Consider the following 57752-nt stretch of genomic DNA (forward strand, 5'->3'; position numbering starts at 1 on the left):
CAATACCACACAATCCAAAATAGTAATAATGTTCAATCATCATAGAAAATGTGTGTGAACCCATCTGCTGATGTTGGGTCTGTATCATCCCATTCTCCAAATTTTGGAACAGAAGCACCTCTATCAGGCTGCAATGTTTCACATACAAGTTTCAAATCATTTTAGAAACTATTCAATGCTTTTTAGTTTTAAGTGACAGTTTCCCACCCACTTTATACTACAAGATCTTAATAGGAAATTAATGAGTTTTTGTACGAAACAAACACGACTTCATTTAAGCTCTAGGATCATCCTTGCTAGACAGTTATTAGTCTTTTTACATGATACACACCTTAGACAGCTTGTTAATAATAGCAGGAACCTTGATTACTCTTTTTACCCTATGCTTCCTACATCCACCATAAATGAAACTATCATGAATAACATTTCAAAAGTAATATTTTGAATAATACAATTTGAATAATACAAAAGAAAGTAATAATATTTAGAGAGACTTAACCTCTTTTTGGAATAAATAAAAGCAAAAGACAAGAAAAAAGAACCTGTTGCATGCAGACATACCATCATTTACCCTCACTAAGATGTCGCGCACAGTGGATCGACAGACTACGAGCCAGCAAATTAAAAAGAAACCAATTTAGAAACAGAAAAAGATACTTTTTGACACACCTGCACTACAGAAAGATATTTTGGAATGTTCAGCAGAAGCTTCAAACTTCGAATAGATGATCCTAACCTTCAAATGTTTGGTTCTGTCTAACAGAATCTTGTATAAAGCTCTGTCACAAAGTCTGTTGAAGGGAAGGAACAAACAATAAATGGACAAAAACAGTCAACATAGACGAACACATCATAGAAAACAGAAACAAATGTTGTAACAGTGAAACATCATAATGCCTTCAAAATAAACATCAAGAGTCTATTGCATTATATACAATCAGTTTTTGACGAACAAACAACTTTAAATAGTAAAATGACAACTAAACATTAGCATCTACTTCTTCAACAAAAGCTAATCATTGAGTTAGCAAGGAGCAGCCCAGATAACAACTTGGAACAACACTCAGAATAGAATACAGATTGCGTTTAGTCGGAATGAGCAATCACTCATTGCTACCAAAACGCGACTCAGCGCCAAGACCAATAGGTAGTTTAATTCAAATAAAACAGGAAGTTTGTGATTTGTTTAGTATAATTAAGTAAAATAAAAGATTAGACATCAGTCCTCGCCATTTGTGATACATAAAGAAATAATTTTAATTCCAGCAAGCTCCATTCAACCACTTTTGAGGTCTAAATTAGAGTTTATATTATGATCCATCAATTTAATTACATATTAACAACCAATTTCCAGATACTCATATATGTGTCACAATCTAAAGCTTCACAATCAACTACTTAATAATAAAATCAATTGAATCCTCTGAGCACTGAGCTATCAGTACATAACAATCACAATAACATAAACAAATCATCATTTACAACAACACACACAAATGTCATTAACATTAAACCAACTAATAATAATCATAATAAATTCAACTTTGTAGTCGTACATGAAAAAAAAATCCAAAAAGAATGAAGAAGCAATGATTAAAAGGCAATTGAGACTGCTAGCTTCTAGAGTACATCCTTACTTTGTTGCAACATATCATTACTCAGCTTTGAGGTAATGGCAACCTTGTGCTTAAATTTAAAGAAGATATATTGAAGCAATGAAACGTTGAAAACATACACAAATAAAGCATTTCAATAATAGAGATAAAGTTACCTCAAACTACACGTTCTTCATGGGCGGTGACTTCTCATCAAAAATAAAGGTTGATGTAGTTGCTTGCATTTATTTTGACTGAAAAGACTACACATTGTTCTTCATGGATTGTAACTTCTCATCTAGGAAGCAGAAGATTGAAGTCGGCTAAAGTTCCAATGACCGTCCTAAAGCTGGGCACTCAAATTGAAATGGAATAATTTATACTAATGAAAAGAATTAAATTGAAATAACACGGCCATAAATGTATAGTTCTATTCAAAATCATTAATATTAAAGACTTACTGCTGCTCTCATTTGTTTAAGGCCTCCATTACTGGACACCATAAGGAAACCATTGTTTGTATAAACCCCTGAAAACATAATTGCATTTAAAATTAGTCAGCCCTAAAATTGTTCCCCAACATACCAATTGAACAATACCCAACAATGATAAAAAAAAAAAAAAAAAAAAAAAAAAAAAAAAAAAAGAACACGAAAATTTTAAAAGTACCTTTGAGCTTCAAATAAGAAATGGCAAAATCAATCACATAGCATTAACTGGATTTTCAGTTTAGTTGCATTTTATCATCTGCTTTTCGAAACTAAAATGAAAATCAAAATGAAAATAAAATGAAAAATCAAATGAAAAGCAAAACTGAACTGAAAATAAAATGTAAAAATATGTAAAAATAAAATGAAAATCAGTCAAATGAAAAATCCATACTAAAATGAAAATCAGATGATAAAAAAAGAAAATAAAAAAGTACCTTAGATCTTCAACGGATGAACCAAGAAGCAAGAAAATGTATTGATGAACTCAGATCTTCAAACTGAATTGAACTCAAAAATAGAAAACCCTAATGTGCAACAGGTTCGGAAATTCCTTCTATATTTATTTCTAATGGATGAATTTTACCCATTGACTTTAAAAAAGGATAATTTAAAAAAAAAAATACCTTTGATCTTCAACCGATGAACCAAAAAGAGAAAAAAAAAATGTAGCGATGAACTCAGAGTGCAAGGCCACAGGAAAACGACGATCATTGGGTAGTGATGGAGAGGATGGCGGTGGTGCAGCACCAGAGTCAGTTGCATCAAGAAGGGATTAGTAAATGGTGGATGGAGAAAGGAAATGAGGAAGCTAGGTCAGGGACTCAGGAGAAGGTTGAAATGAGAAGGGAAAGAAAAAGTTTGCTGACATGGTTGCCACCTCAAAAAGTTGCTTACATGGCAAAAATATTTTTCATTATGATGTTGATGAATAGTATTATGGTGTTGCAAATGTTTTATAGTTAGAGGATAAGGATCTTGAGGACATGTCTAAAAACTCCGGTAAAAATCATTCGTGATTGTCTCAAATCATTTACAGGTTGGATTAAAATTCTAGAAGCGTTATTTATTCTCGAAAACCCCCAAGAGAAGTATGGCACTTACTTGAGATAAGGCCAAAAAGAGGAGGAAGCTTCTACTGTTGTGTGGTATTATGCATTGGTGCTGCTTGTATGAAGATAGTACTGCTGAAGGATGTTGTGTAGTGATGTGATGGTGTTGTGCACAAGCTGCTGCCTTCTCGTGGTAATCAATCAGTTGCCTTCACCTTGTAATCAATCAGAAACTTAACAAACGACCAACACAAATAAGTGAGGGCAATAATCAAAGTAGTTTTTGAAACAAAACAAAGAGCAATAAAAAAGAAACAACAAACATTTAGTAAAAAATACCAGAAAAGGCAATGTTGTGGAAACAAAGAGGGAAACTATAATGACATTTGAGGAGTTTGTGAGGATGAAGTTTTGCAGTTTATCTGGTCTTTTAGTGTTTTGTGCCAAGAATTTCTGTGCCCACCTACCTACATCATGGTTATCCTTAGATGTGGCAAAACAGACGCTTCAAGTTGTTGATCATCTACATAAGACCCTTGGAATTGCTAGAATAAGTGATGAAAACAAATTATCTGAATGATTGTGATGAATGGCCAAGAAATTTTGGGCATTTCGAAATCACTACATGAAGAATTGCCTAAACATAATACTGGAACAGTTGATGATTTCTGATTGGATAATGCTTGCTTAGTGTTCTTTAAAGCAATCCTCCAGTAAATAGTAGTTCATCTGAAAAGTAAGCTCTCTAACTGACGATAAGCAAAGAATCATAAGTTCAGACCAAAAGACAATTTGAAACAAACACACAAAACTCGGATGGAATGATCTATTCTATTATCCAGAAATGCCAAAATCAAAACCAAACAGCTCCTTAAGAAATTTCAACCCTCTGATTAATCCTTCAACAACTCTAAATTCATAAAACACAACTGTGACCTAAAATTGTTCCAAATTAATCAGGAAGACTCTTCAACTTCCATCTCATGGTAATCACTTAAAATAAGCAACATGCACAAACTTTAAATCATTAACTATACACAAAATCACTAATCATTCAGAAATCAAGTACCAACAAGCAACACAATTATTACATGATTCACCGAAAAACCATACTTGTTATCTCTACCGGAAAAAATCAAAAATCAAAACTTCTTAAAAAGCAACACTTTTCAAGTCAGCATTCACATTCTATGTCTGATGGTTCACATGCTCTGCAATACCCATGAATTGAGACTCTAGACATTTCTAGCTCCATAACATTCTTGATGGGCAACAATTTGACATCTAATAAATCAAATTCAAAAGACTATGAAAACATAAGAATGGGAATGATTTATCCATGATTCAGAAGGCTAGAATATTGCAAACCTTAAGCAGTACTGTAAACATTACAAACATGCATCATTGCCATGAAAAAATATACTCACAAATGAAGGCTAGGGAAATATATACCTTCCATGCCAAAACAAGAAACATTGACTTTATCTGATCAGTTGACCTGATGATTATTTTGATAGCAGTTGTGTCAAAAGAGTAGAACCATAAGAAAAACATGAAAACATAATGCAAAACTGCTACACACAGAAAAAAGGCAATCGACAGAGAGAAAGATATGACATGCAACCAAAGTTTAAATTTTTAACACCTCACATATATTTATCATTCAAACCAGATGAACTGTTGAGTATAGCTAGAGCTCAGAACAAGTATCATCATTCATCTATTCAGGACTACTCTACACTACTGCCTAAAATTGCTGATTGTATAAGAAGCATCTTCAAGAATCTGCTCAAGCCTCTGATTTAGTTAGTTAAGAGTTTGTTATAGGTCCATAACATGTGTATCTTTCTCATAGGTTCTATTACTTTCTGTTATGCTTAGGTGTAGGATGTAGAACAGTTTGTTGTAACTTCCTCTTGGTTAGATGTTCTATATGTACCTTGTACTGCACATCATTCAAATCAATTAATGAGATTCAATCATTTTCTTTCAATCTCTTGTTCTTGTATTTCCTCTATCACTTTTTAACATGGTACCTGAGCTTCTACTTTATTCACAATCAAGGTATTAATAGTCAGTGGCCCCAAGATCCTGCCATAAATAAAAAAAATATAACATAATAGTTTCTAGTTTCGGGTCAACTTGAAATCTATATTAAATCAACAAGAAAATGAAACGTTTTTGCTTGAATTTCTATCACGTTCAGCATGCATCCAAACTTTAAAACCATTGCATCTAACCTTATTATGCCACCCAAACAAATGCAGACAATGTTGAAGCAATTGAAGCAATTGTAGAAATACAGGAGTAGTAAACAATGTTCTTTTTGAATAAAGTAATAAACAATGTTAGTTGAAGCAATGAACTATTTTAATTGAGGCAATTACAGAAATCAACAACCTTGTGTTATACCATTGAATATGACCTTACTATACGATCCAAACTACTTTGAAGCAATTACTATAATAAACAATGTTAATTAAAGCAATTTAAGCAATTTAAGCAAACTACCTTGAAGCAATTGCAGTGATAAACAATCACGTCTAACCTTATTGTACCATCCAAACCTACCACCAAAGAAAGTAGTAATAAACTATGCTAATTGAAGCAATTACAGAAAATCATATGACATCAGGGCCACAATATCATGCTGAGAATGATGAAAATTCTGTCACAGACCTTGTCACTGACAGGAACTCTAAAAACATTAATGGGATCAACCCGTTCGCACAACCAACTGATAGCCAAATCCCAGATATCAGCATCTACGGGATGCCTATGCTGGAAGAAATAGGCATCAATCACAAGTTACCAAGACAAATTAGTGGATTTGAATTCCGTAAGCACAATACCAAAAGTTTCATTTGGAAATCAGAGTTAACAGAACAAATTGATCAACAGCATCCATAAAATCCAACATATGTTTCAAATAAGCACTGATATAATGACATTAATGTTAAATATGTAAAATTTACCAAATCTGCTTCCACCGACCCTTAAATTTGAACAAAAATTTACCAAACTTACCAAATTTGCAATTCAAATAAGCACCGAGATCAACCACAAAATTAACAAAGACCTGATTTTTTGTTCAACAAGTCAAAAAACATACAAACACAATGCAACAAACCCGATTCAATAATCTAGCAACTCAGGGTAAATTAATCTAAAATGTGAACAGAAAACATCAAAAAACAATTAGGTTTTGATAAATGTATAACCCGATTAAAATGCGAACAAAAAACATCAAAAAACAATTAGGTTTTGATAAATCTATAACCCGATTGAAAAGGCAATGGAAAACAACAAAACTTACGAATTGCTTACTGGAAAGAAGACGATTAGGCATGAACTTGCAAGTTCTTTGATGGTAACTGCCTTGTTTCAAAATAAAATCAAAAACAAAACAATGAAACGAAATTAGGACGAAGTGTTCTTTGTGTTCTTTCTCACAAATTCCATAGTTGCTTAATCAAGGATCTTATTTTGATGGACGATTTGGAAGAGGAGAAGAAAGTGATGATTGTCATGGAAAAATTTAGAGAAGCAAAACAATCGTAATTCGTAGGAATGGAAAAGAGAAGTTGCCTAACAGTGAAATAGGAAAGCAAAAGGAAAGTTGCGTAACAGTGAAATCACTGTTCATCGAGATGCCATGAACAGTATTCAGGCTTTGCAAACGTTTTATATTTAGAGGATAAGCAACTAATGGTAGTTTTAAGCTTCTTGGCTTCTCAATCATCAATATGAGAACAATATCTAAGCACATCATCAAGTAAAAATCACAACATCAACTAAGATAAGAGAAATTTTCAAAAATTATAAGAAAAAAAAAACTAAGATTAGTAAAAAGTAGTACACTTGCGCACCTCCTTGGCTTAGCTCATGAACTAAACTCAACTATTCTAGCAACATTTCAAGATCTACAATCCTAACTCAGGCACATTTACCATAATGATTAGCTACTTAATCCTAAATCCTAATAAAGAACTACTCACAAATCTTGGTTAATGACATAAAACCAGAAAATAAAAACAAACTAATTAAGCATAATGAAGTACTAAGAAGTGAAAAAAAACATCTTTTAACATTAAACAACAAAGAAAAAACAAGACTAAAAAGTTGTAATAAAGTAGTTTTAGAGCATAAAACCAAGGGAAACATTACATAATAACTTACTTCCTTGAAGTAGTAAGTGAAGTTGGTTACATTAATGAGAATGAATAATACTTTTCCTTAAATTTTTCTTCATAATCAACAAAAAGAACTAACTAAAACTATAAATGAACATAGAAGTTTTAGAGCATTTAATAAACTAAATTAAACTGGATTTAAAATGCTCATGAAGTGCTCGAACGCGCACCTATAGTGCTTGAATGAGCACAAGCTTCCAGTAGCTACTGTCTGATTTTCTTCAATTCTAACACTTAGACTATTTGGTACTTAAAAGTGCCTTGAACAAGCACTTTAGTATATGGCTCTAGAAAGCTCTTGGAAGGTTAGCTTGCATTGGGTTATGCGTTCCACCAAAAGATGCTTTGACCCACTTACGCCATCGAAGCATGCCAAGGAGGCGAGGACCCTATGAGAATGAGTGAAGTACGAGAGGGGAAAAGAGATAAACAAAGAAAATTGAGAAATGCAATAAAATGCACCTTAAATGAACTAAAATATATAAGAATGAAACTAAAGTTAATCAAGTTATGACATGAGCAACTATTGACTAAGTAGGGAAGAAAAGAAAATTAAAAAAACACATGAAAAGGGACTTAATGGTTGTAACAACCCGACTTAGTCGTTGACTAAGCAAGACTAGTCATCACGGGGTTTACTAACCCAAAGAACTTAAAATCTCAAAGCATAGCTCGTGAAAAGGATCACAAGATCTAAAACCTAACTATAACAATTAATTTCAAATTCAAGCGTCTAAACCAAAATCCAAAAATACTCATACAACCAACTATAAAAGTCCAAAATAGTCTACATATCCAAATCTACTACACACATACTAAACCCCAACATACAAACTACAACTTTTATACATACTCGAATCCAAAGTAACACCCAGATATACTCTAATAACCAAATCTACTCGATGTGAAATCACATGTGGGTTTGTTTTTTCCAACAACCAGCATATTTGCACCGCATCGGTTTTTTCAATCTCTCTTATATGCTTCCATTGTAACTAACCGCTTTAAAAAGCTATATTTTCTAGTCCTACACCCAACTATACCCTGGAAGTTTGTTGAGCCTAGTATGAGTTAGTTTCAACCTCATGGTTTCAGCTTCAATCCACCTACCAGATTGAGCATATATATTTGATAGACCAACATAATGTGCTGGGTTTCCAGGCTCAAGTTTTACCAACTTGTTCAATGCAATTTCTGCCAAGTCTGAATTAGAATGCACTCTACATGCACCCAACAGAGCTCCCCAAACAGCAGCATCAGGTTCCATAGGCATTATATCGATGAGGTTCATGATTTCAGTAAATAGAGCATTACGACCCAACAAATCAACCATGCAAGCATAGTGTTCCGACTTAGGTTCAAGATGGAACTCGTCATGCATGGAATTAAATATTCTTCTTGCTTCTTCTACCAAACCACCATGTCTGCACGCACACAAGACACTCAAGAAAGTAACCGAGTCAAGCACCACTTTATCTCTTTGCAACTGCAAAAAAAGGTCGACAGCACATGACGCATGACCATGAACTGCATACCCAGCAAGCATTGTATTCCATGTCACTGTGTCTTTGTTTTTCATTTCATCAAAATATTGGTCTGAACAATCAAATCGCCCACATTTAGCGTACATATCAATCAGACTATTACTAACATGCGTATTGGACTGAAACCCCATCCGTATGATACACGCATGGAGCGCCATACCAACTGAGAGCGCAGTTAAATCTGCTGCTGCAGGAAGGACACTAACCATAGAAATTGCAGAAGGTCGTTGTCCTTTAGATTTCATTTGACAAAATGCTACAAGAGCTTTTTTGGGCATTCGATTATGTACAAAACCGGAAATTATAGCATTCCAAGAAACCTCATTTTTGATATAGTCAGTTTCGCTAAAAATTTTCTCAGCCAAACATAACCTGCTGCACTTTGCATACATGTCAACCAAAGCATTCTTTATGTAGCAGTCAGAAGTAAATCCACATTTAATGGTTAGGGCATGTACACACATCCCATTTTCTAGATCTTGAGAAAGCGCACACGCAGGGATCACACCCACCATAGTTTCAGAATCAGGTCTCAAGCATGATGATAGTAATTCATGGAACATTTTCATCACTTGACATGCATCGCCATTCTGAGCAAACCCGCTAATCAACGAATTCCAGGAAACTACATTTTTGGATGGCATTCGATGAAAAATAGCCATTGCCTGATTGAATAACTCACGTTTAGCATACATTGAAATTAGGCCATTTTGGATTGTAATTTCTGAATCCATTCCAGATTTAAGACAATAGCAATGAATACTTTTTCCGGGTTTTGCTGATGAAAACTCTACGCATGCTGGAAACATACTCAACAGAGTTACACCATTGGGTTTCAATTTCTCCTGCACCATCTCACAAAACAAAGATGCAGCTTCTCTAGGAAAACCACTTTGTACATGTGCAGCAATTAAGGCAGACCAAGCAACTAAATCTTTTTCCTTAAGCCCCCTAAAAACTTGATTAGAATTTTCTAACTCTGCACATTTAACATACATTGTCATTAGAGAAGTAGCAACTATAACATCTGAGTCAATAAAACATTGCATTGCACATTTATGAATCTCCTTTCCTCTTTCTAAATCTTTCAACTCAGAGGCAGCTACCGAGGAACTAACAATAGAAACCTTATTCATCACTACATTTTTACTTTTTAGCTTGTCAAATAACTCCAAAACCTCGTAAAAACATCCATTATGAGCGTAACCAGCCATCATTGATCCCCACGACACATGATCCCTACCTTGCAACCGATCAAAAACAAGCCGAGCATCCTCTACAAACCCACATTTAGAGTACATATCGATCAATCCATTGTAAACTTTTGACCGAAAATCTCTCCTAGCAACAAAACCGTGAATTGATCTACATATCCCAACATTTTCCAATTTGCAAATAGAAGGAAACAAGTTTAACAAGGTAACAGAATTTGGTTCAATGCCACCTAATTGCATTGCTCGGACGAAATCCAGTGCTTCATTAGGATCTCCATCCTCTGAAATGCCTGCAATTATAGCATTCCAAGATACAATATCTGTTTTAGGCATTTTATCAAACACCTCCCGGGCACGATCAAGCTGACCCATTTTACAATACATATCAACCAAACCTGTAGAAATATAAATATCCAACTCTAAATTTCTCCTAATTACATCACTATGAACCTTAATACCCTCCTTACAATCAAATATTCCAGCACAGGCCTTGAGCACAAAAGTGTAAGTATATTTATCAGGTTCTAATTTTCTCTCAGTCATTTTATGAAACAGTTTCAATGCTTCATCATATTGACCTGACCTAGAATAAGCTCTAATCATAGAATTATACAAAATCACACCTGGGTTTGGTACAGAATCAAAAACCAACCTTGCAGAATTATATTTTTGGAATAAAGAATAAGTATTTATTAGTTGGGTAAGGATTGAGTTTATATGGGTCATGCCCAAGATCACTAGATGGCCATGAATGCTGAAAAGGGACCTCAAATTTTTGCAAGAAGAAAGCAGAGAAACATAATGAGAGTAATCAAAAGGGATTTTGCGGGTTTGTATTGAAAGTTCAGAAGTTGCCGCAGCAAGAGAGTGCATTGAAAGATACTTCATGAGCATAAACCAAAGTTTAAATTTTTAACACCTCACATATATTCATCATTCAACCAGATGAGCTGTTGAGTATAGCTAGAGCTCAAAACAAGTATCATCATTCATCTATTCAGGACTACTCTACACTACTGCCTACAACTGCTGATTGTATAAGAAGCATCTTCAAGAATCTGCTCAAGCCTCTGATTTAGTTAGTTAAGAGTTTGTTATAGGTCCATAACATGTGTATCTTTCTCATAGGTTCTATTACTTTCTGTTATGCTTAGGTGTAGGATGTTGAATAGTTTGTTGTAACTTCCTCTTGGTTAGATGTTCTATATGTACCTTGTACTGCACATCATTCAAATCAATTAATGAGATTCAATCCTTTTCTTTCAATCTCTTGTTCTTGTATTTCCTCCATCACTTTCTAACATGGTATCGGAGCTACTGCTTTATTCACAATCAAGGTATTAATAGTCAGTGGCCCCAAGATCCTGCCATAAATAAAAAAAATATAACATAATAGTTTCTACTTTCGGGTCAACATGAAATCTAAGGATTCAACTAAAATTTTAAAATTCAAGAAAAATTCAAAAAAAAACTAAAGACCGAATAATCAACAAACATCTGAACCAAACATAATATAACAAATCAAAGAAAACCTTAACAAAAGCACGGAACAAATTAAACAACGCAAACAAATATGTCATAAAAAAAACAACAATAATTCGAAAAGCAACAAATATTATCGAGAAAAACCTTAAAGAGAGAGTAGCATACTTTATAAGATTCTACACTTGAATTCGTCTTGAAATTAGATCTTGAGAGGTGATAAAAGAAAATTGAGAAGGGTAGATGAGAGGGGTGTCTCCAGTATCAGAAATTGTCAATACTCTTTGAGTTCTCTTAACTTGAGTCTTGAGGTATTGAATTAGAATTTTGGAATTTTAACTTTTCATTTTATAGTTTCAAGGGCTTAAAAGTTTATTTTAAAAGTTGGGCATACCAGCCTATGCGTATTATTATTATGGTTTATGGTCTCCGGTTTACGATTGAAACTAGACCTGGGAAATTTGATCCGACCCGACAAAATCCGAACCCGACCGACCCGAAAGCGACTTAATCCGAAACATGACCGACCCGGAAATGACCCGACCGAAAACCGACCCATTTTGACAGATTTAATATCAATTTTTAGAGTAATTTCAATGTTAGAATTCATTTCAAATAAAATTTTAGTTTTCAAAGTATCTCAACATATTGAGTATATCACTTGAACCCTAAAACTCATCAATAGATCTCAAAAAACACGTATTTAACGTCTTTTTAGCCATCATAATTATTTTTCTTTAAAAACAGTACGTTATAATCATTTTAATTGAATACATGTATCTTGTTAAATCAGTCAAATGAGTTTTTAATTCTTCTACATTTCAGTAAGCAAATCAATATAATTTATACGAACGTTTCGCACGTTTGAATGAGCTTTTCAAAAAACGAATGTCGCTACCCTAAATTATAAAACGCGTATCTTATAAGACGAAATAAGTACTTAGTTAGTTGTATATCTTTTCAACATGAAAATTGTGAAGATAATTTTAACGTCATTTTTATCTAACGTTACAATTATAATAAACAAAATAACTTTTATAAAGCGCGTATCTTACAAGTCTTTCAAAATAAGTATTAATTCTCCTATTTTTCTTGCACTTAAATGAACCTGGCATACCAACTATTTTTTGAAAATCGTACATGTAATTTCTCTAATGATTTTTTTAGACATTTTAATGATTTTTTTTTATGTTGAATTAGTCGATTGGATATTCTAATGTTTTATGGTAACCCGTTGGGTCAATCCGAACCTACCCGAAACCCAGAGTGATCCGACCTGAAACTGACCTGATCCGAAACTGACCCGACCCGAAATTGATCCGACCCAAAACCCGACCGACCGACCGTTGTCCCAGGTCTAATTGAAACCAAACCAAAAACTATTATGGCTTGTGGTTTGATAATAAAATTCAAAAAACCTAAACCGAATCGGAAGTCATAATTTAAAAATTAAAAAATAGGACCATATCATATAGACTGTAGACCACACCAAATACTTAAATTATCCAGACCAAATACTTAAATTGCGGTTTAATCCGATTTGGTTTGCAGTTTTGACCGAACTTTGTTAAGCTCTACTTATAACATTCCAGTGATCAATTTTCAATCTGAGAATGATTGCTTACAAAAAATAAAAAAATTCAAACTTAACCCTACAGGCTTCATTTAAGTATACAACTAAAATTAGAAAAAAGAGATAAAGATTGAAAAATCAACAAAAAATCTGAACCGAACCCTAAAAGAACAAATCCAGGAAAATCCTAACAGAAGTACGAAAAAATAATCAAACAACACAGACAAATCAATAATAAGAGTTGATAAAAGAAGGGTAGAAGAAAGGAACGCCGCTATTATTAAGAATTGTCGTCAGTAGCGGATCTAGGGTTCGAAGTCCTCTGGGGCACCAACAAAAGGACGAAATTTTGTCAGAGGTTAGTTTGTAAGATTAAAAACTAAACATTTTTTATTTCGGCAAAATGACCCGTTGACGCTCAATAATCCCAATTAAAATAAAACCTAACAAATGAACTACAATTATTCTGATTTACAATGAAAATATAGTCCAACAAAATGAAAATTCTTTAACGAAATAAATTTTAGCAGGAACATTGAAACATATATTAACAACAAATACTCAATTATTCAATCCTTCAGATATAAACAAAAAAATCAAGAAATATTCAAGCGTTCAAGATCAACAAACACATTTACATTAACAAATATTCAATTATTCAAATAGAATAAGAAAAAAAATCAAGAAACAGGAACATGAATTATTCTAACAAAATTCAAGAATCAAATTTAAAGATTAAAATTAAAAGATAAGAACATCAAGATTAAGATTAAAGATTAGAACATAAAGATTAAGATTAAAATTGAGAAACTTTAAAAAAAAAATCTGATTTTTAGGGTTGTAGTAATGGTTTAAGGAACATAAAACAGAAACCCAGTGTACAGCCGCAGGCGGTAGGGATGAACGACACTCAGCAGCGCTGGTCGGAGGCGACATTGTAGGCGGGCGGAGGTAGTAGGTCGAGAGGCGCAGGCCGCGGGTAGGGAGTAGCTTGGTTTTGGGTATAATAAAAATCTACCTCAGGTTATGTGTTCACATTTTCAGGGGGAGCCATATCTTGGCAATCCAAGTTACAAAAGTGTGTGGCTTTGTCGACTACTGAGGTAGAGTATATAGCAGCTGTGGAAGCAAGCAAGGAGATGCTTTGGTTGAAAGGGTTCCTACAAGAGTTGGGTTTGAAGCAAGATGAGTATTTAGTACTTTGTGATAGTCAAAGTGCTATGGATTTGAGTAAGAACTCTATGTATCATGCTCGTACCAAGCATATTGATGTTCGATATCATTGGTTGAGAAATGTGATTGAATTGAAGAAAATGAAACTAAAGAAAGTCAACACTAACAAGAATGGTGCAGATATGTTAACAAAGGTGGTTCCAGGAAGCAAGCTTGATGTTTGTAGCAAGCTTGCGGGAATGAGCTTCAAGTGATTATTGAAGCATGTTCGTCTTCCCCGTGTTGGGCTGGAGTGGGAGATTGTTATGAGTCTAGCTCATTTATGCAATACTTGTATTGCTTTGGGTAATATTTTCTTTTTGGGTTTTTATTAATGGACCTATTTATGGGGCTTCTAAGAGAAGCTTAAGGGTCATTACTTGGCTTTATGTAATCAGCAAGAAAGGCAAACCATTTTGAGAGAAAAAAACAAAAGAACGCACAAAAAAAAAGGCAAAAAGAGGGTTCTGTGATTTTCATTTCAGCCAGCACCAGCTTGATCAAGTGGTCGATCGGAGGAGTTCCCGTGGTCTGATTTTGCTGAAATTTGGTGAGCTTGTTCCTGACATCTAGAGCTTTGTTTTGACTGGTTTTGATCGTAGTTTGGAGCTCCGGTTTAGTCGAAATTGCTGTCAGAACAGACCTGACGTTTTTGGTGCTATTCTTCACCTTTTATTCTATTTTGATCTCTTATTATTCTTGGCTATTTTTGGTGGGTGTATGAACCTTTTTTAGACTGATTTAGGGTTCTTTTTTCCTCAATTATCAATAAGAGAAATAAGGGTAGACTCCTCAAAAGGTCTCGTGGTTTTTATCCTTCACATCGAAGGGGTTTTCCACGTATAATTTGTGTGTGTTGATTGTGATTTATTTCTCGCTTATTATTTATTATTTTTACTGTCATATTGATGTCCACAATTTGGTATTACTGGTTGATTGATATTGGTGAATTGATTGGGTTGATTTGTTGGAGTTATTGGTTGATTGTCTTGTGAGTGACATTGTGGGTGTCGTTGTGACCCCTTTCCGATCCTTACAGAGGAGACCCCAAGGAAGAAATTTGTCAAGCTTCTGACCATAAACAAGTTGACCTTTTGCTTGTGGGTAGTCGCGGTCTTGGCATGCTCAAAAGATATTTATTTATCACTATTTGTTTTATGCGTTCTACAGTGTCGTTTCCGACATTTTGTAGGCCTTAAGCAAAATAATAGATTTGGGTCCTTTTTATAGAAGATCGATTCTAATCTTTAATAAGTACTTGAAAACATAATAGCGATGAATCTCTTTATATTTAATGAATTATTTTTTTAAGATTCATCTTCTTCCTCTTCTTTCAAACATGGCTTCTTTCTAAAAATGTCTATAGTAGACTCATAATACTTAGTGGCGTACCTAGGATTTGAGAGATGGGACTGCACAACTTAGTTAAATATATTTTTTAGCATGTTCAAAGTAAATTCTAAATATACATTAAATAGCGTAAGATAAAATACTGTAGGACTTGGAGTGAAAGCCTTATTCTTGGATTTTATTTAAGAAAAAGAATATCATTTTCACATGGAGTGAAAATTTGAATGACTTTTTGGTTCATAATTTGTGTAAGAGTACATCATTTCATAAATCAAAGAAATAGATCAGTGGCCCCATCTAATATAACTATTATGGATACAAACTAATCTTTTACAAAAAATAATTAAAACCCATAAAACTATGGTATTAAGTCTAATTTAATTTTTCCAAAATCACTTATGTAGTGTATTTCATTTCAAATTATGGATTTCAATTATGAAATCATAAATAAAAAATTTGAGAATAACAAAGTTTGGGTAGTTATTCTCAAATTCTCAACTTTAATTACTTTAAAAACAATGGTGAAATTTGATCCAAATTCAAATTTGAAAATTTTTAATTTGCCAAACAATAAATTTAAGTCAATTTCAAAATTCCAAATAAAATCATCGTTCTCAAACATGGTATTAATGATTTCTACCAATTTAATTTAAACAATAATTCACAACAATTATAATTCTATGAAATTCAATCTTTTAAGAAATAAACCACAACATTACAACCATTTAAATATTTAGAGATAAAAGAAAAAGACATTCACTAATAAAATCCCTGAATGCCTTACCTATATGTAAATAAAATGTTTATAGAATAGTAAAATGTGGGTTTATTTGGAAAATTAAATACCGCTTTTATTATATACTAGTAACATGTTATTTAAGTTAAGTATCAAAACAAAAAATCAAAAAAAGTGTTAAAAACATAAATTAGTTTCAATCAATTAAGGTGTAGCTCAATTGCAAGGGATGTGTATACTTGGAATACGGAGGTTCTAAGATTAAATCCTGCATTACTAATATTTGTTTGATTTTTTTTTTTTTTGAGGATTGGGTTGCATGTGCAACAACTCGCTTAGGTATTACATTGAAATTAGGCCTCCTATGTATGTTGGGCCCTGGGGGCCGACACTCCTTGCCTATCCTCAGAAACGGCTCTGGTGTTCTATGTCCGGGTTAAATATTCCAACCAAAATAAATTAATTAATTATGAGAATATGTGCTTTTTGTTTTGAAGTTGTTTAGAGACGGTCTCGTACAAGTGTATTTGTTTATTTGTTTATTTGAACTTATAATTTGAATTTGTTATATATGAATAATAAGAAAAAACATGAATTGAAGATGTAAATGGATTACAATAAAAGAGGGAATAGATTTATTAATAGAGAAATATGGAGAGTATTAGCAACAGTGGAAATGCTGCAAAGTGATAGAATCTAAAAAAAAAATTGATTGCAAATTATATGGGATGGGGGATTATGAGTATATGAAACCAAATTTACTTCATTATTTATTATACTTTAGCCAATTTTTGATGCAATTGAGAATAGTAAGTATTAGCAGGATACTATATTTAGATGGCTAAAGGATATTTTTGGTTATAGATTAACACTCATATTAGGTGAACTTTTGTTAGTTAGACATTGCTTTGTTTGTTGAACTATTTTTATGAGAGATTGTCTTTCGGTGAAACTACCTCAAAATAAGGAGCTCATAACCTAATAATTGTATTAGTTGTGCTATTCAATCTATGTATAGGAAACGTCTCACGGTGAAACCGTCGCATACAAAAATTTTTATTCTTTATTTTGGTTGATGTAGTTGAATTTATATTGTTGGATTAAAGCTTTACATATCTTCGATACCTACTATCAGCTTACACAATTCACGTATATCCTATTATCAACTAGGGATGATAAAATGGGGCGAGTGCGATACGCCCTTTTTCATACACATACTCACTTAAAATTTTCATACCCAACACTCATAGCAGGTAAAATTTTCATATTCACGTAATCACGTCCACTCTATTGAGTATGCATTTAAACTCATTCTCATTTATTATAGCCAACTCGGTTTATTGTGGGTATGATGGCTATACCCCCCTTAAATTTGCCTTACATTCACTCATAATGCTCTGTAAAATCGCAAATTTTTTCAGATTTAGTTGTACATCTAATTTTTATTTGAACCCTATAATTTAATAAAATAATTAATATTCTTATTTTTGTCAATAGTTTTTAATAAAAATATACAAAATTAATATAAAGTAGTACATTGTAGATATGGGGCGTGGGTATGAAGCATGGCGGGTGGGTATGTGGTGGGGCAGGGGAATATAGGGCAGGGTAGGTGGGCATGTGGCGGGTAAGACCTTATACGTTCATACCCACTACCCATGGTGGGTAGAACTTTTTAAACATATATCTTCTCACTACTAGCTAAATTCATACACATACCCGCCTTATTAACATATTCACGACTTGTGGAGGATGTACCTTATTTTTATCATCTTGCTTGCTGCTACAACTCGAATTATCACACAAGTAATAATCCACCAAAATGCCAATAATCATCTTATGTTATTTGATATATTTTATTTAATACTTGTATGTGTTTCTTGACATGATCCGATGATAATTAATAGTAAATATCTAATTAATATGCATATTTAAATTGGTTTGTAATAGAACGCTATGATCACCTAAAATTATCAAATATATTTTACCTTCATAATTTGTCCAATATTTTATATCCTCATATGAACGAAGAACATCCAATTTCTTTGGTTCTAGCAAGTAGTATCTTGTGACACTTCAAACAAACATTAGTAGCTTCCTTTCTATTTGCATTATAGGATGAAGTGGCCTTTTTGTTTGTTGACCAGTGCAAGTAATAGCAAGCCTACATTTCTACCATCATACTTTTCATATTTCTCCACTCTATCCATCTGCTTGAAGAAGCAATTTTTATTAGGAAAAATTACAAAAAATTACCTAATCTATAGCACCATTTGCAAAAAACAGCCTAATTTTTTTTTTCCAAAAAAATATCTTATATGATGTTTTTATTTTCAAAAGACTACAAGTTGAGGGAAACCGTCAGTTGACGTTGAGTGGGACATTGACTTTGCATGTGAGAGGCACATGACATACTCCTTTCTATGAATCATCTCCTTCTTTGGTTTTTTCTCCATCTCTATCTCTACATCCCCTTTTTTCTGCTTTCCTTTTCTTTTTTAGGGTTCCATCTCTCTTTCTCTACATCCCCATTTTCTCTTCCATATTTTAAAAACATTTCCATCGAGTCATTGAGATGAACAGGTACTTGTGGGCAAATTCCCCTTTTTATTCAAAGTTCATCCTCTACAAGTTTATAAAAGTCTTGTCTTTATCCTTGTATACATCCCCATTATCAGAGTTTTTTTATCTCAAAAATGAAAAAAATTCAAGAGTATTTAGTCAAATTCAAAGATACATATCACCAAAAAACTGATTAATTCAAGGAACAAAAAACAACTCATTAATAAAAACAAAAATTTTTACATAACCTACAAATAAAATCCTCATTTCTTCAAATAAAACATCTCAAAATGATTTTACAACAAGGATTTTGTTCTACTCACCTTACCAATCGCAAAATGAGCCATGATTTAACTGAAGAATCAGAACAAGAGAAAAAGAGAGATGAATGAGAAGAAAGTAGAAGAAAGGAAGGGACTTTAACAGGATAGTGAGTGAGCCTCAGGTGCAAGGGATAGATTTGCTGGCGATAGGCAGAGAAGTAAAAAATGAAAGACCAAATTAGAATCCCAATACACCAATTAGCCAATTAGGCAATTAGGAGTACCAAGCTTAAGGCCTAAAGGTATATTTCATTATTTGAGAAAATTGGCACATACAGTTTGCCATAGTTCAATTTTATTCTTCAATCCTCATTGTTCTTTTTGTTCTTCCTTAAAAAAGTCTTCTTAACTCTATTAGTGGGGAAGTAGAAAACGAGAATGTTGTAGATGGAAAGGAAATTGGCACATACAGTATGTCATAGTTCTAGGAAATTGGCATATATAGGGCTGAACACGGTCCGGTCTGGTCTGGTTTGACAGAAAAATCAGACCAGACCAGAAATTCCAGTCTGGAAATTTTTCAGACCAGTCAACAGACCACACCGGACCAAACCAGACCGTTCTGGTCTGGTCTACGGTTTTTTTTAATTTTTTTTTAAAATTTTTATTGAGTGTGAATCTAAGATAAACAATAATCTGTAAACAAAATACATCATCAAATCCGAAACATCACAACTTTTCAATAGTTAAGTACATCACTAATTTTATAATATAGAACATAAAGTAAATTCATAGTAGTCACTAGTCAGCACTCAGCAATAGCGACTTCATCCATGAATATGCATCATTGCATCAAGGAACATCAATAACTGAAGGAGCCAAATTGATCTTCGATAACTAGGGCTGAACACGGTCTGGTCTGGTCTGGTTTGACAGAAAAATCAGACCAGACCAGAAATTCCGGTCTGAAAATTTTTCAGACCAGACCAGACCAGTCAACAAACCAGACCGGACCAGACCAGACCGTTCTAGAACGGTCTGGTCTGGTCTGGTCTACGGTTTTTTTTTTTAATTTTTTTTTTAAAATTTTTATTGAGTGTGAATCTAAGATAAACGATAATCTGTAAACAAAATACATCATCAAATCCGAAACATCACAAATTTTCAATAGTTAAGTACATCACTAATTTTATAATATAGAACATAAAGTAAATTCATAGTAGTCACTAGTCAGCACTCAGCAATAGCGACTTCATCCATGAATATGCATCATTGCATCAAGGAACATCAATAACTGAAGGAGCCAAATTGATCTTCGATAACTAGGGCTGAACACGGTCTGGTCTGGTCTGGTTTGACAGAAAAATCAGACCAGACCAGAAATTCCGGTCTGAAAATTTTTCAGACCAGACCAGACCAGTCAACAGACCAGACCGGACCAGACCAGACCGTTCTAGAACGGTCTGGTCTGGTCTGGTCTACGGTTTTTTTTTTTAATTTTTTTTTAAAATTTTTATTGAGTGTGAATCTAAGATAAACGATAATCTGTAAACAAAATACATCATCAAATCCGAAACATCACAAAATTTCAATAGTTAAGTACATCACTAATTTTATAATATAGAACATAAAGTAAATTCATAGTAGTCACTAGTCAGCACTCAGCAATAGCGACTTCATCCATGAATATGCATCATTGCATCAAGGAACATCAATAACTGAAGGAGCCAAATTGATCTTCGATAACTAGGGCTGAACACGGTCTGGTCTGGTCTGGTTTGACAGAAAAATCAGACCAGACCAGAAATTCCGGTCTGAAAATTTTTCAGACCAGACCAGACCAGTCAACAGACCAGACCGGGAACGGTCTGGTCTGGTCTGGTCTACGGTTTTTTTTTTTAATTTTTTTTTAAAATTTTTATTGAGTGTGAATCTAAGATAAACGATAATTTGTAAACAAAATACATCATCAAATCCGAAACATCACAAATTTTCAATAGTTAAGTACATCACTAATTTTATAATATAGAACATAAAGTAAATTCATAGTAGTCACTAGTCAGCATTCAGCAATAGCGACTTCATCCATGAATATGCATCATTGCATCAAGGAACATCAATAACTGAAGGAGCCAAATTGATCTTCGATAACTCTATACAATAAAAAATAAATCAAAAAATATAATTTTATAAAATAAACATAATACTAATCATGATATGAAAGATCACATACCGTTCTCTAGTTGTGCTATATCCTCCAAGCACTCCTCAACTTTTAGAGAAGAAGCACGAAGCCAATCTTGACAAGAAATAAGAGCTTCTGCCATTTTTGGACTTAATGAACTTCGAAATGAATCTAGAACTCGACCTCCAGTGCTAAAGGCACTTTCCGATGCAACTGTAGATACAAGAATGGCTAGCACATCACGAGCTACAAGAGAAAGAATGGGAAACCTTGAAGTATTGTTTTTCCACCATGTCAAAATATCAAAGCCATCTCCATCTTCTTCTGTAACCTCATCTAAATACTTGTCCACCTCTGTTTTAGTCAATTCCCCATCCTTACGAGACTCTTTGAGTTTTTTAAACTTAGATCTCATAAGTCCTTTTTTTGGAAGACCAGGTTCTACATCTTTGCTAGAACTTGAAGCACCATCACTTTCACTACAAGAAAACTTGTTTTTAGCAACAAGTTTTAGCAACGACTAAATTTTTTTCGTTTTGAAAAATATAAGTTGTTGCAAAATCCATTGTTGTTGCTAAATAGTCGTTGCCAAAAAAAAATTTAAATTTTCCCACCCTTTTTTATAGTTTCCCCATGTAACCCAATTTTTTGCAACAAACATTGTTGTTGTTAAAATTAAATAAATAATTCGTAACAGTATATGTTGTTGCGAAAAATATTTAAAAATACGGATACAATAAAGTCGTTGCAAAAGACCATATACTAATAATTTTTTTTTTATTTTCCCTCTCAAAACTGACCCAATCCCTCACAAATTACCTTTCCTCCTTCGAAATTTTAATTTCCCTTCCACATTATCCAGCGCCCATTCCCTCCCTCACAAACCCGATTCCTCAAAAGCCCTAATCCCGCACACCGCCGCACACCGGAGGTAAGCCACTGCCGCCGCCTGCACATCGGAGGAACTGCTGCTTTTCAGCCGGTGCTACCAGACCAGTTCGATTATCCAGCGCCCATTCCCTCCCTCACAAACCCGATTCCTCACAAGCCCTAATCCCGCACACCGGAGGTAAGCCACTGCCGCCGCCTGCACATCGGAGGAACTGCTGCTTTTCAGTTGGTGCTGCCGCCAAGCTACCCTTCAGCCGCCTTTGAACCCACGACAGCAGGTAGTTTTAATTTTATTTTGGCCTTTGAACCCGGTGCTTCTTCGAGGCTTCGACGCTCCTCCTCCAATCTTCAAACTCCAATCTCAGCATTCACCACGGAATCAAGTGTAGAATCTCGTAATGTAAGTATATTGGTTGATTTTTTGATTTTTTAGGGTTTTTTCAAGCCTTCTGTTTGATTTGTTTCATACTTTTGTTTGGATTTTTCTTGTTTTTGAACTTCAGTAGATGGATTTTGTAGTGTTGTTCTTGATATTTCGAATTTCAAGTGATGAATCTTGTAGTTTTTTTCCTTGTTTTCGAATTTCAATAGGTGAATCCTGTAGTTTTTTTCTTGTTTTGGAATATCTGATGAACACAACATTTCCAATTTCATAGTCAGTACTCTGTAGTTCTTTTTTTTGAATGATTGTTTGGGAATTGGGAATTTGGGATGACTGTGATTCATTGGATCTGTATGATTATTGTAGATGATTGTTTTTAGTGTATATTTCTCTCTTAAAAGAACCACATACAGTTTCATCCAATTCTTCCTGCAAATTATGGTAATTGTTTTATCTATTCAATTCTTTTGTAAAGCTTAAATTTCAACCTAATTTTAGTGGAAGTTTGGGTACTTGGCTACTTGGCTACTGTCTGTAATCCTCTTGTCGGAGTACTTTTGTAAAGCGTAAAGTTTGGGGCTCTTTGGATCAGCTTGCTTCAAGTTATTTGCAAGACTGAATGAATCATCTTTAATCCTCTTGTCGGAGTACTTGGCTACTGTCTGTAATGTTATGCATCCTTTGATATTAGAAGTATGAATTTAATTGTTTGACAATAACACTCTGACTCTTGACTCTTGTTCTTCTATAATGTACTCAAGTTGTGCATTGCCTAGAAAAACTGCAATTATTGTTCTCTTTCGACCAATTAATTGTAATTTTGAACTTTCTATTTTTCTTAAAAGCACCAAATTACCTATTTCTATTATCTTGTTCTGATAGAAGAGTGCACATTTTTGGTAATCTTTGTTGAACATTTAGAGATGGGGCTAAGTAGTTTATTATTTCTAATTTTGATGGTGCATTTGCTTGTATTGTAAAAATAAGCTGGTTGTTTGCTACCACTGTCAGTGCTTTAAATATCTGTATGATTTGTGTAGGACAACTGTGGGTAGTGTGACCCGTGAAGAGACAAATTTATCTACGTGGTTTTACTATGTTAAACCCACAAGGTCTATTTTCATGATATTTATAGTATCTTGTTTCAAAATTTCAATTCTTACTTATTTAGATGCATTTTCTGTATCGTGTTCATTTAGGATACCTTTGCAAGCAAATTCCAACTTTGGTTATGATTTTAAATGTCTCCCTTTTCCCTCTTCCATGTTAGTTGATAAAACTCTGACATGGTGATATTGTTTCAACAGAATGGGACCAAAGAATCTATAAGTAAACTTGTTTCGGACTTGAACAGTGCAACATTGGAGCCAGATGTTGGTGAGATTTTCTCAGAATTATTATTCATCATCATGCTATGAAACTGTAACTTTGTAGGGTTTCTAAGTTTGCTTCATTTGAAGCTACATCTATTACACTCAAATCTTGTATAAATTGCTTCCATCTAGAATATTCTCAAGTCTATTGACTAATCATTTATGTAAAGGTAACTTGAATTGGAAAATTAAAAACAAGAGTGAAAGATAGGGATGTTTGCTTTTGCTATCACTTGAAGGTGTTGACCTAACAAATTAGAAATTGCCACTTTCTGAACAAGCTTCTTTAAAATTTGCAGAAGTTGTTGTGGTCTTGTAAACTTTAATTCACTTGGTCTTGTAATGCCTTTATGCTCATGTTTGGCCCATATTGGATGCTAACATCATTAGTTTGTAGGATTTCCATATCAGATTCATTAGGCATATTGATCCAATTATGGTCTTCAATGTTTGTCTTTGTTTGTGGTCTATTTATAATTGGATCAAAAACTTATGGAGCATTTAAGTTCGTTGCAGATCAAGTTTTTCGGGGTAGCAAGCTCAACTCTTCAAGACTTAAAGATGAGGATGATGATAACGTTCAGGATGATGTATGCAAAGCATTCATCCCTTGGGTACCTTCTCATACACTCAACCCATTACCAGAAATACAAACGGTGGTGTCATATTCAATGGAAGCAGATGAAATTGAAGCATCAACTATGGAGATTGAGAATGCAAAGTGCCTATCACTTGTAAATTTTTGCATGAAAACTTGTATATGGTAGGAGAATTATTTTGGAAAATTGGTTATACGTTACATGTATATGAATTACGTATATTTTTGACACACGATAATATTTGGGACGTGTGATATTTTGGGATACGAATTAATATATAATGATAATCGGTGATATTAGTTTAGTTGGTTTTAAATTATTTATTATTTTAATTGTCTAGTTTATTGTAGGTTGTTTCAAAAGATAAATAGTTGTTGCGAAAAATGTTTGAAGGTTTTTTGCAACGGTAAAAGTTGTTGCGAAAAATGTGTATGTTTTTTGCAACGGTAATAGTTGTTGCGAAAAATGTGTCAGGTTTTTTGCAACGGTAATAGTTGTTGCGAAAAATGTGTATGTTTTTTGCAACGGTAATAGTTGTTGCTAAAAACATTAATAACAAATTTTACTTTATTGTTTTTCCTACAGTAAAGTCGTTGCAAAAGATTGACTATCATGTATTGCAACAACTTAAATTGTTGTGAAAAATAGAAATTTAACAACGAAAATAGTTGTAGCTAAAAATGCAGGAAATTTGGCAACGAGCTTTTTTGTTGCTAAAAACGTTTGAAGGAATTGCAACGACATTTTTTTTTGCAACAATAGATCTCGTTGCAAAAAACAGAAACCTTTTGCAACCACCATAGCCGTTGCTAAAACCTTTAGCTACGGCTGTACCCGCAACAATGGAATTCGTTGCAAAAAACATTTTTAGCAACGAAATCAGGTTTTTAGCAACGACTTTTTCTGTTGCTAAAAACAAGTTTTCTTGTAGTGTTTGGTTAGTTGTTACGGATGTGGAATGAAAGCCTTTGTATTCATTATATAAATCATAAAGGGCATTCTTTACCCGCATACAAACAACAGAAGCATCATTATCTTTTGTGTACATTTGTCTTATCCCGAATTCCACAGTTTCCCATTTATATCTAGGATCAAGTACAGCAGCAACATATAGCATAACATTTAGTTTTTTAGGATCCCCCCAATACTTATCACACTTCTCTTTCATTCTTTGTGCCATTTCCTTAAACTCATAATCAGGACTTTCACACCATTCTTTTAGCAAACAATCAACATCAGTTATATCATCAAAACAACCATTACAAGTAACATATTGTGAACCAGACACACGCAAAGTTAAGTTATAAAACACTTCTAATAATTGAACTAAGCTCTTCACTTGGTCCCAATCATCAGTAGTAGGCTTTCCTACACCATTTCCATAACCATGGGGATCTAGAAGATGCTCATGAAAATTTGAATCTTCCCCATCATACCTCTCAAATGCCAATATAAACTTCAAAGCAATGCTTAACATCAAATAAGTTGAGTTCCACCGTGTGACCACATCAAGAGACAACATGTTTTTTGATGGAATCTTCTCATCCGAAACACACTTATAAAACTTTTCAATTCTAGATGGAGAAGATAAAATAAATTTAATAGTACCTGGAACTCGACAAACCGCATCAGTAACTAATTTAAGACCATCATTAACCACTAAGTTCATGATATGAGCAATACATCGTACATGCAAATATTCTCCATTCAACACACTAGTTCCCCACGTTTTGACTCTTGTTTTTAAATAAGCAATTGCAGTGTCATTAGAACTAGCATTGTCAACAGTAATGGTCATCACATTTTCAAGACCCCAAGCAAGCAAACATTTCTCAATTGCCTTCCCAATGGCCTGACCTTTATGACTTGAAATTGGACAAAAGTTTAAGATTCTTTTATTTAACTTCCAATCATTATCAATAAAATGCGCAGTTAAACACATATAATTAATTTTTTGGATTGAAGTCCATGTGTCAGTAGTAAGACATACTCTCCTACAATTAGTTTTTAAAAAAGATTTTAGTTTCAACCTTTCATCCAAAAACATCTCGTAACAATCTCTAGCAACAGTCATTCTAGAAGGAACCACAAACTTATTTTGCATTTGTGAGCAAAAGTACCTAAACCCCTGGGCTTCAACAAATCTAAAGGGAAGTTCATCAAGAATTATCATGAACGCTAAGCTTTTTCTACAAGCCTCATAGTTAAACATCCAACTCTTTATGTGAGCTTCTTATTCCCCTTGTTCATTAACACTTGATTGAAAACTCAATTGTGTTTGAGTAGCATTTGATTTGTTATTGAGTGAAAATCTAGTACACTTACTTAAATGTGCTCTATAAGTACTAGTCCCATTTACACTAGGATTGCACTTATATTCACGACCACAATAGTTACACTTACATTTCTTTTCCATGTTTTTGTTTGTAAATTTGGTGAAGTGATCCCATATGTTGGATCTTGGTTTCACAACTTTTTTCCTTTGTTTGCTCATAACTTCCTCCTTTTTGATTTCATTACCATCCTAATCATCCACTTCATTTTCATCGCAAACTAAAAAAGGTTCATCCATCGACATCGCAAACTACAATTGATCATCAACAATCTATTTAGTCTACAAACGAGTAATACCAACATATTAACATTCAACATATCAAACGAGTAATACCAACATATTAACATTCAACATATCCAAATCATATATATATAATTTTGATGGAAGCATATAAAACACTTATTACACTATTTTACAAACAACCTAAGATATCCAAACTCCAGTAATTGATCTTCACCATATCTTTCTTGCATATCAAACATTACATGATACATCTCACAATTAATCACACTGTTACATCAAAATTACAACACTTAATCAATATATGATAAGTCAAGGACTCAAGATTCATAAACCAATAATCATCAAAACAGAAGATATCCAGTAAATTGTACAATACAAGTTGCAAACTTTATCAGTTGTGGTCATCAAAAAATTACACTTACCCAATATATAAAGACTCAAGATTCAACCAGATAATCATCAAAATAGCATTTATCTAATAAATTAACAATAAAACATACAAACTTCATAATTTATAATCATAAAAACTTAACATTTATACAATATAAATTATAATTTGTACAAAGTGGGATTTCGATGAAGTCATCTTCCTAACTATTTGTCTGCGGCATTTTATACATAAATTATAATTAACAACAAAAAATTAGTTATGTCGAATAGTCGAAGAAGAAATGGAAGATGAAACAAAAACCCTAAAAATCAAAAACTGATAAAAAAAACCCTAAAAATCAAAAAAAATCAACCAATATATTTACATTACGAGATTCTACACTTGATTCTGTGGTGAATGGTGAGATTGGAGAATGAAGAACCACAAAAGTGAAATAGACTACATTTAATAAAGCTTAATTATAAGTGATTAAGCTGATTGGGGTTATCAAGTATGTTAATTCGAGTAATAATATTATTATTTTGATAATCTTGACTCAAGTATTTCATTTGTTAATTTTTTCAAGAAAAAGGTATATTTTATTTAATGTATAAAATTCGTATAAAGAGTACTTCGATAAAAGTGTATTTTAATTATATTTTATTAATTGATTACTATCTTATCTTTATAAAAATAAATTTAAATAAAGTATTGAAAAATAAATTCGTAAATGCAATCCTTATTCATACTACCAATTACTTATTTTATAAATCGTCCATTGTACCCTTATAACACGTCTTATATAAGACTGTCTTACGATGAGACGGCTTTAATAGAATTTTATGGGTCAAAGCTAAAAATAAAAACCCATTTTACCACAAATAAACCCACACACCCCTTCCCCATATCTTTCTTTATCCTCGTCCATTTACCCTTACTCCTTCATTTTCAAACACAAAAACAAAATCCCCATATCTTTCTTTATCCTCATCCATTTACCCTTACTCCTTCATTTTCAAACACAAAAACAAAATCAGCTACCTTACTCCTTTCTCCCTTACTCACGGCTGACCCACGAACACCACCATCAACCGGCAGCCCAGCCACGAGCTCCACCACCAACAGCAACCACTTCTCCTCCTTCCTTTATTGTTGGTAACCACTTTTCCTTCTTTTGTTGTTTTGTTTTCAAATTTAAATGTTAGGATTTTGTAAATTGATTTGGGAATTTTGTGACTCAAATTGAAGTTCATCAAGATTGAAAGTTGAAGGGTCCTTCAATGGTGATTGAGGTAATCCACAAACTACTCTATTTAAGTATTAATTGAATGTTTTTAAGTAGTTTGGTATGTGGATTCAATTTGGTATGTGGATTCAATTTGGGTATCAACTTGAATTTAATTAGAGTATATGAGTTTAATTAGTAATTTGGTTCTTGCTAGAGTTGATTAGTAATGGTTATTTGGGTTTAATTTTCTAGTATCAAAGTATGTAATATGGATTCTGAAATTTCAGATCGAAAAGGGATCCTACTGTTTTGCGATTTTCTGTATGGTTATGTTCGTTTTTAGCTTTTGGTGTCTTCATGAGATTTGTAGAGCTTTGAGTCACGGTCGTGTGGGCACTTGAATCGCCCCGAGATGAATTCGTATGAGGAAGTTATGTCCAAAACACTAGTAGACTGTCATAAAAATCGACAATGAGGTTCCGTTTTATTCTGTCCGAATTTGTGTTACTGTTTTTGAAGTAGTTAGAGTCATTTTGGGGTTCTGGTGTCTTCATGATATTTGTAGAGCTTTGAGTCGCGATCACGTAGACACTTGAATCGCCCCAAGATGAGTTCGTATGAGAGAGTTATGTTCAAAACAGTGACATACCAGCAAGCTGTCATGAAATCAATGAGAACCTTCTGTTTTGGTTATTTTGGGATAGTTTTGATTGTTTTTGGGTTCTGGTGCCTTCATGATATTTGTAGAGCTTCAAGTCGCGATCACGTAGACACTTGAATCGCCCCAAGATGAGTTTGTATGAGAGAGTTATGTTCAAAACAATGACATACCAGCAGGCTGTCATGAAATCAATGAGAACCTTCTGTTTTGGTTATTTTGGGATAGTTTTGATTGTTTTTGGGTTCTGTGTCTTCATGATATTTGTAGAGCTTCGAGTCGCGATCACGTAGGCACTTGAATCGCCCCAAAATGAGTTCGTATGAGAGAGTTATGACCAAATTACTAACAAGTGTCCTGTTATGGTACTAAAATGGAATTTATTATGTGGGATTAGGAAGTATAAAATAAATTGGAGGTTTAAGGTTATTTATTGAGTAATTGAGATTAACTTAGGTTTATTGTTTTCCCTTTATGGATTGGTATTGTTGGGTTATGGATCTTAATTGAATAATATGAGTGTTTGGTTCAAGTATAAATTTGGGAACATATGAATTGATTGGTATTTTAATTAGTGATTGTTATTCATGGTGTAGGAAGGTAATCCACAAGCAAACTACTATCCTATCTTTTAAATTAAATTCAAGTATTTCAAAGTTCAAGTTATGTTTTGAATGTTCATACGTTTTTATATGTGAGCTTTTAAATATATTGTACTATGAAAATGAGTTATGGTTATTGATTTCAAAAGAAAATCAAGTGATTTATTGATTCGTTTTATATTGAAATGTTCGACATTGAAAAATGTCCGTTTTTGGGAATTGGCAACGGATATTTATATCCGGATTATTGTGAAATCCTATAGCTTGATAATAGGTAATGGTTATTCGGATCGGTCTCGAGCCCCCAATCCCGTTTCGTTCTTGCAAGAACTGTATTTTCGGTGATGACGATCACCCGTGTTCTCAGGATTTAGATCAAGTCTACTTCCTGACGGTCCATATATTCCCACGTTTTAAAGTGCTGTGGAATTTATTGATTTAATATGAGTTTTGAATAAATACGTTTGGTACATAAAGTTTTGTTTGTTTCGCAAATGATTTCGTATTTGTCATTTGCCGTATTGTTTCGCTATTGACTTATAAAGTAATAGCCGCGTTTTGATTTTTGCTATTAACTTGTACAGTTATAGCCGTATTTTAATTCGTTATGAACTAAAGGTTCATAACTGTATTTATGTCAATCAGACGGTCTTTTAAAAGAGTTTGGACTTGTTTATAAATGTAATAGTTTGTTGGATTACTCAACAATGCAATTGTTGACCGTTTTTTTTATAGGGTCTATCTCTTACAGGGGTAGATCCACTTTCAGGTTGCCATCTTTAGTGCAGATGGATGTGCTGCTCATTTATGTGTCATGTGTTGCGATAGCGAGGACATCGTTTTCGAAAGGTTAACTTATAATGATATTTTGACAAATCATGTCTTTGTATAAAAATAATAGATATTTTATAATGTATTAATTTAGTTTATAACTGGGTTGTAAGTAATTGTATTACAGTTATATAAAGTTTTTAAATACTCTGATATTGGTTGCTGTGGTTGTCGAACCACAGGTCGGATTCAGCCCAGACTTCTATAAGTCTTCCGCTGTGCTTTTTAGACAATAATAATTTATTGTTTACGCTGGTTTGGGCTGTTTCAAAAAGCCTCGAAGAACCACAGAAGCAGAGGCGTCTTTGAAGGAGGTCGTTTGTCGATTGGCGTCTGGCGTCTGGCGTCTGTCGACTGTCGATGGGTTGAAGCTTGAAGAGTTGAAGGAAGCGAGGCGAGGCGACTGTCGACTTCAGAGACTTCAGAGACTCAGGCGAGGCGAGGAAGAGAGAAGAATGGGAGAAGGAAGCAGCTTTGCCTTTTCGTTATTTACGGCAGCAGAGGTCGAGGTCTCGAGGAAACAGGAAATAAGGAATACAGCAGGATAGACCTAAATCTAATCCCTAATATTAGAGTTTATTGCGGTTTATTAGTCCGGTTTGGTCTACAAAATTAAAAACCGGGACCGGACCGTAAACCGTTTAAAAAAAAAAACCGGACCAGACCATTCAGACCGTAGACCAGACCAAATACTTAAATTACGGTTTGGTTCGGTTTGGTTTACGGTTTAGACCAAACTGTGTTCAGCCCTATCGATAACTCTATACAATAAAAAAAAAATCAAAAAATATAATTTTAAAAAATAAACATAATACTAATCATGATATGAAAGATCACATACCGTTCTCTAGTTGTGCTATATCCTCTAAGCACTCCTCAACTTTTAGAGAAGAAGCACGAAGCCAATCTTGACAAGAAATAAGAGCTTCTGCCATTTTTGGACTTAATGAACTTCGAAATGAATCTAGAACTCGACCTCCAGTGCTAAAGGCACTTTCCGATGCAACTGTGGATACAGGAATGGCTAGCACATCACGAGCTACAAGAGATTGAATGGGAAACCTTGAAGTATTGTTTTTCCACCATGTCAAAATATCAAAGCCATCTCCATCTTCTTCTGTAACCTCATCTAAATACTTGTCCACCTCTGTTTTAGTCAATTCCCCATCCTCACGAGACTCTTTGAGTTTTTTAAACTTAGATCTCATAAGTCCTTTTTTTGGAAGACTAGGTTCTACATCTTTGCTAGAACTTGAAGCACCATCACTTTGGTTAGTTGTTGCAGATGTGGAATGAAAGCCTTTGTATTCATTATATAAATCATAAAGGGCATTCTTTACCCGCATACAAACAACAGAAGCATCATTATCTTTTGTGTACATTTGTCTTATCCCGAATTCCACAGTTTCCCATTTATATCTAGGATCAAGTACAGCAGCAACATATAGTATAACATTTAGTTTTTTAGGATCCCCCAATACTTATCACACTTCTCTTTCATTCTTTGTGCCATTTCCTTAAACTCATAATCAGGACTTTCACACCATTCTTTTAGCAAACAATCAACATCAGTTATATCATCAAAACAACCATTACAAGTAACATATTGTGAACCAGACACACGCAAAGTTAAATTATAAAACACTTCTAATAATTGAACTAAGCTCTTCACTTAGTCCCAATCATCAGTAGTAGGCTTTCCTAAACCATTTCCATAACCATGGGGATCTAGAAGATGCTCATGAAAATTTGGATCTTCCCCATCATACCTCTCAAATGCCAATATAAACTTCAAAGCAATGCTTAACATCAAATAAGTTGAGTTCCACCGTGTGACCACATCAAGAGACAACATGTTTTTTGATGGAATCTTCTCATCCGAAACACACTTATAAAACTTTTCAATTCTAGATGGAGAAGATAAAATAAATTTAACATTAAATGGTTTAAGTATAGTTTATACTTATTAATTTAACTCTAATTAACTAGTTTAATTAAATAGGTTATATATATTTATTTTAGGTTTAAAATTTTGACCTTAATCTAACTCATTTAATAAACTAGTTAGATCGGGTTGACCCATTTAACTAGTTTATTAAATGGATATTACAGTGATCGCATTATGTCTTTCAAGGTTTTTTAAAATAATATAATTTTATGTAAATTGCCTTTGTTAGTAGGTATGGTCATTGTGCAAAGCTCCTTTTGAACCTGCTTTAGATTCAAGTCGTATTTAAATTTTTAAGACCTAATAGGTGTACCTTGATTTCGAAAAAGATAAATAGATGGGTTTGGATAGGAGTTCGTTAGAAGTGAACTTGAATTAAACCTAATTTAGCCTCTTTAAAGATCTAGATCCAAGGCAAACTCGACCTATGATCAACCCATAGGCGTTTGTAGAATTATTTTAAACCTATGTTATATTTATTTGAACTTATTTTAGACTAATATATCCAATTTGGATCTAACTACCCTAAAATGGTAATAAAATAAGGTATGAATAATTAGATTAAGACTATGTTTAGTACTATGTAGGACTCTTGATCTATTAGAATCGATACGTTTGAATTAGAACTGAAAAGATTAAGGTATGAATCCATATTTTGTGGACTTTATTAAACATGGTTTGTGTTTAGGTCTAAAAAATATAAATAGGGGTGTTACATCGATCCAAACCCGGATCAGATTGGCCGGAATTCGTTGGACTGGAAGATCGGAATTTTGAATATTCTAAGACCGGACCGGTTCCATCCAGATTGTAAATTAAAATTAAAGTTCTATCATTTTTCATCCAATTTGATTAAAAATAGTTATTAGACATTAATCATTGATTATTAACTCTAAATATATGAAACTATGTATTTTTAAAATTTAATTTATGAAAATATCTATCGCTTTATTAGATTAACTAATAAGATGATTGAATATGAGTTGATCATACTTCTATGTTAGAGATTGATTCTGGTTTACAGCAGTTCGATTAAAAATTGGTTCGGGTTAAGTTGGTTATAGCCGGGTTGAGTTTAGTTTCGAGCATGATACGGGTCAGATATGACTCGGTTCAATCACTATTGTCGGTTATAAAAATCGGTCGCAGTTCGGGTTCAGTTTCCCATTTTCGGTTGTCAATCAGTTCAGGTGCAACTTCGATTCGGGTAATGTCGGTTCGATAAATCTAAAAAAGATACGCATTTTCGGGTCAGATAACTTTCGGTTTCGGGTCGGATTTCTGGGTCGAGTCACATTTGAACAGCTTTAATCATCAGTAGCATGTTCTAACCATTTAGAGATGTCAAAGTTTAGATATGTCAAAACAGGTCTTACACTTTAATGGCTCCTTACTCACACAAAAGATATAAAATATAAATCTCTTTATAAAAATCAATATCAAAAGCATTCATGAGATGCCAAATAGGCCATACACTCAAAATCAACTTTCAAATTCTTAACTCAAATATACTTTATCCAATAAATTTATTTTTAAAATATTATATTTTCAACTAAAAATTTCAAATTTTTTTTATAAACGTCAAAACTAATGTTATGAGTAATGTTTGAGTTTGGTGATAAAGTCAACTCTCAATTTAACCTAGTCAACAAAAGTGAACCATATTACTAACTCTTGGCAAAGATGTACTAATGAAAGTGTTATTCTACTCAAAAGTACAACTATGTTAATAACACTCCTAACATCTCAAAAAGACAATCATCATCATCATCATCATCATCCTACCCAGTATATCCCGCTCATAGAGAACTAAGGCCAGGGTTTGGGGAGGGAGAGGCGGCGTCAACTCATCCCATAGAGGAGAGCGCGGCCAAAGGAGTCCCCCAGCTCGAGGAAGATAAAGAGACGTGATTACACGTGCAAGATAACTTAAAGGCCTATAAAAAGAAAGTCACTACAAAAGAAAACAAAGAACTAATAGAAAGGACACGATAAGAGCAAGAGGTTACGGACACTAAAAGGTAAACTGAGTGGACATCAGTAGTCTAAGACATGAATATGGCGTCTCCAATTGCTCCTATCCTTAGTCAGGTCCGCAGAGAGGTTTAACTCATGCAAGTCAACTCTTATTTGCTTATCCCAAGTTCTCCTGGATCTTCCTCGACTCCTCTTACCCTCTACTATATTGCTTTCTACCCTTCTCACTGGGGCGTCGAAAGTCTTTCTCTGCACATGACCAAACCACCTTAATCTATTCTCGCGCATTTTTTCAGATATAGGGGGCTACCCCTAGTTGGTCCCTAAACTCTTAGTTCCTAATTCGATCCATCAATGTGCGCCCACACATCCACCTCAGCATACGCATTTCTGTAACTTTCATCTTATGTTCAAAAATCTTCTTTACAGGCCAACACTCGGTCCCATATAGCAGAGCAGGTCTGATTACCGCCTGGTAGAATTTTCCTTTTAACTTGCTTGGGAATTTCCTATCACATAACACTGCGGTGGCTGCTCGCCACTTGAGCCAACCCGCATGTATACGATGATTTACATCCCCGTCAATCTCCCCATCCCTTTGAATGATCGAACCCAAATACTTGTACTTGGTTGTACTCTTAACAATTGTTTCATCTATGGACATCTCTGTTTTACCTACCAGTGATGTCCCACTAAAGTCACAACGCAGATACTCGGTCTTCATACGGCTAATGCGCAAACTTTTACCTTCTAAAGCTTCCCTCCACTCATCCAATTTGTCACTAACCTCCTCTCTAGTTTCTACTACCAGCATTATGTCGTCCGCGAAACATCATGCATCACGATACCGTCTCCCAATGATTTAGAAATCTCTTCCATTATGACAGTAAAAATGAAGGGCTTAGAGCCGATCCCTAATGTAGCCCTTCTTTAAACGGTAAAAGCTCTGTTATCCCCACCGGTGTTTGAATGCTAGTCGAAACTCTGTCATACATATCCCATATGGCCTCAATGTACACTGAAGAAATACCTCTAGCCTTGAGGCTTTCCCAGATGACTCGTCGTGGTATGCTATCATACGCTTTCTCCAAGTCAATAAACACCATATACAGATATTTCTTTCGCTCCCTATATTTCTCCATTAGTTTCCTCAAGACAATGCATATAACAAATCTTAAAATCTCACAATAAAATACTAGACAACCTTTTATTTGTTCAAAATAATACTTTATCAATAATAATAATAATAATAATAATAATAATTCAATCTAACCGTCAAGTTGCCAAATTCACCCAAAATTAGTTATCTTAGTAAGTATCACTAAATTAAATGAAAAGTAAGAAATAAAATTTTCCCAAAACTATTCTAACATGCTGTTTAGTATAAAACGTTTTGGATTATTTATTTATTTATTTATTTTTTCTTTTATTTTCGACCAACAAATTTTTTTAACCAAAATAATTTCACTAACCTAATTCTTTTATTGACAACTACATCACGAAACAATTGCTTAGCTTGTCTTGCTTAAAACATAGAATCAATTCTCCAATTAATCAAAAAAACAATTAAATAAATATGTCTCTTCATATATATATAGAAATTAAAATAACCTGAGTTTTTAAACTAAATTAAATTACTCATAAACTACTAATCCCTCATTAGAAGCTTAATACACCATAAGTTCAAAACTTTTTTTTGCTTAGTTTATATGCCAAAATTAAACAAATAATATTAAAACTTATTAAATATGGATTACTTTGGCCTCCAATATATTTATAACCTGCATGATTTATATGTCTAAATTGCACATATAATTAAAAATAACATACAATGTGAATTAAGAAAAGAGATGATGAACTAGTTATCTTTATATCGATTCTAATTAGAGTAGATATAAAGATTTAGATAATAGCCTTCTGAAAAAAAAAAAATAATAATAAGCCTCTAATAGCCTTATATAAATAATTTCTTCAACCCAATTATAAAACCCAAAAAGTATTTCAACCTTGATAGCCCTTGCTTGATATAAATTTAATGGATGAAGAACATCTCTTTTGCATAAAATTTTAATAATAAAAAAAAAAGAAAAAGTATATGTGAATACCCTTTGATAAGAGCCGTGAGTGAGATATAAGCCAATACAATCCAATACCCTTTTCTATATAACCTAGAGATAGTTTAAAGGTTTTTTTTTTATTTAATTTAATTTAATTATTTTTAATTAATCACAATGAATTTAGATTTTATTATGTTCAATTATGAGTACTAGGGCCGGTTATGTTGGAGGAAATGACTAATCAAGTAAAAATGATTCGAGAAAGACTTAAAGCGGCCCAGGATCGACAAAAGTCCTATGCAGATCTTAAGAGGAGACCTGATGAATTCGCCGTAGGGGATTATGTATTATTGAGAGTTTCACCGATGAAGGGAGTCATGAGGTTTGGCAAGAAGGGCAAGTTGAGTCCAAAGTTCATAGGACCTTATGAGGTCACAGAGAAGGTAGGAAACGTCGCTTACAGACTAGCATTACCCAATGAGTTGGGTAAGGTCCATGATGTGTTTCACATTTCGCAGTTGAAGAGATATGTCCCTGATAAATCTCACGTGCTAGATCCTGAGCCCTTAGACCTTGATGAGAATTTATCTTATGAAGAGAAGCCTATCAAGATCTTAGATTCTAAAGTGCGTAGTACGAGGAGAAAAGATATAAACATGGTGAAAGTTCTTTGGGATAACCAGCGCACACAGGAGGCAACGTGGGAAACTGAGCATTCCATGCGTGAGAAATACCCACACCTTTTTTCCGAGGTTAGTGAGTTACGGGGTCGTAACTAAGTTTTTAAGGGGGGTAGAATGCGATAAAATTTCGTACGTTCGCATGTATTTTCTCTTTTATTATACCGACCTATTACAAATTTGCATGCTTTTGATTGATCGTGTTAAGTCAAATGTGTGACAATTACATGTTTTGATTGGGTGTTGAGTTAATTTAGATGATTATGAATGCACGAAACGAAATATTTACGAATATTTGGACAGAGCGAGTATAATAGCATCAATAAGTCGCGATCTTTGAGTTAATTCCTTGGGCTTAAAACCGTTAAGACACCTTCTTGAGTTATTACAAATGTAAATTCTCACAATTAGTACCTTGGTTGCGCTAGTTTCGGGGACGAAACTCCTTTTAAGGGGGGTAGTCTGTAACACCCCGAGATTTTAATGAAGTAATTATTTAATATTTTAATAGAGATTTTAATGAAGTAATTATTTAATATTTTAATAGTTTTTAAAGACTTTACAATTATTTATGAAATTATTTTAATAAATTTCTTTCGTATACGAATTTAAATGTTAACTTATATATATATATATTAAAAATATAATTACGATTCAAAAATAAAGAGGTTCGAATTAAAATGATTATTTTATTAAAACGTCTAAGCCCCCGAAGGTGAGTCTCTTAGTTAGGCCTCGCAAGAAAAAAATGAATCTAAATAAATAAATAAATAAACATGATAATAATAATAACAAGGATAAAAGGCATGAAACCCTTTTTTTTTTCTTCTTGCTTGAGCCGTCACTCCTCCCTCCCCTCCTTCTCTTCTCCCTTCCCTCTCTCAATTCCCTCTCCCTCACGGCCCACAGCAGCTGCCGGCACACCAGACCACCAGCAGACCACCGTGAGCAGCCCGCAGCAGCACAGCCGCGTTTTCCCTCCCCCACGCACTACAAGCAGCAGCCTCACCACGAACGACCACAGCAGCGGCTGTTTCGTGAGCCACCAGCAGGTACAGCAGCCGCAAGAGGTGGTTCCTCCACCATTTTCGTGCTCCACACCACTACAAAAACCACTTATACCCTCACCCATTTCTAGTTCCCCTTGTGAGCAATCTCTTACCCAAATTAAGTTTGTATGTGTTGATATTTGATTTCTTATTATTTAGAGTTCATATTTGTTAAATTGGAGTATGAATATCTTGATTTTGTTATGGGTTTGATTATTATGGTGATCTGAAATTAGATAAGTTAGGGTTTATATTATGATGAATTTAAAGGTAGTAATTTGGGTAAATTCATGAATCTTAGCTTGGATTAAGTTATATCTTAATAGGATTTAAAGTGGGTAAGCATTTGAAAGTGTGAATTGAACTTGAATAAGTTAGGGGTGGATGAATTAAAAGTAGTATATACTATTTTTGTGGCTTGGATGATGTTTTGTATTGGAAATCTTGTATAAGCTTGTGTATGTGACACTTTGGATGAATGGTGACTAGTATTGTTAATATCCATTGTTGTAGAGTAAACGATAATAATAATTACTGAGACGGATTAAGGTAGCGATTGTCATTAATGAAAGTATTATCGTGGTTATAGTCGTTGATGAGGTGGTTAGTTTTGAGCTCGGTTGCTATACTGATATGTTCAATTGTGTCGCTAAGTTGGGTGACTTTGACCCAAATTATACGAATCGTTATTGATTCGCCAAGCTACAAATCTAATTTATTCTTAATCGTTTCACTCTAAAAACCTTGGAAAAATAATAAACCACTACTATCATAGGTGATATGATTGTTATTAAGTGTAACGTCATGTATTACGTGTTCTTGAACATATCTTGATATAAACCTGACTAGAATCTAATGTTATGGTTTGATTGGAATTGATGGCGTAGTTCATGTATGAACATGGGTTGAATTTATTGCATGAGTATGCGTAGAATGCGTATTAGCTTGAATCGAAACTTAATTGGCTAATAGCGTAGCTTGTATGGAGTCGGTGCTTCGTAAATGATGTGAAGTAGGCTTATTAGTCTTACTTTAAACGTGTATAGGTGCCCGGTTCATAAGAGGGGCGTAAGAACCCCTTCGAAGCGATTTTTGTGGCTTGTCATCTTGCAGTGCAGGTAAGTACACGCAGTAACTGATTCTTGCATGCATCTTCAATATATTTTCCTTGCGTGATAATATTATACGAGCTAGGTTGAATTGCTATTTAAATACTGTTAAGTTTGTGTTACAAGTGAAAATCAGTTGTCAAGATGGTAGAGATTGAGTTCTGATATCGCGAGAGTAGAATGTTGGATTATATGAGATGGAATGGGAATGAGTCCCTTATTGATGAGATATTAAGTTGGATGTTACTGTGACTCCACTGGATTGGTACCCCAGTTGGTTTAGTTCCCGGAGGCATGGATCATCTATATATGGTCGCTGTACGGGGGTATGATCATACTTTGCCATTGGGCGCCGGCATGGCCGTCACCGCCCTTGGCTGAGGTGTTGCCATGTGGGTCTTGCAAACCCCAATATGGTGGCCTCTAGTCACAAAAGATGATACGTGGAATTAAGGAAGAAATAGAAAATGGTGAAGGCATTGAGAAGTGCACAGAAGTGAGGAATGGTTGGAGTAGATTTTTATACATTGGAGTGTCTTTCTTCCCTCGTTTTGTTGAATTGATTGTTGGTTGCATGTATAACTTGTTGCTAGATACTGACGTGTACTGCTTGTTTCCTTGTTGACGGCTTGTCTCTGATGGCCCTGCTATGACACGTTTGGTCTATGACTTTACGTTGAGCAGCAGGGGCGTCGTAGATAGGTCTTGCAGGTTTTGGAGTTTCCTTGCATTGCATATGGGGGGGGGGGGGGGGGGGGGGGGGGGGGGATCGAGTGAGAACCTTGACGCGTGCCCTGTTCGAACCATTTTTGACGCTACATGTGATTTCGAATTGAAAGTGTGTATGTTTTGGTTGAGGCATGAGTCCTCCTTTTGATGTAATTCGTTCCGCTGCAAAGATTTATATCGTTTTATAGTTTGTTATAGTATCTTGAATGGCTTGTACAGTGGATTATCTTTTTGCTTGGAAAACCCAAGTGTTTACATGGGAACCACGATCCATGCTTAGCATGTCGACAGAGGTTTTGGCGATGACCTTTCCGCCGTGATTCTGTTACGAGGCCATTGATGCCTCTTCATTATGATGATTTATCGTTTGTCTAAATCTTCGGCGCGTCAAATTTCAAGGCAGATGCTGCCGAAATTTTAACACATCAAGTGAGTGTATTTTCTCGTTATTAAAAAGACTCTCATCGATATTGGCTAATACCCAAAAAATGGTTTCTAGCAACAAAGGACTAACACCCTAAAAATAGGCAAAATGCAAGATCAAGAAAACAGTAATTCATGTAACAAAGTACAAACACCAAAAAAAAAAATTTCCAGCAACAGAGGACTAACAACCAAAAATAGTCCAAAAAAATGATTTAAGGGACTTTTTTGAATGAAGATCTTCTTCTACTTTAACGGGGAATAAGAATGTTGCCTAACATTCAAAGAACATGAAGACTGAGAATCCCATTCACATTGTCCATCTAGTGAATGATGACTTCTGAAATAAGAAGCCATTATAATGGTTTGGAGGTACTTTTGGATTATAGGGCAATATACCTGTAACACCCCGAGATTTTCTAACGTCATTAATTAATATTTTAATGATTTTTGGGTATTTTATAATTATGTTAAATTAATTTAGAAGTAGTTTTAATAAACTCCTTTTATATACGAATTTAAATATTAACATATATTTATATTAAAAATACAATCACGATTTCTAAATAAACAGGTTCGAATCAAAATAATTATTTTATTGAAATGTGTGAGCACACGAAAATGAGTTTCTTAGTAGGGCCTCGCAAGAATATGAACCTAGGTAAACAAATAAATAAATAAGTGTATAAATTAAATAAATAGGATGAGTTAGGGTTTTTAGGGGGCATTACTCCCTTCCTCACTCAATTCACACGCCTCACTTCCCTCTCTTCTCGTCTCTCTCACATCCCTCTCCCTCACGTTCAGCAGCAGCCCGAGCACTACCAGCCACGCCTCCGCCGTAGCTACCAGCAGCCTCCAATAGGCTGCGTTCGCCTCCTCACAGAAGCAGCCGTGGCTGCGTTCTTCCCCCACCAACAGCAGCTGAGCTGCACCTTAAACAATCTCGTAGCATTATTGTGCCGCCAGCAACTGGCTGTTGGGCAGCCGATTTTTGCCCTGCGCCACCGCCTCCGCGACCTCCTCTCACTTCTTCATCCTCTTGCTAGTTTTATTTTGTGAGCCATCTCCTTACTCTTATTTGATTTCATCTTTGTTCCAATTAAAATTTATAAAGTTTATGAGAAAGGGTTGAACTTTGTATGATTGTTATTGAATCTTGTAATGAGTGAGAATTGGATTGATGATTTGAATGTACTTATGAATTAGGTTTTTGAAATATGAATGAAAAGTGTTGAACTTGTATTATTTTCATTGAATCTTTTTGTGGGTAAGAATTTGATTGATGAATTAAACATGTTTATGACTTAGGGTTTGAAGTGTGATTGAAATTATGGGATGTGTGTTGATTTTGTATTAGTTTCTTCGAATCTTAGTATGTGTAGTGATTAAATATGTTATCTTTGAACACGAAACGATTAGGGCTTGGATTTAGAAATGAAATTACTAATAATGTGTGTTTTATACTATATTTTGGTGATGATTGATTAAATAACTTTAAAAGTTGTTTTAAGATTTGGTCGATTGGTTATTATTGTGAATAATTAGTAATGGTGATGATGTTAGTTGACTATGAAAGTGATTTCGATTGATTATATTGGGAATAATAGTTACTAATTGTTGTGGTTTGATTGTTGTAAATTACAAATACCTTTATTAGGTTGTTATTGAAATTATAGATACATGATATTGGTAAGCCAAGAGCATAACAACTTATCGTAGATGGTTGCTAAAGTTATATGTCGTGTTGTTTTGATTATAATTCTTAATAGCCTTGGAGAATGCGACAAATGATGTCCCGATATGATAACTCTAAGATTTGCTTTATCGTTATATTAATATTATATTAGAATCATAAGATTTAGTTGTGATTAGTTATTTTTGGGTAACGCGAGCCGATATGCTCAAAATTAGTTAATGCAAAGAAACGATTCACACATGCTTCTACTTTAAATTGATGGAAAGACTTATGCTGTGTTGAGTCAATGATTTTGACTTGTGTTGAATGAGTTGTGTGCGTGCTAGAGTAATTGAAAACTTGTCGTGAATGGATGATAGTGGTTCCTTTGGTTTCTAGCTGGTATGACAAAGTAGTTAAGAGAACTTATAAGTTCTATTCCTAACTTATATAGGTGCCCATTTCGTAAGAGGAAAGTAGAGCCTTAGTTGGGTGATTTTGTGACTTTTGATCGTGCAGTGATGCTTACAGGTACGTACACGCAGTAATAACCCTTATATGCAATTTACTTTAAGACATTATTGTTTATTGTGATAGTATGCAATGTATCGAAACTATGAGGTACTAGTGAGTACACCTTATATGAAGAGCTATCGACTATGAAGTCTTTACGCTTAGAATAGTTTAGAGAATGAGAGTGTTAATAGAAGGCGGGAACCACCCCCTTATTTACTTAAGAATTAGATTATGCCTTAATTGGAGTTAGAATGACTCCGTTATAGGTGAATTTCATATTCTATTGAGTGGCTCAGTGGGTTTTGGCGCGCTGCTATCCCAGGGCGCTCATTAATAGTTGAGAGTGGAAGTTATTCCCATCTGATAAGGTACTAGATTATGATTAGCTGGCATGACTTAACTGGATTATGTCCGGTTGTTCTAGTAGTCCCCTAGGTGAGGTTCGACGGGACCACCGTAAGGGGGGTATGAGCATGCTTGGGTCATTGGGCGCCGGATGGCCGATATCGCCCCTTGACCGAGGTGTTACCATGCGGGCCTTGCAAACCCCAATATGGTGGCCTCTTCACTGGTTTAGTACCCCAGTATGTTATTTTTTCCCGAAGGTAGGACCCGAGAGGGTCAGCTGGAGGGGGCATGAGCTCGTACTTTGCCATGGGCGCCGGATGGCCGATAACGCCCTTGGCCGTGTCACTATGCCAGGAAATAGAGAAAAATCCACTGATATAAAGTTATTCAGTGATAGAAAATTTATTCATTGATCGAAAGTTATTTAATGATAGTAGGTTCATTCTTTGGTAGAAAGCTTACGCGTTGATAAAACGTTTACTCTTTGATAGAATATTTACTCATTGATAGAACATCTACTTATTGATAGAATAGTTTATGCTAGTGAGAAGTGTGCCTAAGTTAAGTTACCTCAAGGGTATTACGGAATATGATCAAACTTACCTTAAGATAGACAAGCTCTATAAGGTCATATGTTAGGTATACTGTTAATGCCTTGGTCGAGTTGAGCTATTCGTGTTTTGCAAGAGTTTATGTTTGAAAAGAGGAGCGTGAAGACCTGCATTCTACCCAAGAGCACATGGTTCGGGTTGGAAAGCACGTAATGAAATTAAGAAGTATAAGTGGCCGATAAACGGTTACTATCTGAGCTTGCGTTTTATGAAATCATCTTATGTTGTTTTATGATATAATGCTATGTAGTAGTTGGCCTTATTATATTTGATGCTAGTTACTGACGTGTACGTGTTTGTGTTTATGTTTGTTTGTTGACTTTCTATGATTGTCCTGCTATGACACATTGGCCCTTGGTCTAATGTCGAGCAGCAGAGGGATCATAGACAAGCGTAGCAGGTACTGGAGCTTCTTTTGCATTGCATTGCATTTGGGGAGAGTGATGAGGGCGAAGCATACCCTGTGTCATACTGCTATCTTTTAATTTTGTAGTTTTGTTATCTTTTGTAAACTTTGGTTGTATATGTTTTGTTATGAGGCTTTGCGTCCTCCCTCGTACATTTGTATTTCCGCTGCGTAGTTTTGATGTATATATGGAATTGAATGTTCCAAGAACACGAGAACTACACCAAGAATCAATATCAAGCTTCAATCTGATCTCAATGATATACGCACATACACCTTCTGCTTGAAACAATCAACAGGAAGGCTGGCCAGAACAACTCCAAGAAGTGGTCCTTTGGCCGTGGATAGAGACAAATAACCCGCACTGGATTGATTGGCCTCTTCCTCACACTCCAATTGAAAGGCACTCTTTCAATCTTTGTGGAATTAACCCGGAAACTCACTTTGTTTTCACTCACAAAGGACTCTCACGGACAAGCAATTGAAAACACAATTACTGGAATGAAACTTGAATTGATTAATTTAAACTAACTGGATACAATGAGGTTAGCCCTTTTTATAGGACTCTAACGGCCATATTTGGCGCCTAACAGCAATTAACTACCTCCGTCCTTTCTTATTTGAGCGCGTGTAATACAATCAAAATTACAAAACAGAAGAATAAGCAGCCTATTTAACTAAGTGTCAGCCATATTACAGAACTGGTGAGCAGGGACCTTGCAACTAAGTTTGCGGCTTCCGTGAGTACAATCAGCAAGGTTCTTGGGCCTTGACTCCTTGGACCATGTATAGAGATGCCATTTTCCAAGTTTCCATGTTCACCCATACGGGAGCTTGGGTTCTTCACGTTGTGCAAGCTGGACTGGGAGACGATTTGTTGTTCTGTTGTCTGCTGGTCAGTATGCGAGCTTTTGCCTTGCTTGAATGTTTCTGTGAGGTTCTTCCTTGGTTCCTCCTGGCCTTGCCCTTCTCTGTTGCTTATGTTTGGTCTAGTTTGAAGCTGGTCTTGCATATTTGACATGCTACTCCTCAAGTCAGTAGGTACAGCAAGTGTGGTCATCCAGTCAGTAACTATCAGCTCACTAGGTTGTTTATCCATGTGCTCTCCTTGGCTTATCTTGGTTTGTGGGCTGTTATCTGGATCATTCCCTCCTTCTTCAAGCAGAATTGTCCCCAATTCTGTATTGTCTTCACACTTTTTTAAGTCTCCTATGTTGAACACATCAAAGACTCCGTAAGTTTGTGGGAGGGCTAGTTTATTTTATAGGGTTTGTCTCCAATCTCGTTTGCTGTATTTCAAAAGGAGAGTACTTAGTGGTTAAACTTGGACTTTTATTATAGGCAAACTCTGCATGGCACAGCTTTAGGTCCCAATCCTTAGTATTTGTTTTAACAAGAGTCCTAAGGAGGGTACCTAATGTTCTATTTGTAACCTCTGTTTGACCATCTGTCTCGGGATAGTGTGAGGTGCTAAATAGTAACTTAGTGCCAAGCAGTCTCCACAGGGTGTTCCAAAAGGAACTTAAAAATTTACTATCCCTATCAAATACAATTGTTCTAGGGACCCCATGCAACCGTATAACTTCTACAAAGCACAATTTTGCCACATTATTAGCATCATCTACCTTATGACATGCTATGAAGTGAGCCATTTTAGAGAACCGGTCTACAACTACCATAATAGCATCTTTTCCCCGTTGTGTTCGAGGTAAAGCTACTATAAAATCCATGCTAACGTGTTCCCATGGTCTATCCGCAACAGGTAGGGGTTTATATTCCCCCTTATGGAAAGTCAATTTGGCCTTGACACATGTTTCACATTTTAAAATATACTTACCTATAGTTCTTAACATCTTAGGCCAATAAAAATGTTGTGCAACCATATCAAGAGTTTTTTGAATACCAAAATGACCTCCTAAAGCACCTTCGTGTACTTCTTTTACCAAAAGTAATCTTATGGGTGACTTGGGAATACATAGCCTATTTCCTTTAAACATAAAACCATGTTCAACATGAAAAAGTCCTTTAGGTGTAGACTGACATTCTAGGTATAGATCTTTGAAATCATCATCAGTTAAGTAAAGCGGTTTAAGCATTTCAAAACCCAATATTTTTGCTTCTAGCATGGACAACAAATGGTGCTTCCTACTCAAAGCATCTGCAACAATGTTAGTCTTTCCCGTTTTGTATTTAGCTACAAAATTAAAAGTTTGCATAAACTCTACCCATTTAGCATGTCTTGGACTTAGTTTCTTTTGTCCATTTATATATTGAAGAGATTCATGATCAGAATGCAACACAAAAGGTTGAATTTTAAGATAATGTGTCCAATGTTCTAAGGCTCTAATCATGGCATAGAATTCTTTATCGTAAGTGGAATAGCTTAACCTGCTTTGATTTAATTTTTCACTAAAGAACGCAACAGGTCTCCCTCCCTGTGTAAGGACAGCTCCGATGCCCTTGCCACTAGCATCACATTCAACCTCAAAAGGTTGGGTGAAATCAGGTAGCTTAAGGACAGGTGCTCTACACATGGCCTCCTTAATTTGTTTGAAGGCCTTTTGTGCTCCATGTGTCCACTGAAATTCCCCTTTTTTTGTGCATTCGGTTATAGGGGCCATAATAGAACTGAAATTGTGTATGAATCTCCTGTAGAAAGAAGCCAAACCATGAAATGATCTTATTTGAGTGATGCTGTTAGGTATTGGCCAATCTTTGATAGCTTCTATTTTTTTTGGGTCCGCTTTTACCCCTTCTCTATTGATGATGAATCCTAAAAAACTAATCTCTTGACTTAGAAAGTGACACTTCTCCAGTTTTCCGTATAATTTTTGCTTCCTAAGAACCTCGAAAACCAACTTCAAGTGCCTAAAATGTTCTCCTAATTCCTTGCTATATATGTAACAATCCGATTTACCGTTGACTGGGTAAACAGGGTCGTCACGGGGATTATTTCCCAAGAAACGTAAATCATATCCCAAAACCTGGGCAAAGGAATCACCAGCTCTATTATGAAACTAACACAACTAACTCTCAAACCAAATATTTAATCTAAACATAAAGTAACCATACAACTCACTACGAGTCCATTATAATCAACATAATCAGAACTAATCAGAACTAATATACATTAAACAAAATTCCTAATACAAACTATAAGCTTCCACGGCCTCAGCTCAAAAGGACATCCTTAGCACTCTCATCAACATGGCTAACCCGATTATTCCCGACCGGATCCGATCTGTAATCAGCTAAAAGATGGAAACAACAAGGAATCAGATTAAACTGAGTGAGAAGCAACAATCCAAAACAATTAAACACAACAATTCAAAACAATGGTTTAAAAGCAACATCAGTTTCCTAGATCTATGTGCGCACAGGGAATCTAGTTGAGAGGAACATCCATAGCTCTAAGGCTATGTCTCTCTCGGGTGAAGCTAGTCAATTTCTCAATGACAATTCGCTTCAAAACAGGGAGTAGGGAACCATGTTCCTCAACTCCGTCAATGACCAGCCCGCAAGCCCGATCCATTGACCATATTAATATCAGCATAATCATTCATAAACATTTATAACATTCATATAAATTTCACAAGCTTTAAATAAATATTTTACAAATGGTAGCCTGGCCAGACCCCTTTTAAGGGACTGTTACTACTCACCTAAAATAACGCTTCAAGAAGCTAAGTCTGCTACCCCGCGATTATTAGAAGGGCTCTTCGATAAAGTCGCCTCCTGAAGCATAACAACATAGCATCACAACAACGCATACGATACTACAGCTAGGTTCATTTAGTTCATTACTACTCATCCTTAGAACGCATAGTTTCACCAGCTATTCTAATATTTCCACTTAAATACCAATATATACATTCAAACTCAATGTTAGAAATCCTCAAAGAATCACATAATACTTTCAAGAATATCAAATTATTCGATACTTACCCATAACTCTTGGTTTTAGCATTTCTAAGCATCATATATTAGTAAAACTTGATCTTTAATTAATCATTTACATCTTATTAAACTGAAAGTAACCATTCTAGCCCACAATCGCTATTGCTCATAAGGAATTTAATAATCCATCTAAAATATTAAATCATCTAACAATTAGCCCTTAACGAGTATCCACAACCCAAAATGATTAATCTCAACTTCACCCAAATCTATCAATCAACATAATACCCATAACAAGTTCTCAAATCAACAAACATCTAATATATCACCTAAGAGTATCACTTTACTCAATTACTTGTCATCATCATTATCAAAACCTCCATGAACAGCTAACATTTACGTGAGAAGTTCATTAATCCAACCAAAATCAAGACATCATCATCATCATCATTATTTGCCATAAATTCCTAATTCCTAACAATAATTATCCAATATCTCATATCCAGCTAATATTCCCAATCAACATAACTCATTCAATTAATTTATATAAATTCAAGATTCTATAAAATTTAGCGTTTAACACATGATAAAAAGAGTACTCAATTTGATCTCCAACTTTAATTATGAACAAGTAAATCAAAAATATCATTTTCGAATTTATAAGACACCCTGCTAGTATTTTGGGCATAACTTCCTCATACGGACTCATTTTGGAGCGATTCAAGTGCCCACGCGACCGTGACTCGGAGCTCTACAATTCTTATGAAGGAATCAGAACCCAGAAACAATTAGAACTGCTTCGAAAGTGGCGAAAACAGAACGTTCAAATTCCGGACTGAAATTTCAATAAATATCAAACTTTATACTAGAAATCAAATAATCCAAAAACCAATACTAATCAACACTAATAACCCAAAAACCAATACTAATCAACACTAAAAAGAACCCAACTAAAGCCTTCGAAATGGATAAACAAAGAACACAAAAGGATTTTCAGATCTTTCTTCTTTAATGGAATAAATTCTACAAATATATTGATTCTTACATGTAATTTCGATTAGAAATAGTTTGGGTTCAAACATATGAGAAGAAAATCGATTATAAAAGATGAGTAAAATGAAATTACACATAGAAATTAAGAGATTTAATACCTTAGTTTGTTTACACCAACAATTACAAGAAGAAGGAGGAAGAAGATGGTGAAGATGGTGCCGGTGCTGCTGTCGCTCGAAGAAGAAGAAGAAGGAAGGAATGAGAAGGAAGAAGGGGAAGGGAATGGCGGTGAAGGAATACGTGAAATGAGTGGGAATTGGGAAAAAAAATTTCTGATTTGGGTATTAATTCCCCCCCTCTCTTTTATATATATATATATATATATATATATATATATATATATATATATATATATATATATATATATATATATATATATATATATATATATATATATATATATATATATATATATATATATATATATATATATATATATATATATCATTATTATTATTATTATTATTATTATTATTATTATTATTATTATTATCACTTAACCCACTTGATTCACGGTAATTTATAATTAATTTAAAACCCAAAATTATTTTATTTATTTTAAATTCTCGAATGTCACAATATATCAAGATATCATCTAGGTATACGACTACAAATTTTCCTAGGAATGGTCTAAGGATCTCATTCATTAACCTCATGAAAGTACTAGGAGCACCAGTTAGACCAAATGGCATGACAAGCCATTCATATAAACCATATTTTGTTTTAAAGGCGGTTTTCCATTCGTCTCCTTCTTTCATTCTTATCTGGTGGTACCCACTTCTCAGATCAATCTTACTAAACCATTATGTTCCTGTGAGCTCATCTAGCATATCATCTATTCGTGGGATGGGAAACCTATATTTGATAGTGATGTTATTCACACTCCGACTATCAATACGCATTCGCCATGTCCCATCCTTCTTTGGTACTAAAAGGGTTGGTACAGCACATGGACTAATACTCTCCCTCACATACCCTTTTGCTAATAGTTCCTCCACTTGTTTTTGTAATTCTAATGCCTCTTGAGGATTTGTTCTATATACCGGTTTGTTTGGAATCTGGGACCCTGGAATCAAATCAATTTGATGTTCTATTCTTTTAAAGGTGGTAATCCCTTGGGTAACTCTTGTGGGAAAACATCACTAAACTCCTCTAATAATTTCACAACCTTGGGGTGGTATTGGTCTTGGCTCTCACTTACTTCTTTAGTGAATAAAAATAGCAACTCCCCTTCTTCTTTAATTTCCTTGTGGCCCTCCCCTTTGCTCATAATGAAACTTACTTTTTTTTGCTTAGTTGGTGTGGGACTGATTCTATATGGTGGTAAGGGAATGAGGTCTTTTAATTTCCCTTCATGCCTAATAGTGTAGATGTTGGTGAAGCCATTGTGTATTGAGTGTCTATCGTGTTGCCAAGGCCTTCCCAATAATATGTGGCATGCATTCATATCCAACACAACACAATATCTCATCATGATATGAACCTATGGAGAAATTAATCAAACATTGCTTCTTTACAAAACCCTCAGCTTTGCTCTCTAACCATCTTAGTTTGTAGGGGTTAGGGTGGTCTTGTGTGTGTAATTTTAGGTCTTGAACTAACTGCATGCTCACAAAATTTGTCTCACTTCCCCCATCGATTATTAGGTCACAAACTCTATCCTTAATTCTGCATTTTGTTTGAAATATACTCTCTCTTTGGTCTGATTTTTTTCCTTTTGGTGTAGCATGAAAGTTTCTCCTTATTAGCAAATGGTACCTACCTTCCTCAGGGTATAATTGCTCTCTGACTTCCTCTTCTGTCTCACTCTCAGTCTCCCCTGGTTCAGCCCTTTGTAATGTGCCCAGATTGGTCAAGACATAAGAACCTTCTGATTCATTAGCAGGTGTAGGAGGTAAGATGACTTCTTCCTTCCCATCCTTAGCCACAAGCATAGCCCTAGGTCTTCTTTCCCTATCATTAATCTCAGTCCATTCCATATTGGTGAAAGCTCTTGCATTAGGGCATTCTCTCTTGATGTGACCGTGGCCATGGCACTTAAAACACACAATGTCTTTCATGGGTACATTGGGTTTGTCCTTAGGTCTATTGGGTGCTACTGTGTTGGTATTTTTGCTTAATGTACTAGTGCTTATGCCTATATTCCCCATATTTCTGCTGATGGTGTTAGGTTTAGGGACAGCAGGTCTGAATGGTTGTGTATAATTGCTCTTCTTCTTTGCATACTTCTCATATGTGAGGGCACTATTACATACTGTGTCAAAATTTAAATGTTGCATGACCTCAAGTTTTTCCCTCAAGTCTTCTCTAAGGCCTCCTATGAACTTTCCTATTTTCATTTCCTCTGATTCATTAATGTCACACAGCACAACAAGCTTTTCCCACTCTTGAATGTAGTCTGCTACAGACTTGCTGCCTTGCCTAAGGGTACTCCACTGCACAAACAGCTGCTGCTTATAGGATGGGCACATATTTCCTCCTCAAGTGTTTCTTCAATTTTTCCCAAGTGTGGATCCTCTCTCTGTTTTCCCTTCTCCTCTGTTTCTGTAATCGCTCAAGCCAAATTGCTGCTAGTTTGCTTAATTTTATTTTAGCCAGTTTGTACTTCTGTTCTGCAGGTGTGTCTCTGAATTCAAAATACCTTTCCAATTCAGCCTCCCAATCTAGGTATTCCTCAGGATTATGGTTTATCCCTCCAAATTCAGACACATCAATTCTTATGGTTCTATCCTCAGTATTTCTCTCATGGTGGTGCACAGGTATAACCCCCTCTTGTTGGTTCATACTAAGCCTAGCTACTGTGTGTGTGAGTTATTGAATAGCCAGGGCCATCTCATTAAGTTTCTCATCAGTATTCATGTTGTTCTTGTTACCACTAATCAATAATATCACCACAGCAAGCTCCAGGAACAACAGTTGACGCACAAACAAAAGCAAGATCACAACAGGGATGCAACAATATGTTCTGTTAGCAATGAGAATTTCAGTTTTATAGATGTAATGATTATACCAGAATGTGAGATGATGTAAGATAATGCAAAAATTAAAGTCTATGTGATAATCAAAGAATCTAATGTGTTCAATTGCTTACAGAGAATAGAATGCGGCAAACAATAAGGAAGAAATTCAGATGCACAACAACAAACCCTTATTTTCCTGACAAATTTCGGGAATCGAATTTTGTTTATCAATCTTTCCAGAACAAACAACAAATTCAATTGTTTACAACCAGACTACCTATCAATAATCACACTTATGACAATCAGAAATTTAGTTATACAAATCAAATCGTATTGAACAAATTGTTTTTTAGCGAAAACGTTTTGTTCGATCACTCGTATACAATTATCATCAGTTTTATAGCAAGTATTGCATTTAGAACGTTCAAGAATCGAATATAATGGATTTAATTGACAGATTTCGATACGCAAGCAACTCAGAAAGAATTATCAGAAAAAAATTTATACGCATTCAACAATACGCCAAACGATTATTTCAGAATTTCTCAGATTAAAATCAAATTCGTTTAACAAACAATTATGTTCTGAAATACTCAATCACAAAACGAATTATTGACAATGACGAATTGAATGCATACCTGATTTGACGAAACTGAAACAAAATCGCACTATACCTTTTCTCTCTGATTTCTCTTCACCAGAATATGCAAAAGTGACTCGTTACCTGGCTTTCTTTATATCCGATCCCTCTGTCTCTGGTCCCTATTCAGAACTTAAGCTCTGATACCAAGTTGATGTATATATGGAATTGAATGTTCCAAGAACACGAGAACTACACCAAGAATCAATATCAAGCTTCAATTTGATCTCAATGATATACGCACATTCACCTTCTGCTTGAAACAATCAACAGGAAGGCTGGCCAGAACAACTCCAAGAAGTGGTCCTTTGGCCGTGGATAGAGACAAATAACCCGCACTGGATTGATTGGCCTCTTCCTCACACTCCAATTGAAAGGCACTCTTTCAATCTTTGTGGAATTAACCCGGAAACTCACTTTGTTTTCACTCACAAAGGACTCTCACGGACAAGCAATTGAAAACACAATTACTGGAATGAAACTTGAATTGATTAATCTGAACTAACTGGATACAATGAGGTTAGCCCTTGTTATAGGACTCTAACGGCCATATTTGGCGCCTAACAGCAATTAACTACCTCCGTCCTTTCTTATTTGAGCGCGTGTAATACAATCAAAATTACAAAACAGAAGAATAAGCAGCCTATTTAACTAAGTGTCAGCCATATTATAGAACTGGTGAGCAGGGGACCTTGCAACTAAGTTTGCGGCTTCCGTGAGTACAATTAGCAAGGTTCTTGGGCCTTGACTCCTTGGTCCATGTATAGAGATTCCATTTTCCAAGTTTCCATGTTCACCCATACGGGAGCTTGGGTTCTTCACGTTGTGCAAGCTGGACTGGGAGACGATTTGTTGTTCTGTTGTCTGCTGGTCAGTATGCGAGCTTTTGCCTTGCTTGAATGTTTCTGTGAGGCTCTTCCTTGGTTCCTCCTGGCCTTGCCCTTCTCTGTTGCTTATGTTTGGTCTAGTTTGAAGCAGGTCTTCCATATTTGACATGCTGCTCCTCAAGTCAGTAGGTACAACAGGTGTGGTCATCCAGTCAGTAACTATCAGCTCAGTAGGTTGTTTATCCATGTGCTCTCCTTGGCTTATCTTGGTTTTTGGGCTGTTATCTGGATCAAGTTTATAACTCAGTATGGTTTTAAGGAGTTAAGTTTTAAGGCGCAAAGTTTTAAGGCAGATGCTGCCGAAATTTCCACTCACTCACTTTTTTAAAAAGTTAATAATTAAATTTTAACTAAATTCTTTTCGTTTTTCTTTTATGTAACACCCGAATTTCCTCCAGTCCTTTACGATTTTGGTTTCGCTAAGGGGTCGGAAATTCTGGGGTGTTACAATACCTGTTTCGATAATGAAATGAGGAAGTTCAAGAAACACTTAAGATACCTGAATATGAAGTATTGTAGAAGTCAATTGTCCATGACCTAGAGATGGGAAGTAGTTCTTCCACCAATGTGACCTAAATTCCTGCACCACCACACGTTAGCCTTGTCCGGGGCGTGATCTCCCGGAAAACCCCTCCGACGCTCAAGTCTGATCGGTGATGAGATCAATGAACAAGTAATATTAACTTGAATGCAAGGTAATTAATGGAGAAGTTGGAGGATTGTATTCAGGTTTTCGGAGAGTAACAATTTGGGCAGAGTTTTGTTATAGAATAATGAGCCTGAGCTTAAAATGGTGTGGATAGATTTTATTTATAAGAATTAGAGGGAAGTTATTCTAGAGAAGGGAGGACATGATGGGTATTAGGGAGAGTGGTGGTAAATGATGGAAAGTTATTTTAGGTCATAGAAGTTACTTGTTTGGCAACCAAGCAAGACGGTTGAGAACCCAGAAAAAGCCTCTTGACCGAGAGTCAAGGTCAACGGAATAATCAAAGGGTATAAAGGTAATATAACATTAGTAATTAAATAAATAAATAAATGAGTGAATGTACCATAACATTTAGCCCCACGCATGAAGGATGATGTGATAAGAAAGCCCTAACAACGCGGAACATCTTTCTTTATGCGGAAAAGTACTCTTTCACTAGTGGAAAAAACCTCGTTTGCTGCGGGTTTTTGGCCATTTTTTGCAGCGGTTTTGGCCCCCAACAATAGTGATAGCAGCAAATGTCCTATTTTAAATGTTGCGGTTAAAAACCGCAGCAAAAAAGGGAATTATTTGCTGTGGTCAGAGGCAAAACCGCAGCAAATAAGGAAGTGGATTTGCTGCGGTCAGAGGCAAAACCGCAGCAAATAAGTGGGGCATTATTTGTTGCGGTTTTGCCTCTGACTGCAGCAAATACTTCTATTTTTTTTTCTTTTTTCGTTTTATCGTTATAATAATCCAATAATAATACAATGTAATAACAGTGATTAATCCAAGGATAATCACAGATAATCAACATTAATCTCTTTGTAATAATAAACTATCGCTCGTATATATAATATAATATTATGTACGTACATATATATATAATATACATTAAAGTATAAAAAATAATCTATACTAATTACCATTTATCAAGGACAAATATTAGCAAGATACGCGACAATCTTGTCTTTTAATTCGCGCATCTCTCCACTTCTCAAAGGGCGTGTTTCCCTCGGAATGTCGTTTAAAACCTATAATATAATATAAAAATAAAAGATTAATATATAAACATTAGATTTTACCAATAATTATTTAAGAACGTAACAAATACTTACGACATCTATATTTTCGACTCCAAACTCCTTCACGGATTTTATAATATCGTCCATGTACTTCAGCACATAGTAGCCGCATTCAACGGAAAAAAAAAGGTTGTAGAAAGCACTAAGAGAAAATAGATGTTAGTGTCAAAAACGGTTAAAAACGCATAAAATCACAACTTAACACATAATTTCTAGCATATGACTACGATTTTCAATTCTAACCACTTCAACACAATAATATATACCAAATAGTGTTGTGTGCCAAGTTTCGTGCAAAACAAACCAAGTTTGAGCTACTTTACGCGCGAAAGTGCCAAAAATAGTTTAAAATACATAAAATCGCAACTTAACACGTAATTTCTAGCATATGACTACGATTTTCAATTCTAACAACTTCAACACAATAATATATACCAAATAGCGTTGTGTGTCAAGTTTCGTGCAAAAAAAACCAAGTTTGAGCTAGTTTACGCGCCAAAGTGCCAAAAACGGTTAAAAACGCATAAAATCGCAACTTAACACGTAATTTCTAGCATATGACTATGATTTTCAATTCTAACCACTTCAACACAATAATATATACCAAATAGTATTGTGTGCCAAGTTTCGTGCATAACAAACCAAGTTTGAGCTACTTTACGCGCGAAATTGACAAAAACGTTTAAAAACGCATAAAATCGCAACTTAACACGTAATTTCTAGCATATGACTATGATTTTCAATTCTATCCACTTCAACACAATAATATATACCAAGAGTGTTGTGTGCTAAGTTTCGTGCAAAACAAACCAAGTTTGAGCTAATTTACGCGCGAAATTGACAAAAACGCTTAAAAACGAATAAAATCGCAACTTAACACGTAATTTCTAGCATATGACTATGATTTTCAATTCTATCCACTTCATCACAATAATATATACCAAATAGTGTTGTGTGCTAAGTTTCGTCCAAATCTGATACAAATGTGGTTGTATGAGATGAAGATACCAAAGGAGCCCACACAAGGCTGCATACAGACCTCACGACACAGCAGCAAACTAGACTTTGCACGACACGTGGACACTAAACCTATGCATCCAGGACCTAGGCTAAACTGGAAATGGAATCTCGGTACTTGGATCTAGCTATCAAGGTCCTTAAACCATTCTAACAATCCCCTGGACTCCTAGAAGCTGAGCTGAAGGAGGGCTGCCCATAAGGCTGCATACAGACCTTACGACACAGCAGCAAACTAGTGACCAGACCACCGTGCACGACACGTGGAGACTAAACCTATGCATCCAGGACCTAGGCTAAAGTGGAAATGGAATCTCGGTACTTGGATCTAGCTATCAAGGTCCTTAAACCATTCTAACAATCCCCGTGAACTCCTAGAAGCTGATCTGAAGGAGGGCTGCTTGACAGTTTGCTAGATCAGAATTGTCTAATGATTGTGGTTGTTTCGGGTTTTTTTCATGAACATTTGTAGTTTTTGTCTGTGTCATTAATAAAAGCCACTGCAATACATTAATCCTTGCATAACTAAGGCCTTAATCAGCCCCGGTTTCGCATCAAAACCAAGTTTGAGCTACTCTATGCGCAAAAGTGTTAAAACGGTTAAAAACGCATAAAATCGCAACTTAACACGTAATTTCTAGCATATGACTACGATTTTCAATTCTAACAACTTCAACACAATAATATATACCAAATAGTGTTGTGTGCCAAGTTTCGTGCAAAACAAACCAAGTTTGAGCTACTTTACGCGCGAAAGTGCCAAAAACGGTTAAAAACGCATAAAATCGCAACTTAACACGTAATTTCTAGCATATGACTATGATTTTCAATTCTAACCACTTCAACACAATAATATATGCCAAATAGTGTTGTGTGCCATGTTTCGTGCATAAAAAACCAAGTTTGCGCGCGAAATTGACAAAAACGCTTAAAAACGCATAAAATCGCAACTTAACACGTAATTTCTAGCATATGACTATGATTTTCAATTCTATCCACTTCAACACAATAATATATACCAAAGAGTGTTGTG

At 34.8% G+C, this 57752-nt stretch overlaps 2 protein-coding genes and 2 long non-coding RNA genes across 34 annotated transcripts in view; 3 read left to right on the forward strand and 1 right to left on the reverse strand.

The window, feature by feature from the left end:
- LOC130800661 (pentatricopeptide repeat-containing protein At2g39620-like) overlaps positions 1–11915 on the reverse strand; it is a 12355-nt gene extending 440 nt beyond the window's left edge. For 2 of the 30 annotated variants that reach the window (XM_057664238.1, XM_057664231.1), the window contains exons 1-8: positions 6452–11915; positions 2265–5916; positions 2057–2124; positions 1772–1944; positions 737–791; positions 562–606; positions 332–389; positions 1–128 (exon numbers count right to left, since the gene is read on the reverse strand). The exon at positions 1–128 is cut by the window's left edge. In XM_057664238.1, the coding sequence (XP_057520221.1) occupies positions 8356–10980 (2625 nt within the window). In that variant the 5' untranslated portion in view covers positions 10981–11915 and the 3' untranslated portion in view covers positions 1–128; positions 332–389; positions 562–606; ... (3 more) ...; positions 2265–5916; positions 6452–8355. Of the gene's footprint in view, positions 390–542; positions 607–669; positions 792–1771; positions 1952–2056; positions 2125–2264; positions 6215–6451 lie in introns of all 30 variants that reach the window. The other 28 variants (XM_057664252.1, XM_057664248.1, XM_057664253.1 and 25 more) reach the window with 28 other exon arrangements.
- A 16633-nt stretch (positions 11916–28548) lies between these two features.
- On the forward strand, positions 28549–31797 carry LOC130800665 (uncharacterized). Of its 2 annotated transcripts, XR_009039474.1 has the most exons (4): positions 28573–28797; positions 28891–28934; positions 30866–30979; positions 31144–31797. It is a non-coding gene; the product is annotated as an uncharacterized LOC130800665 (long non-coding RNA). The 2 variants fall into 2 exon arrangements; XR_009039473.1 differs by having other exon boundaries at positions 28549–28797; positions 30866–31797.
- A 5397-nt stretch (positions 31798–37194) lies between these two features.
- On the forward strand, positions 37195–37968 carry LOC130801037 (uncharacterized). Its single transcript, XM_057664796.1, has 2 exons — positions 37195–37695; positions 37927–37968. Exons 1-2 carry the CDS (start codon positions 37195–37197, stop codon positions 37966–37968), a joined length of 543 nt encoding a protein of 180 aa, XP_057520779.1.
- Positions 37969–38450: 482 nt separating this feature from the next.
- LOC130800666 (uncharacterized) lies at positions 38451–40538 on the forward strand. The gene is made up of 3 exons (XR_009039475.1): positions 38451–38769; positions 39719–39790; positions 40466–40538. It is a non-coding gene; the product is annotated as an uncharacterized LOC130800666 (long non-coding RNA).
- Positions 40539–57752: the final 17214 nt, after the last annotated feature.

The sequence above is a fragment of the Amaranthus tricolor genome, chromosome 15 (assembly GCF_026212465.1).
Source record: "Amaranthus tricolor cultivar Red isolate AtriRed21 chromosome 15, ASM2621246v1, whole genome shotgun sequence".
Lineage (NCBI taxonomy): Eukaryota > Viridiplantae > Streptophyta > Magnoliopsida > Caryophyllales > Amaranthaceae > Amaranthus > Amaranthus tricolor.

Coding starts and splice junctions, on each gene's coding strand:
- LOC130801037 (XM_057664796.1), top strand. CDS start 37,195: ATGATTCGAGAAAGACTTAAAGCGGCCCAGGATCGACAAAAGTCCTAT. Junction 37,696..37,926: donor ACCCACACCTTTTTTCCGAG/GTTAGTGAGTTA, acceptor ATATTTGGACAG/AGCGAGTATAATAGCATCAA.